This window comes from Ricinus communis, chromosome 6 (assembly GCF_019578655.1).
Source record: "Ricinus communis isolate WT05 ecotype wild-type chromosome 6, ASM1957865v1, whole genome shotgun sequence".
Lineage (NCBI taxonomy): Eukaryota > Viridiplantae > Streptophyta > Magnoliopsida > Malpighiales > Euphorbiaceae > Ricinus > Ricinus communis.
The window spans coordinates 25,852,109-25,924,197 of NC_063261.1; the positions used below are offsets into that span (position 1 = coordinate 25,852,109).

At 31.1% G+C, this 72,089-nt stretch overlaps 5 protein-coding genes, 2 long non-coding RNA genes and 1 pseudogene across 15 annotated transcripts in view; 3 read left to right on the plus strand and 5 right to left on the minus strand.

Annotated features, from left to right (window-relative positions):
- The first annotated feature begins 4,592 nt into the window (after window positions 1–4,592).
- LOC8278088 (auxin response factor 18-like) lies at window positions 4,593–8,462 on the plus strand. Its single transcript, XM_015728306.2, has 4 exons — window positions 4,593–5,341; window positions 5,586–6,715; window positions 7,177–8,075; window positions 8,171–8,462. Exons 2-4 carry the CDS (start codon window positions 5,621–5,623, stop codon window positions 8,238–8,240), a joined length of 2,064 nt encoding a protein of 687 aa, XP_015583792.2. The 5' UTR covers window positions 4,593–5,341; window positions 5,586–5,620; the 3' UTR covers window positions 8,241–8,462.
- A 14,232-nt stretch (window positions 8,463–22,694) lies between these two features.
- LOC125370375 lies at window positions 22,695–26,770 on the minus strand. Its single transcript, XR_007216278.1, has 2 exons — window positions 26,477–26,770; window positions 22,695–23,269 (listed from the first exon to the last, which is right to left on the minus strand). It is a non-coding gene; the product is annotated as an uncharacterized LOC125370375 (long non-coding RNA).
- Window positions 26,771–28,075: 1,305 nt separating this feature from the next.
- On the plus strand, window positions 28,076–40,615 carry LOC8279060 (phosphoglucomutase). Of its 3 annotated transcripts, none has more exons than XM_025159741.2 (18): window positions 28,076–28,257; window positions 28,626–28,844; window positions 29,096–29,162; window positions 29,881–30,064; window positions 30,579–30,631; window positions 31,038–31,126; window positions 31,300–31,536; window positions 31,776–31,840; window positions 32,687–32,747; window positions 32,824–32,941; window positions 33,022–33,103; window positions 33,229–33,301; window positions 33,378–33,439; window positions 34,392–34,499; window positions 39,477–39,631; window positions 39,709–39,805; window positions 39,969–40,046; window positions 40,118–40,615. In XM_025159741.2, the coding sequence occupies exons 1-18, from the start codon at window positions 28,251–28,253 to the stop codon at window positions 40,220–40,222; spliced, it is 1,860 nt and encodes a 619-aa protein (XP_025015509.1). In that variant the 5' UTR covers window positions 28,076–28,250; the 3' UTR covers window positions 40,223–40,615. The 3 variants fall into 3 exon arrangements, with proteins under 3 accessions (XP_025015509.1, XP_002532751.2, XP_025015510.1); XM_002532705.4 differs by having other exon boundaries at window positions 34,404–34,499; XM_025159742.2 differs by lacking the exon at window positions 28,626–28,844 and having other exon boundaries at window positions 28,103–28,257.
- LOC125370391 lies at window positions 33,446–34,370 on the plus strand. The gene is made up of 2 exons (XR_007216291.1): window positions 33,446–33,771; window positions 33,930–34,370. It is a non-coding gene; the product is annotated as an uncharacterized LOC125370391 (long non-coding RNA).
- Window positions 40,616–41,384: 769 nt separating the features above from the next.
- LOC8279054 lies at window positions 41,385–45,344 on the minus strand. Of its 2 annotated transcripts, none has more exons than XM_002532706.4 (3): window positions 45,131–45,344; window positions 43,996–44,392; window positions 41,385–41,929 (listed from the first exon to the last, which is right to left on the minus strand). In XM_002532706.4, the coding sequence occupies exons 1-3, from the start codon at window positions 45,261–45,263 to the stop codon at window positions 41,632–41,634; spliced, it is 828 nt and encodes a 275-aa protein (XP_002532752.1). In that variant the 5' UTR covers window positions 45,264–45,344; the 3' UTR covers window positions 41,385–41,631. The 2 variants fall into 2 exon arrangements, with proteins under 2 accessions (XP_002532752.1, XP_015583080.1); XM_015727594.3 differs by having other exon boundaries at window positions 43,996–44,470; window positions 45,131–45,268.
- A 6,031-nt stretch (window positions 45,345–51,375) lies between these two features.
- LOC8279055 (endoplasmic reticulum metallopeptidase 1) lies at window positions 51,376–63,104 on the minus strand. Of its 3 annotated transcripts, none has more exons than XM_002532707.4 (13): window positions 62,629–63,104; window positions 61,808–62,046; window positions 60,571–60,727; window positions 60,173–60,250; window positions 59,682–59,756; window positions 59,478–59,597; window positions 58,506–58,670; window positions 57,868–58,390; window positions 57,543–57,699; window positions 55,112–55,221; window positions 54,338–54,450; window positions 53,375–53,738; window positions 51,376–51,856 (listed from the first exon to the last, which is right to left on the minus strand). In XM_002532707.4, exons 1-13 carry the CDS (start codon window positions 63,004–63,006, stop codon window positions 51,531–51,533), a joined length of 2,805 nt encoding a protein of 934 aa, XP_002532753.2. In that variant the 5' UTR covers window positions 63,007–63,104; the 3' UTR covers window positions 51,376–51,530. The 3 variants fall into 3 exon arrangements, with proteins under 3 accessions (XP_002532753.2, XP_048231665.1, XP_015583085.1); XM_048375708.1 differs by having other exon boundaries at window positions 61,808–62,087; window positions 62,629–62,767; XM_015727599.3 differs by lacking the exon at window positions 61,808–62,046 and having other exon boundaries at window positions 62,629–62,766.
- A 5,438-nt stretch (window positions 63,105–68,542) lies between these two features.
- On the minus strand, window positions 68,543–69,841 carry LOC107262326 (annotated as a pseudogene).
- The window catches only part of LOC8279056 (putative pentatricopeptide repeat-containing protein At5g59900), a 4,337-nt gene continuing 790 nt past the window's right edge, over window positions 68,543–72,089 (minus strand). Inside the window, exons 2-4 of one of the 4 annotated variants that reach the window (XM_048375980.1) lie at window positions 69,781–72,056; window positions 69,253–69,313; window positions 68,543–69,178 (exon numbers count right to left, since the gene is read on the minus strand). In XM_048375980.1, coding sequence (XP_048231937.1) covers window positions 69,908–72,056 — 2,149 coding nt within the window. In that variant the 3' untranslated portion in view covers window positions 68,543–69,178; window positions 69,253–69,313; window positions 69,781–69,907. The remainder of the gene's footprint in view (window positions 69,179–69,252; window positions 69,314–69,780; window positions 72,057–72,089) is intronic. The other 3 variants (XM_048375982.1, XM_048375979.1, XM_048375981.1) reach the window with 3 other exon arrangements.

Consider the following 72,089-nt stretch of genomic DNA (forward strand, 5'->3'; position numbering starts at 1 on the left):
GTCAATTTGGCTAAAGCACTTAATTCATAAAAAAAAACATTTCAATATAGTCTTTAAATTTATTATTAAGAATTAAATTCATCAAAAATTTAAATTTTATTAAATTAAATAAATTTAATTTTAGAATAATCTCATTTAAATTTTTAATGAAAAATAATTAAATTAATATTTTTAACTCTAGTTAGTAAGCAAAACTCTCAAAATTTTAATTTGATGTTTTAAGAAAAAGAATTTTGCTATTCTTTTTCCCACTTTATTATTCAATTCATTTTATTTTTTATAATTATTTTCTCATATTTTCTTAATGAAAAAAATACACAATTAAATAAAGAGAAATATTTATTATTATAGAATAAAACTATATCATTCTATAATATGACAAACCAAACAATATCGTTAATCGTCAGCAGCAACGTCACTCATTTTTCGTCGCCAGTAGCGTTGAGTTTGGATAGATTTAATTTTTCTATTGTAATTAAATTAGAGAATCTAAAACTATAAATTTTAATTATTTCTTCTAGAAATTAAAGTTATATCATTTTAAAAATAAATAAATTAATTAAATTAAAGTTTGAATAAAATTAATATTTTTTTAATAAGTTTAAAAACTAAATTGAAAATTTTAGTTATCAATTAAGTCCTTTAACTAAACTAACTAACATAAAAAGCAACAAAATAAAATAATAATTGACTGAAACAAACATTAAAAGCTTTTAAGAATAAGAATTTTCCCTAAATTAAAACTGTATTTTTGAATTGTTTTGTTATGCCTGCATGCGCTATTTATTCAAACTTATATTGCTATGGTAAGGGCCTAGCGTTTGCTTACAATGCATTATTTATAAGCATTTGTGTAGAATATATTTGAGACACATTTATATTTGAATATCTTTATATGTTTATTTTTATCCATTTAATATGGACACATTTTAAATACTTTTAGAATATGGCATGATAATGTCGAAGTTCTAGTAATTAGAGAATATAAGATACACATATCAAAATTATTTATATATAAAGGATTTAATTGAATTAAACTCTATCTATATAAAATATATTAGTTTTGTTAATATACCATTTAAATCTAAATAACTTTATATTTTAATATTTGTAGAAATAAGTGTGTCAGAGTTTCCATATCGTATTGAATCCAAATCCATACTCTTATAATTTACATGTACTTAATTGAAATTTATTGAAAAATTTATTTTATTTATAAATGTATTTAAATGGATTTTATTTAGAGACGAATTTTTACATTTGATATATTAAATGTTAATTATAAAATTCACTTTTAAATGTCAAATATTGTATGTATGATAAACCGTAATAAAAAACAATTTTTAGAAAGAAAATATAAGAAATAATTTTAAAAAATAAAACAAAATAGTGAGATTAAAATCTCATGCAATATATTAATTTATATAATTTAAAATCTTTACTCATCTTATTATAATTCGATTATTATAATTAATTCTATAAATTTAATATCCTAAATAAACTATTATTTTCTCTAAATACATAAATTTTGTGTTTGGTGAAAATAAATTCTGTAGAACTTTATGTATTTTATTGTAATAAAAAACAATGTAAATATAATTACTAAATAAACTTTAATTTAAATCAAACATATATACTTTATTTCAGAATTAACAGCTCCTAACAATGGGACACCCTCAAAAATCTTGATAAAGCAGTTGCATTAGGGAGATGAGCATCAAATGAAAGTAACTTCTTAAGATTGAGAATTAACCATGCGAAAATTGAATTTGTAATTCAAATTATAAAATCAGGAAAAGAAAAAAAAGAAATGAAAATAAACATCAAAATAAATTGCAAGAGACAACAGGAAGTTTTGTCTGAGTTTTAAAAATTGGTCCCTGTCAAAGGCCCACAAAGAAAGACAACCCCAAGACAATAACTTATAATTTTGGACAATTTCTTCTTTGTGAGGCTCCATGTATTATTGTCAGGATATGTGGTGGTGTTAACACTAAGCAAGCATATATATAAGGTTGGATATTCAAAAACCCCACCAGCAATATGTTGAAAGGTTACTTAATAAATTAAAATGTCAATAAAAAAATAAATTTAATTTTACTTAGTTTGATGAATATTAAAAGAAAAAAAAAAAATAGAATCAGTACCTGGGTACCTTGTTTCTTTGATTACATTTTCTAATCAATTTTGGTTATCATTATTTATCAAATAATTTTTGAATTATAGATAAAATTTCAGAAAAATATTTTTTTAAAAATTTATATTAAATAAAAGTAATCGAAATGAATATATAAATTGCTGCGACATTCGGACGATTTTTAATTTTTTCAGAAAATAAAAGAAAAATAATAATAAATGGTAGATAAAATGGACAAAAATTGGTGTGTCCTTATCAATGTTGGTCTTTCACTTCCAACTATTTCTGTCTCTAAGTCTCTTCAATCCATGACCATTTGTAGCCTACATGTCTTGTTAAAAGGTCTTTTTCTAGATGCTCTGTTGTTGGAGGAGATTCTCCAGAATGTTTCTTTAAGGTAATGATAAAATTGTTTTATTTATTTACTTAATTTTTCCTTTTCTTTGTGAGAGATTAAATAATTTTGGTTTTGATTTTTCTAATTTAGGAATTTATATTATAGGCACAGAAAATTTCCCACTTGGATTGCACTATTGGAAGATAAAGTCGTACCATTTTTGTTATGCCAATTCCTTGAGGAATTAAATTGAAACAATTGACATCATTTCTTGGAAAAACCAGTGGTGTCCACTTGCTTGCTTTATTTCTTTTGAAGATTGGTGCAATGTCCATATAATATCAATTAATCTTTGGACAAACATTTAACAGAAAGAAAGGTCAAGCAAATGCTACATTTCTAGTGGGGTTAATTTCATTAATTACAGTGACAACAACATTAGTATTGATTTTGTTTCTATACATGTCATTAAGTAATAAATGGTTACTTAGTTTGGTAATTAAATGAGATTATTTTAAGGCTTTTACTAAACTCAACCAATGTGTCAAATAAAAATACCTCACAAACCCAATATAAAAACATAAAAGTGGATTCAACTGATATATTTTTGAAGGAATTATTTATGTTTGCACTAATGGTATGATCAACTTTATTTCTATTTCTTTTGCATATTAGAAGTAAATTTTGGTTATATTCCAATTGCAATTTCAGTATATTATACAAGTAGTAATCAACTCTTTGAGATCTATGGAGATTTTCTTAAACTTATGTTAAGTTTAAAGTGTTAGGTAATACTTAAAATGGTACGGTTAACTTAATTTAATTAAGATTTTGAATTTAAATTTTAAATAAGTAGCTGTGTTAAAATTTTTAAAATAATATTTTATAACACGTAAGAATTATGTCTAGTATATTCTAAATTATTAAATAAAAAAATATTAATATTTAATTTTATGTAAACTTATTAAATATCATATTTATTCTTTTGAATATATTTCATAAATTAATTAACAGTGTACAAAAACAATTCCATATATACACAAACAGATCTATTAAGTTGTGATGAGGTGCCGAATGATTTGGCTTTTACATGCAACTCATGTAATTATCATCATTAGCTTGTCCTTAATCGCAATGTCACCATCCCCATCCATCACCAACTAAAAATTCTCCTAATCAAAATTAAGAATCATATTAACAATAATGATGACTGAGACCCAAAAACAAACTCAATTAGTTAACAAAATATTCTTATTATTTTATTATTATATTAAACCCTAATTTCAAAAGGACACATATGTAATTTGAATAGTTGTTTTCTGATCCTCTTATAACCCTAAGTACAATTACTATGACCAAATCTTGTCCCCCGACCAAGAAATCAAAAACACACTTTAACAAATAAGATTAGAGAAGAGAGTTTTTGGTGTTGACCAATGATTATGGTTAATTAAACTTAAACTTAATCTTAAGATTAATAATAAGTTAATCTTAAGAGACTTAACCATGGTTAATTCCGAAAAGTTAGGGCTTCGGTCTATCTATATGAACTTAACTGTGGTTAGTCTTACCATTAGGGTTTGCCTTGATTTCAGAGCTGAATTACTCGTGATACTTTGACAAATATAAAGCCAAAATCTCGTTTTTGTGGATTATGTAAATTTTTTATTTCTTTAATTAAATTAACGATTTGGATGCTTCTGTTCTAATTTATATATTGAGGACTAATCCCACTTGCTGCTGGTGTCGCGTGTGTTTCACTTTTAGACGATTTATTTCTATTTTTAAGTGTGTGCATTAATTGCTGGTCTAGTTTTTCATAAGAAACAAATGAGCTTAAATCACTTATTTTGTATGAATCCGTCACCTTATTCATTAATATTTGAATAATATTTATATATATGAATATTTTTAATTTATTTTCTAAACTCTTATCCAATAATATTTGTTAAATTCTAAATTGTATAGTTAATATAATTTCAAGACAAACTATATCCAGTAAACACCACTTTAAATGTTAATTTGATTAAAAATATATTTTTTAATTTATTAATTAAACTCAAATATAAGATAGAAGAGTAAAATTTATAAATTTGATAATTGAATTGAATGATTTATTTTTCAATTAAATTATAAATATCTTTAATATAACCCATTAGAATTGACCAGTGCTACTGTGTGTCAACTCCTAAAATAAATAGTTGATATTCATAATAGTAAAAAATTCTCAAGCATAAGAGGAACCGCCTGAAATTTGATTACCATTACAATTCTCATGAATATAATGATTAAAAACTAAAAACAATTAAATGAAAAGTAGTGGCCACGCGCCGGGACAAGAAAACAGTAAAAAAGGAAAAAGAGAAAAAGAGTAATTGCCAGACCAAAACACCATAATGGAGAGATTATAGGAGTGTGTTGAGATCTGAACAAGAATTAATAATAAAAAGAAATTACAAAAGAAAAAAGAATATAAATAATAAAAATATAGATATATTAAAAATTTTCACCTGAGCTTTTGTCTGTGGTGACCCATTACAGAGTGAAATATTAAGGGGGAAAAAGGGGAAAAAGAAAAGAAAAAAACCTCTTTAAAGGCACTGAAATGTCTCTTTCTCTTTCTCTCTCTTAAATGTAACAAATTAAACACTCCTTTAGCCTCTTAAGAACTCCATTCATTCATTCACACTTCATAATAAAACTCTATCCTTTTCAGAACTCCTCCTTCTTCATCTTTGTCTCTCTCTTTTTCTCTTGCCTTAAAACAAAAACGCAATAAAGATCTTGTCTTTCTGCTTCTCTGTTTTAAGTTTTCAATCTTTTCTTGAATTCTTACATTCTTTACCCCCGACACAGTCCTTATAAAGGTAATTTCTTTTTCTTCTTCTTCTTCTTCTTTATACTTTGAATTACTGTTTTTTTTTTTTTAATTATTTGTTTATGAATTTTACATGTTCGTTAATATACTCTGCTACCAAGGGAATCTCAATTCTTTTTGCCATGGAGTTATTCTTTTAGTTATTTAGTAACTACCCAATTTAGAAAAGTTCTTTTTTTCTTTCTTTAAATTTGAATTCTATGTGCTAATCAGATGATGTACAAAATTTTCAGGTGATATTCACTTTCTTTTTCATATATATTAAAGAATGATGAGAGATTTTGGAGTTATTAAACCCCAGAGGGAACAATTGAGAGTTACAGAGAAGTGTTTAGATTCACAATTATGGCATGCTTGTGCTGGTGGCATGGTTCAAATGCCACCTTTGAACTCTAGAGTGTTCTATTTTCCCCAAGGGCATGCTGAACATGCTCAAGGGAATGTGGATTTTGGTCGTTGCCAAATTTCTGCAATGATTCCTTGTAAGGTTTCTGCTATCAAATACTTGGCGGATCCTGAAACAGATGAGGTCTATGCTAAAATTAGACTAATCCCTTTAATTGATAGGGATGTGTTTTTAGAAAATAGTGGTGATGATTGTGATGATGGATTGTATAATGGAGCTGAGTCTCAAGAAAAGCCTGCTTCTTTTGCTAAGACATTGACCCAGTCTGACGCTAATAATGGCGGTGGGTTCTCTGTGCCTCGTTATTGTGCTGAGACTATATTTCCAAGATTGGATTATAGTGCTGAGCCTCCTGTGCAGACCATTCTTGCCAAAGATGTGCATGGTGAGACTTGGAAGTTTAGGCATATTTATAGAGGGACTCCTAGACGACATCTGTTGACTACTGGGTGGAGTAATTTTGTGAACCAGAAGAAGCTTGTAGCTGGAGACTCAATTGTGTTTTTGAGGGCGGATAATGGGGATCTTTGTGTGGGGATTAGACGCGCCAAGAGAGGGATTGGTGGTGGAAATGAGTGTCCATCTGGGTGGAATTCTTTTGGGGGTTATGCTGCTGGGTTTTTGAGGGAAGATGAGAGTAAATTGATGAGGAGGAATGGTAATGGGGATAATAAGAGTAAAGTAAGGGTTGAGTCTGTTATTCAGGCTGCAACTCTTGCAGCTAATGGCCAGCCTTTTGAGATTGTTTACTATCCAAGAGCAAGTACTCCAGAATTTTGTGTTAGGGCCTCGGCAGTGAGGGCCGCAATGCAGATTCAGTGGTGTCCTGGGATGAGGTTCAAAATGCCTTTTGAGACTGAGGATTCATCCCGGATTAGCTGGTTTATGGGAACTATATCTTCTGTTCAGGTTGCTGATCCCATCCGCTGGCCTAATTCTCCGTGGCGGCTTCTGCAGGTACTTTATCTATATCCTAATTTAGCATTAGAGAATGTGAAATTTGTAGATCCCTCAATTTGACTGCTTGCTGTATCAAGTTGGTGACAGATTTGGTTTATGATACCCTAGTTGAATAAATTTGAAATAGTGCTTACTGCTGTAGGATACTAGAAATCCTGATATTTGTTTTAGTTCTGTTAAGTTAATTCGTTTTTGTGCTGGGAAATTCATGGTTTTTTCTTGTCTTGCTCCGAAATTTGTTTCTTTCCATGGTTTGTATATTCATTTGCACATTGAATGAGAGAACTTGGTTAATCGTATGACATACATGCTATTTCTTGGTTGAACCACCGACATGCATCAAAAAGTGCGCCCTATTATATATGTCCTACCTTAGGCTTCTTATAAGTTTATGTTAATTGATACTGATTTTAACTTTCAGCCCAAATTTCTTATCTGACAAAATTTTATCTTTTCAGGTGGCATGGGATGAGCCAGATTTACTTCAGAATGTGAAGCGTGTTAGCCCATGGCTAGTTGAACTGGTAGCAAACATGCCAGCCGTTCACCTTTCGCCCTTCTCGCCTCCTAGGAAAAAATTGAGAATTCCACAAACCCCAGACTTCTCCTTAATTGGCCAACTTCAGATGCCATCATTTACCAGCAACACTCTCAATTTGAACAGTCCCTTATGCTGTGTCTCAGATAACATTACTGCAGGCATACAGGGAGCCAGGCATGCTCAATTTGGACTATCTTCAGCAGATCTCCACATCAACAAACTGCAGTCGGGTCCTTTTTCAGTTCGTTTTCAGCAGTTTAATCATGTTGCCCCAACTTCTAGAATCCCCAGCTTCAACTTCGCTGGTGATACTCAAAACAATGATGATGTATCTTGCTTCTTGAAAATGGGAAATCCCACTTTGAGCCCCAAGGAAAGCACTGAAACTAAGGCACCACACATCTTATTGTTTGGTCAGCTCATTGTCACCAATCAGCAGAGTTCTCAAAGCTGTTCCGGTGATACAAATGGAAATAGTTCATGCGATGGAAATCCAGATAGGACAGCCAATGTTTTTGAAGGTTCTGTTTCTGCAAGCCATCAGACCACTACTCTGGAAAATTCTTCTGATGAAGGGTCTCCCTCTTACAAAGAGCACTGGAAAACTGACCTTGGCCTGGAAACTGGTCATTGCAAGGTCTTCATGGAATCAGAAGATGTGGGTCGAACCCTAGACTTATCAGTCCTTGGTTCATATGAAGAGCTCTATGGAAAATTAGCCAACATGTTTGAGATTGAGAATTCAGATATGTTGAGCAGTGTTCTTTACAGGGATGCAGCAGGTGCCATTAAACGTACAGGAGATGAACCCTTTAGGTACTTTTACGTACTTAATTCCTTTAATTTAGTTGTTCTTTAGCAATCATATATTTCAAGCTTCCTAATATATTATTTTCTTTTGTTACTGACAGTGAGTTTTTGAAGACAGCAAGGAGATTAACCATTCTTACAGATTCAGGTAGCGAAAACATAGCAAGATAGAGAATGAGGAATTCAACTAAATTGTACAGTTTATGAATCTTTTCTTTCAATTTTTTACTTTAATAGGGAGCTGTGGCAGAAGCCTGCATCATCCAATTTTGGATATTGTAGTTCACATCATTATGCAGAACAACTTAACTTGCACTGAAACTTATGGCATAAAACCCTTGTTACCAAATGAGTTTCACTATGAATGGCTTGCTCTCTCTTTTTCTATTTTTACTCAGGGAAGAAAAGTTCTTTGCTTTGCTTTTGGTTGCACTTGAATATCAGCTGCCTGTGTCAATTGTGTATGTTGTTGGAAACATTGTTGCATATGAAAGATTTTTTGATATTGACATATCAACAGGGATGGAAACAAAACCAAAACAAATGCATTTTTGTTTTCAAAAGAAAGGTTATCTAATCTGAAACTCAATATGAAAACAAGTTGTTCAACAATTGCTTGGGACTGAATTAATTAGGGTTTCTAAGTTCTGGATAGGTTTGACTGACATATGGGGTTTTGATTTTGCATAGAACTAGATATGAATCAGATATGTAGTGTCTAAAAAATCATGCAAATTAAGCAAAGTAGACTTCTGATCTTGTTGTGAAGATTCTAAAGAATTTATGTTAATATGATGACATTAACATATGATAGATCAAATCTGGTGAGGTGTGGAACATCCAAAAAATGGCTGGCAGTGGCAGATATATATGCCAATAAAACCGTCTGAAAGTCAATTCTAACCAACTAGTCAACCTTTTCATGGGATATTAATTTCAATTTTTTTCTTTATTTTTTTTCTCTTTTCCTCCAAGTGTGTGGCTTCAAAATGAATAAAGAATTACTCCTTCCATTTCATATTAAGTATCATTTTTAACAATTCACTTAAATTAAAAAAATATTTAATTGGCTTAATTACAGAAAAAAAAAACTAAATAAATTAGACAGAATTACCCTTCTATATTTATTGTAAAATTATTATATCTATTTCAACACAAGAATAAAATAGATAAAAAAGAATTAATATTACATTAAATATATAAAAGTGATAAATAATTGAATTTTTTTCAGCCACCGTAAAATGAAGGAAATACATATTTAGAGAATTGGCTCAATTGGTGATATCTTAATAATCTTTACAATCGTGAAACAGAAATTATTAAAATAATAATAAATAGATTTTATTGAAAAATAATTACTTTAATTTTTTAAAAGACAAATATAAATTTTTTTAATATTATGACTAAGCAAAATAAGAGTGCTGCCTCAAAGTTATAATGACACAATAGATAAAATAAAATAGAGTTTAAAACTTTGAGCTCCTAAATGGGGAGGCTACAAATTTCCAACCGTTGAACCGATATTTCTGCCGCTAAGTAATGAGGAAAAATAAAGAAACAATAGGTATTGGGATTTGCATCAAATCTATAAACAAAAGCATATTTTTAATCAACAAATTCAGCAAATACTTATGAGCTTTCCAAGTCAAAGGAGCAACCCTTTATGGGTTTGTTTTCTTCTTCTTTTTCCTTGTGAAGGAAATAAAAATATGAACATGAAGCAGACAAAGATTCGTAAGTCATGGAATGCCAGCCCTAAACTACCCTTCTCCTGCCCATGCATGTGGATGTGGTACACACTCCCACACACAACACTAGCTACTTCTAGTCTACTATACCTCATTTCTGTACTTGGGTTTGACTTTTTATTTTATTTTTTAATACTTACCTTGCTGTAATTTCTTGGGATAATTAAAGAAAAGCAAACATTTCAAGAGAAAATGGAAAGATAAAAGGAATTTAGAATTGTAAATTTTTTACTAATTTTCTCTGTTTTTCTTTTAATAGAATTTTTTGGTCATTTATGGAAGAATCTTGTATATGCACATTAAAATTAGTTAATAGACAACTAGAAGGTTCCAATGAACAACAAGGAAATTTGTCATAATTGTCACCCATAATAAGAATATTTCTTATCTGCATTGGATCTTTAAATCTTATTATTGCACAAAATAAGGGATTAAAAAGATTTTAAATCCCTTTTTATTTAGTAAACCTTAAATAACATAAAACAATTGTTTCTCAAAAGAAAAACAAACTATTATTGTTGTTAAGAGGTTAAGTAATTTTTCTTTTTAGAATTCATTAACAAATAAGATAATCCTTTTTTTTTTCTTTTTACCTCATCCTATGTTATTGTTTTATTTTTCTTTTTAATTATTAATTTAATAACTCTTCATTAATTAATATAAATATTATTTAAAATAATTAATATTAATAAGAATAATTTACGGAAACAGTTATGAAATTTGATAATATTAATTAAAAATGTAACCCATGTGTAAAAGTAGCTTTTCTTATTAACATTTCATAATAATTTAAGATAATATATATATTAATAAAGAAAAGAGAACGTAGAAAAGTCAACAAAATATAAGGGGTAATAGTCAAATAACAAACCTAATACGTGTGAGTTAGTTTTCTTTCTCCCAGATCACGAGAAGAAGGCAAATAACCAGGCTGACAGTTCACACCAAATCATAATCGACAAGACACATTCTTCATGTCTGGGGTTGCACGTGAGATTTTCTTTTTTATTTATTTATTTTTCTTTCTATCACCAAATAGATACTTATTAATTTAATTAAACATAAATCAACAACGTCATCATCACTTAATCAAAAGAAAAAAAGCTAATTAAGAATAATATTGTCTCAAAATTGCCAAGGTCAACGATTCACGACACTGTACCGTTTCTTTTAGGACTGTTTTCACTTAAGAAGTTAATTTTTAAATCATAATAAATAAAATATAAAATATAAAAAATCTATTCGACTTAAATGAATTATTAATTCTTTATATTTAAATATTTATAAAGATACTTTTATTATAAAACTATGCTTTATAGATAAATAGCACCAATTCATTAAATAACAAAGATATTGTTGCATGTAATTATTTTTATTTTATACCGTAAAAATTGTAGCTTTATAAAAAAGTTATTTAAAAGTATTATAGAAAAATAGTAATAAAAATTAATGACATTAATTTAAAAAATCTACACTTCTTAATCTGTATATACACTGTAATATATCTTTTGTTTAACTAATATAATAGTTCTTGTCTGCTTGATTTGAGTTATAAAATGTTACATTGATTTCTGTTTTTTTATTATTATAAAATGTTAAATATTTACATATAATTTACATAAAACATGAATATTTTGTCTTTGTTTTGAGGATGTTCTCTTATAACCTTCAAAATCCAATCCTTGTCCTTAAAAAACAAATAAGAGAAATATTATAAATGAGGAGAAAGAACACACATGTGTTGAGACTCATAACACATTACACACAAGAAAAGATAAATAAATAAATAAATATATTAACAAAAATACATGCTCAACAGCTAGAAACCTTAGGGAATTCTCTAGCTTATGGTGACACCAGACTCAATAGGAAGCATCTAAGAAAGGTTCAAATAAGGGGTCAATATAAGCACCCATCAAGCATATATATGTGTGTGTAGCAGACAATAAAGCATTGAATCTGACAAAAGGGTTTGCAAATATTAATGGTGTTTTTGTGGGTTACTTAATTTCAGTGGGTGAGATCCAAGAATGACATTGTTTTGCTGATGAGTCAACTTCCATAAAATCAAATTTCTGTCATGGGGAATTGTTAAACACTAAGCTCTCTTTATTGTCAAATTAAATGTGCATGGAACAGAAACTTAGAACCATATTTGCCTATCTTTCTTTGGGAAATAAAAATAAAAATGTATGCCTTTCTTTTCTATATATATATTTTTTTAATTGATCCATTTTGCTCTTTACTTATAGGGTAATACTATTTGTGTCAAGTAATAAATGTATATCAAGGCAAAATAAATAGTTTATTTAATTTGATAATAACTTATTTATCACTTAAAATTCTTAATAAAAAAGTTTTAAATTGATCGCATTAATTATTGTGAATATTTTTAATAAATTTTTTATTATTTATTTTCTAATTTTAGTTATCTTTTTTATAAATTTACATAGTAAAATATATTTATTGTGTCTCAACTTCCAATTATTAAGAACAAGGCACTACTATTTTGTGAATACAACTTTGTGTTCTCCAAATGTGTTTATTGGCTCTGTTGTGATCATCCAAGAAAGTATCCTATTAATTTATTATTAACCGGTGAGTTTCTGAGTTAAATTAATTTGATGTTAACAAAATAATTTTTTTTTTTTAGTTTTTTAAATAGAATACCGTATTTCATATTTTGAAGCTAATATATTTTGGTCACAGTGTGGATGTAATATGACATGTGTCAAAGAAATACCATTCCAACAAATACATAAAGATAGTCTTCATCAATAGTTGGTAAATCTCATTGCTTGAGTTTAGTTAAACTTTATTAATAGAATGTGTTCTTTTTAGTTAACAGCATAAGCATACACAGGTTAAGAATATAAAAGCATTTCTAATGGTTTTTATTTTAAAATGTATAATTTACTTAATAAAATTATTTAAATATAAAAATTAAAAAGATTTATATAAATTCAATTCACTCTTTATGCTTTAAATGAAATAAAAATTTATATATGATTAAATTTGTGTGGAATTAATTATAGCTAAACTAAATTTTAACAAAATAAGTAAAATCTCTAAATAAATTTTACATTAGTAAATTAATATATTCTATAGCACTAAATATCTTTTTCGTCTTTATCATTTTTATTTTACTTTCTTTTATATTTATTTTAGCAAATGAAATAAATATCTTTATAAATTTCAACCAAACATTGCATTAAAGAATAAAGAACGCATTAAAGTATTATTTTATAAAATGACTCTTTAAAATAAAAAATTTGATATATATAAAAAGTGCATAAGAAACACGTTTCTTTATAAAGCCATCACAATTTTGTAAAAATTTGCAATAAACTCATTACTTCAAACACTTATTCAAATTTGAACAACAGTTAATTTCTCTCAAAAAAAGTTGAAAATATAATTAAACAATAACTCCACTGAACCTAAAAGCTCTCTCTATTTTTAAAAAATTCAATTTTATTTAACAAAAAAACAATCATTATTTGGGCTTAAGCAGCAGATCTTGGTTAATAAACAGTGAGGCCCAATTTCTTGGCTGGGCGTACCCATTTTTTCCGAATAGAGACTACACTGATTCTTTTAGTTGGACTGACTGACATGTCCGCAGGATCCACCCTCTTTGTTTAATTTCGGAACTTTTTTTCATAAATATCAGAAAAATAAAATATACCTACAAAAATTACTGATAATAAAGATATTCAAAAATATAATTTTATTTATAAAAATACTTTAAAATAAAATTTTATTTTTAAATATATTTGATTTAATTTTTTCATATAAAAAGTATTTATTAAATATACTTTAAATAAAAAGTATATTTTTAATAAATAAATCTAAAATATATTATCTTTTTATGAAATATTTTATTTGATTTTGTAATGCCAGTATTAAGTAAATAAATAAATAAATTTAAAAGGTATCCTTTTGATTTAAAGATTTCTAAATATGTTGACACAATATAAATTACTACAAGGTAGAAAAAATATATGTTGAGTATATATTAAAGAAAATAGTACATGTCTAATATATTTTTGACATAAATAAAATAAATTATATGTTAATTTTAATTTTAATTATATTTAAATATTAATGGTATATGAAATATCAATTTTTTAATATTAAATTTTAAATGAATATTTTAATCAATATTTATAATATTAGCAAATATATTAAAAAGATGAAAAGAATGCAAAACATTTATAAAATAAAAATAAATAACAACAAAATATATATATATTTAACTAAATATAATATACATTAAGTATAAGTTAGGTATCTCAACATTTTTTAAATGAAATAAAGTTGAATAGTAATAGGTGTACGTTTATTAAATAATCGTAAATCTTGAGTAAGTGAAATGTTTTGAAATGTTTACTAGAATATGGTAGATATTTAGTATATATAAAATATTTAAAATTAATTTAAAAAAGATAAAAAAAATTAGAAATTAGATATTTTTTAAAACAACAGTAGAAATTTTTGAAAAAAAAAATTAAAAGTAGAGATATTTTTATAGTTATTTTAAAAAATAGAGTGAAATTTCATCTTTTAAGTTTTTGCATGTGATCGCTAATCCTAGTCGGTGACGAAAAATGAAAGGATTTCTTTTATTTAATTTTTTTAGTTCTCATTTTCTTTAAAGTGTAAAGTCTACCACCGGAAAGTTGGATTAATAAAATTTAACAAAAATAATTGTAAAGTTTTGTGTGGTAAGTGCAACCCACATTTTTTATCTTTTTTTTTTATTTCACTTAATTATTCTTGAGTTATAAATTTAATATTATAATTTTTTGTATTTTAGTGTTTAAATATATTTTTATTTAATTAAATATTTGAACCTGTTAAAAGTATTTAATATGGTGTTTCTAACCGATTTTATGGGTTAAAGTGCTTATATGACTTATTTTAAATAATAAATTTACTTAAAATAATTTTTTTTAAATAATCTCATATTTTCTTTCTTTTTTATCCATTTTCGGGACTTTTTTTAAAAAAGTTTCAAATAAAAGATATTAAACTTTTTTAATGATATTTTCTTTATTTTTTTACTTTTCCCCATTCATCTTAAAAGAATAAAAAATAAAATTTTTTACATTAAATAGTGGAAAAAGAAAGAAAGAGAGAGCTATTATTTTTTTAAAATAATATTTAGAAAGTGATGGATGAATTTTTAAATAAATAAATACTAATCTAAAATCTTTACTTTTCTAGTGTCAAAAGAAGATTTAATAAAAAATAGAAAGATATCATAAATAAAGAGAGATAAGGATATTTAATATATAAAATGAGTTGAATTATTATTTTAACTTATAAAATCTGCAAAAGATATAATAACGTGCATAAATTAATAAGTTAGACACTTGACTAAATAAAAAAATAATTCAAATATTAAAATAAAAAAATAAAAAATATGAATTAATAATTATTTCATAATGTCTTTTTTAATTACTTTCGATTTTTTTAGATTTCTAATTTTTGTCGACCTTCTTTAGCTTATTATGTTATAAAATCAAATCTAGAATTAGTAACGATCACATGAGAGCTTAGAGTCATAAAATTATTTAAATTAAAAGTTGACATTTTTAATTGGTTAACCTTTCTATTTTTTTTTTTATTTGGAAGTCTTTTAATTATACCACAATATATAAAAGTTTTCTTTTATTAAAGATCTCTTAATAACTACATGCTCAACGTTACCAAGTAGTTTTTTTTATTTGAATTCAGAATGAGTATATACAAATCATAATCATATGAAGAAAATATGAAAATAAAAAATATACCAAGTTTGTCTACTGCAAACTGTTATTAAATTATATCTAAAGGATGGTCCATACGAAATATTTTTCAAAAGAGGGCTCAAAAACTCTTGATCTATCAATAGAGGGTGAGAACTCAATCAGGAAGGACTGCTAGTCATCACCGAGGGTATGACCAATGAACTGCTGCTGAGAGCGATAGACTGTCTAACTGAGAGAACAAAACCGCATTGGATGAGTTCTCGTCGCACCGGATCTTCTTTCTATGCAATTTGACGATCTGGCTTTCTCAAAGCGGGGGAAGACATAAGATCTTGTTTTGTCTCAGCCGCTCTCCCCAGGGCCGAATCAGTTTGATATCCACTTGCTGCCACTATCTTAGATACGTTATCAGACGTTAGCTTTCCTTTGTCCCAGTAGCTTCATGCCACTCAAGCACAGCGAAGGGATCGGAGAGGAGCATAGCCACTCGACTAGCCCTTGAGCCCTTAGAGCGAGAGGGCAAAGGCCTTGCCGTTAAAGTCTAATTCTAGTCACAGAACTAATTCCATATGGAGGAAATTACACTATTTACTATTTTCTTTTCAAAAATAATTTTTTTTGTTGTAAATTTTAATTTTATACAATTATATTTGGGTGAATTCTAAAAGCTGTAATTTACAGTGAATTTTAATATTTTTATGTGTTTATTGAATGTAAAATTATAAAATTTCGAATAATTTACAAAATAAAATTTTCATTTTTGAAAATTTATATAAAAATATTTTAGTATATAATTTTATATAAAAATTACATATTAAAATATTTTACATAAATTTGATTCAAATATTGAGGTTGTTTGGTTCAGAGGTTTGATGTACTTAATAGTCGTTTCCCACTGAACAACTATAATAAAATATTCAGTAAAGACTTAAGAAATAGAAACTGATAATTGTATAAACTCTAATTTAGAACTTTTTCTTATTAACCGATAGCCTATTTGATTATTTATTTATTTATTTGGACACCATAATTCTTATTAAAACTTATTAATAATAATTCATTTTAAATTGATCTCTCATATAATTAATTTTTTATATTTTGTAATAAATAATTATTATTTTAAATATCCTAATAGTTAAATAATTATAATTTTTATAATTATAGTATTCGAAATTAAAAAGTTTTATTAGCATAATTTAAATTTTAATTCTTAATTTGAAAATAACTTTGAGAAATATTTTTAATAATAAATATAATTGAACTAAAGAAAAAAACTATAATATTTTTAATTATTATAAATTATTTTTGCTAATTTATATTATTGAATATAGTATAATAAAATAGAATATTTTCAAAGATAAAATATACCTTTAATAGTCATTTAACATACTAATAACAACAGGTAATGAAATTTAACCAAACAATTTAATTTATCAGCCATCAACTACAAGCTACTAACTATTAGCCATCAGCTACCAGTTGCATTTATTAGCCGAACCAAACATGTCCTTATAAATTTTCTTTGTATATATTGTATAAAGACATTGGAAGTTACTATAAACTATGGCACCTTATAATTCACCTTATACTTGTAGGCTACTTTATTTATACTGTTTTTGTATATTTTGGTTACTTTTTTAATCGATTTCTACCTCTTTCTCTTATCTTTCACTTTTTTTTAAAATACTTTTTCTATCTTTAGTCTCTTTTCTTTTTCCTCTATTTTTTTCTTTAGTTTTCGCTTTTAAATATATCTCTTATCATTATATTTGTTCTATGGCTAGCAATAGAATATATGTAATCTTTACATATTGTGATAAAGAGAAAAAATTGGGAGAGTTTAGGATAACAAATTGGAAAGAATAATCAAAGCCAAATAGAGCAAGAGAAAGAAACTAGAGGACAAACCTTTACTCAATTGTAACAGAATGTTTCTATTGCCACTAAGGCAGAGTGTCGTAGCAATTGCGCACACTTACAATATAGGAGACCAGAACAATATATACAAATAAAAAAGAGTAATTGATCTTTAAAACTGAAAAACTTTAATTGGAAAGAACAATAATTTATAAGAATACTTTAAGCAAATGTGCATATAGTACATCAACAATACTTTTAAAGAAAAAGTTCTACCTTTATTTAGCTAACAAATACAACATTGCATGGCTTTAAACTTGAAATCTTCACTTGGGCAGGTTCATATATTTCTCATAGGATGCATGAAAAATGAAAAATAAAAAATCACAAATAAGACTTACCTGAGGACTCAAACCAAGATATATATGAGAATTTTGGATAATCTGCATTCTTTAGAAAAGTTATACAAATTTTTTTCCTGCACATGGAGCAAATACATATTTAGTTTCTTGTATATTTATTGTTACTATAACTGGTCGTTGGGGTCCATCTTTCTTTCTTGCCCAACTGCTGAGGAAGGGTAGATAGGTGAACTCACTCGCCCTTTCTATTTTCCCCCCTCAACATGTTTGTACCATTTCGCCATTTAAATTATAACTCTTTCTTTTCTTGCTTCTTTGTAACCCTTTGCTATTTTTAGTTAATTTTAGCTCTGAAATTTCATTTTTTTAAGATTCTTATATTAAAATCTGTTGTTCGTATTTGAGGTTTTTTTTACTGCTTATTTTGGTTCTAATACTTAGAGAAGTATAAAATGCCTTATTGAATGGTGCTTAATGTTTGCCTTTTATATATAAATTTCTTTCTTGTGATTGTTACCTTAAATGCTTTTGGCTCCTCCTTATCGTCAATTCTATATATGTTCAAATTATGGCTTCTGATTTTGACTTCAGCAAATAATTATTATATGTTATTGCCAAAGGCAGAACTAGCTTGGGGTTGAGGTGGGCTATAACCTAGGACAATTTAGGAGAAAAAGTTATTTATCTTTAAATTTGTCAATTTACTATGATTCAGAGATAATTTCAGAAAAATATAATTAAAAACTACAACTTTAGCTTGGGGTAGTTTAACAATTGTCATTATAAGAAAATATTTATAGTTTAACCTGGGCTGATTAAAATTTCTGGTTATGTCACTCGTTGTTTACTGTACTTGATCTTTAAAGTTAATTAATAGCCAAATCCTTACTTTTACTTAAAATTTGATTTTCTTTTTAAAAATCCCTATCAATTTGATTTTTCAATTGTTCCATTGGACCTGGTTGTCTTTGGTATAAAGTTATTAACTACAAAGTAAAGTATATTATTTTTACAAATTATCTTAAATTCTCAATTGTATCACAATAGAGATGGATTTTATTTCATTAATTTGATGAATTGTTTTGTAAGAAAAAAAAAAGAAAAATAATGTTTTATCATTTCCTAATTAAATTTATTCCTATTGGGAGAAACAAAACAAGAAGATAATCTTTTCTTTTAGAATAAATTCTAATATAAATTAATCACACTGTACTTAGCAAATTAACTAAAGTATTAGTTATGAATATCAAATATCTCAAATATTAATTATATATTAAATATATACTAAATATATACTAACTAAATACTAATTAAATATTTATGTGAAATTATTACCAAAAGTAGGAAATAAAAATCAAAAAATAATTTCAAATATTAATTTCATATACTAGTTATATACTAAATGTATATTAAATATATACTAACTAGATACCAAAATATATAAAATGAATACTAAAAGTACAAAATAAATACTAATATATGATTTTCAGATACGTAATGTATATCCAATATATACAAAACGGATACCAAAAGTAGTTTCAAATACCAATTTTGGATAACTAGTTAAATATATAAAAAAATATTATCAAATGAAGTCCAAACATGCACTAATCATATATTAAATAAGTTAATATCATAAAATTATGAACATATTTACTAAATCGCTAATAACATATACTATTTTTTAGAAAAAATATACCTAATACATACCATTATAATTTTATAATAAAATTTTAATTTGCAGTTTCTTATAGCAATAAAAATGTTTTTAGCCTTTTAGAGTAGTTGTGTTAATAATCCCTCTAATATAATAAAAGAAATTCTTATAGTTACTTTATTTAAAATGAAGTAACTATACTTTATTTTAAACCACTAATAAGATTTTGCCAAATAATTATAGTTATATAATTAAAAAAGTTATAATTTCGGTGACTAATAAACTATAATGGAAGATTGCTAAAGTAATGATGCAAATTCTACTAGCACAAGAAAATCTATTCCAATTAGGATTGCATACGAGCCACTCAAATATGACGGACCAATGATTAGAGCCTCATGAAAAAGTTCAAGATGCTCTTGGAGTGTTTGTCAAGCAACAATTTCAAGTTTGAGTTGGAGATTCGAATTCCAAATGAGATTGGGTTTAATCAAGACAACGAGTCTCAAGTTCATCTTATCAACATAATTCAATATATAGAGGAATGATCAAGTCAAGATAAATCCAAAGTAACCAAATCTAGCTATTTAGAGTACAGTACTCAAAATAACATGATGAATTTATGATGAGTTTTGTCGTTTAATTAAGTCAAATACTTCTTTAAAAAGACAAGATTCAACACTAAACAAGTGTATTTTAATTAGGAATGTTTCTTTTATATTTCTTTTCTTGTTTAGGAGTGTTTTAGACTTATTCATTTTGATTAGTAGTTTTTTTCTTTATAGAATTAGGATTTTAGGCCTGTAAAAACTAAACATAGCCGCATATTGTAAGGTAGTTGAATTTTGATATTTTGAAATATTCTCTTTTTTTATTCTCTATGAACTTAGTGAATTTATCAAGTAAAGGCTTAATATTTTATGAATTTAGTTTAATACAAATTTATATTTATATTAAATGACCTTTAGTTTTTTTCTTGTAATTAGGCCTAATCACAAATTAAGTCACGACCTATAACGTGTTTTGCAAATTTAACATGAGTTTTCGATTTTGGCAATTTAAGCTATAAATTTCTATTTTTTTTACAATTCGAATCACCAATGGTTTTTTTTCAGTGAATTGGATTCTACATGTCAGGCGAAATTGTGTGAGGTGTTCTACTTGTCAGACTTTAATGACACGTGTATGACATGTCGTCCCATTCCAATAAGATACATAAAAATATAAAGTTTTACTTAATTGAAATAGAGTCCCTAATTATACAAAATCTAGTTTTTATCTTCTTCTTTTTCTTACTGATTCTTTTTATCAAGTATTGTAAGAAACTCTAGAATCAGCCATTGCTCAATTGCTCAGTTGGATGCACACTCCAATTAACTAGTGAAGTGACAAACTCATTTCATGCACTTTTTTTGCTGGTTTTCAATTGGAAGATAACAATGAGAAGAGATGCCCATTTTCTTGAACTTGTAAGAAGATTTTGTAGTCAAATTTTAGTAAAATGTCAAGTATACTATGACATATTTGCTATGTATTTCCAAAGAGAAGAAAATTACATTCACTTGGTTATCTCTCTTTTTTTAACAAGTGTTTATTGCTTTGCTCTTCTGCCGCATGTATTACGAATGCTATTTATTCTTTTAAAAGAATTGTTGCTGCTACAGAACCAAAAATGCTCCACTTGATGCAATTTTACATCATTCTGTGATCAAATTGTTTACTGCAAAAATTACACCTTGGGATTACAGAAGCTTCAGTTTCACTAGCTCTACAAACTTGTAATGTGTCTTCTAAATTTAAAGATAAATTATTGATTTCAAACAATGACGATGATTTTCATATTTCACTTGTGATGTTTAAAAGGAATAATATTTAAAGAGAATGAAAGAATTTTATTTCTAGTTGACATGAATATGATGTGGAACTAACATAATTCCGCCTGGCACCTATGATTCAATTCATTAGAAAAGACATTCGTGACTCGAATTGTAAAAAAGTTAAAAGTTTATATCTCAAATTACCAAAATTGAAAACTCATGTTAAATTTATAAAACATTGGATAAATTGCACAGACGGTCCTTGACTTATGCGAAATATATCACTAAGCTCCCTCAACTTCAATTTGTAACAGAAAGCCCTACCAATTAATGTTGGCCTAATAGTAAACTCCACGACGTTAGCTTCTATTCAAATTGTTAACGGAATGCTGACTTGGCAGCTCACGTGTAAATGAAGAAAAAGAGAAAGAAAGATAAGAAATTCTTTTCTACATCAACCAAACACTTAGGCTTACCTTTTCTCCTTTATTAAGCTCACATTTTCTACCTTTTAATCATCACTTTACTCTTCCTTCACCATTTTCTATTCTCTAACCCTAGAAACTTTATATTGTCTCTCTTTATTTGTAAATAGAAAACAACGATGAAGAACAATAGAGCTATGGATCGATTTTGAGCCCTACAGTAGATATCCTCACGTTAATTATCAAGGAAATATCTATATGGAGTTACAAATAAAGTATGTGTTTCATGGTTTGAGAGAAACCCAGGCAGAAGGTGTCTTAAATGTGCTAGTGGGAGCTACACACATTTTTATTGGTTTGATGAGGGGTTCAGTAAGCATATCTACAACTTGCTTCAAACATTAAAGAAACAAGAGAAAAAATTAAGGTAGGAGGTCTTTAAATTGAACGACGACGCTAAAAGAGCTTAGCCATAGAGAATGAGATCAAATTGTTGAAGGAAGAGATGAAAAAGATTGAAAAATATGAAAAGCAAGTGAATGCACTAAAGCAAAGGAATGAGCTGTTGCAGACTACTTTGGTCGTGGTTGTTGCTATTTTTGTGGCTGTTTTTTTTTTTGCAAAAGGCTTAGTGTACTAAGTTTTATGTAATTTTATTAGGTTTTCTCTGGGTCCTTGAAGTTGTGAGTTTGTATCACCGAAGTCCCCATACTTTTTAATTATGTAACACCACTGTCCCTATTAATAAAAATTTCATCAAGGTTTATTATAAAAAAGATAATTTTGGACCAAAAACTGTGCCTGAAATAATGGAGAAAATGAAAAAAAAAACTATATAACACAACTTGCTCACTCAAAGAATACTTCAAAGAAAAGTCTATTACTAATAATTTATAATTGAAACAATCAATTGAAATGTCAATGTTCAATTGTAAGAAATAAAATACCATTCTTTCAACAAAATGTGACCTTATTCCCCTAATATTGGCAAAAGAGATAATAGTTAATATATATTGTTGTTGTCTACTTTTTGGTTGATAGATAATCTTACAAAACACAAAATAATTTCTATCATATACAACTTTAAAACTGTCAAAAAAACTGAAGATTCAATTCTTGGTATTCTTTGTGTGTTGCATCTAGATGGCACCTTTCTTCTTTGAGCTCTTGTTATCTTTATTCTTTTGGTTTGATCCTGGACAGTAGGCTTATTTAAAGAGCAGGAGGTCTGTCATTAGGAACTTGGGAAGCTGTGCTCCTTTGACTACTAGAAAGGTCCACAGCTTCAGTATAAATAATATATGCATAGTCTTTCCAACTAGGGCTCTAAATTAGAAATGTCATTCTTAATTAAGTCTAGATAATAAAAAAGCCATAAAGTATTAAAAAATATGAGAAAAAAATAACACTCACAAAGATTTCATCTATTGAACTAATAGTACTTCCTTCTGTTGCATCAAATTGAGGAGGAAAATCATTGTTGGTTATAGAGACATCAAATAAGGTTGTTGGTATTGCCTCGGCCTTGACAGAATGTTGTCCTCTAGCAAAGTTTGTTTAAGCATATGCACTAGTGCCCTCCTCGTCAACATTGTAAAAGACACTAAATTTGGTATTATATATAAAATGACAAAAAACATGTAATTTAATAAAGCTTGTATCCCCTAATACTTATTGTGAATTGAGTCTTCTCATGGTATCTTTTATTATATTCCAATTTTCCACATACACTACATTTTATAGAAATGACACCTTTCCTTAATAACTTTCTCTATGTTCTATTCTTTTTTGCTTTATGCTTTATTTCATCAGCTTCCTTTCTTCTCGCCTTTTCTTTTCTCTCTCTCTTCTTCTTTATAAGTGTTGGTGGAAGAATAATGCCAAGTGATCTAGGATGTGACTATCATAACTCAAGACCATTTAAAAGATATATCACATGGCTATAAATCATCTAGTATGTCTCTATCTTATAATAATCATCCACATAATTCTTAAGTTGTTCATTATTCTCAAATATGCATGCACAAGCATGCATACAAGGAACATCTGTTAGTTCCCACTTCTTGTAAGTGTAAGTCTTCCCTACCATATCAATTACAAACTATCCATCAGCTCTAGTAACTTGCACTTTTGGCCCACCAGAAAATGTGGTTGTATAATTTTCCCTCTTGATCTTCTCAAGTTTCTTCTGAATCTGAGGACACAACGAGCCTTTCATTTTTCTCCCATACACTTTCTTGCAATGTATTATTTTCATTAATTGGGTCCTAATCATCTTGAATATTGTAATCAATGGCCTATTCCTTGCATCGAGTATATATTTATTGAAAGACTCAATAAAGTTGTTGAGCAACATATCACACTTGGCAGTTGTCCTAAAACAAGCCATATTCCAATGCTCTGGTGGTCTTTCATCTATCCATGCTTTAGCTGCCTCACTCTTTTTCTCAATTTTTTCTAACTAATACTTGACCTTTTGTTCATATGAGGCCCTAACAACATTCTTCAAAAACTTTCTCAAATCCATGTCACTAAACTTACTCTTCAAATTCACCTCCATGTATCTCACACATAGTCTGTATTCAGAATTGGGAAAATGTTTCTGGATAGCTTTGATAATACCTTGTATATACAAAAAATGAAATAAGAGATCTTCATATATTTAAGAAACAACCATAAACATCTTACAGATTACTACTCATCTTTTGTCTATCACTCATGAAGACCCATTGGTATGAGTTGTACATCTGTAGATCCTCTTTTATAAGCTCAATGGACCATTTCCAGTTTATATTATTCTCCACTTTCACTAAAACAAATGCAAAAGGAAACATGCAATCATTAGGATCAATTCCTATAGCTACCAATAATTGTCCTCCATAAGTTCCTTTTAAGAAGCATCCATTTAAACACATTAATGACTTGCATTCTTTTCTGAAACCTTCTTTCAATCTACTATAACAGACAGACATTCCCTCCCCCTTTAGTTCTTTGAACTCCACAGTTGTATCAGGATTAGTTTTCATCAGTTAATGCTTATAATCATATAGATTTGAAAACTGTAAGTCCTCATCACAATTTACTGTATTCAACGAATAATCCCTTACCCTCCAAGTCTTCATCCTATCTATAGTCAACTTCATATCTTTTTTTACTCTTATTATAAAAGCTTGCAAATCCCATACAGGGTCAATCTTAAATTCACCCAAGTATTTCTTTACTAGATACTTGAAAGTCACATGAAAGTTTGAATATACCTTGCCATAACTGTGTTTCAGGTTCATTGACTTCATTTGAAAGATTTTTTCCTCATTATCATTAGGCTTGAATTTGCTAGCATATAACCAAAATTCATATTTCCTATAACACATAGCTCTCACTCTTCTTTTATTATTTTTGAAAAATATAATTGGTATCTATGCTTGATACCCTACTGCTTGTAGGCCTCTTGAAATTCCTACTTATCCTTAAACAACATTCCAACTTCAAACTTAGGGTCTTCCATGTTTTTTTCTACATTAAATTTAGGAAACTTCAACTTCTTCTTTTTACTGCCCTCATCTTCATCCTCAGTCTGAATCAGGTCCATAATATGATGATCCTTTATTTAAGTCAAATTTTGATGTTGCATCCATCCTATTAGATTTAACCTTTTTGCCACCACTTTTGGGCTTCCCCCTATGTTAACTCTTGCATGCTCATCTTCAGTAACACCTCCACCATCATTTAACTGGCCAGTCTCCCTCAAAACAGTTTGTAGATCTTTATCTCCATCAATAATATCATAGTCTGAATCCACTATGAACTTTTCACCCTGATTACTAACATTAATAGTAACTATATCTTCAAGTTGTTCTTCTTGTTGTGCCCCATACTCTATAACACTGTCATCATTCTGTAAACTCTCTACATCACTCTCTACTTCTTCAATCTCATACTCGTCCTCATTTTCATTAGCACATGCTCATTGCCACTCTCATCCACTTCGTCTTCATTTTCTACAGCTATATTTCCACCTTTTTTAATATATAAAGATTATATGCCCTCTACCAAAACTCATAATCCTTTCAAATGCACTTTCTGTAGCTGCATATGTATCAGAGGTTTTGTTCATCACATCCTCTTTCTCGATTTTCTTAATAACTGCACTGCTCTTTGTTTGAGGATATACTGCATTCAATAACTCTTTTTCACTCAAATATTTCACATAAACATTAATCTCTCCCTCACCCTCCTCATCTACTGCCAATAGAGCCATTTCAAACACACATGCATCATTTTTGAAAGGCTTTAAGCCTACCTTAAAATCATTACTATGAAGCTTATAGTAGTATATCATATTACTAACATGTCCTAATGATTCCATCCATAAATCTATCCTAACCAATGATAACATATCAGTGTCAAAATCCTTATAATCAACATCTCCATCATGATAACTCCATTCTCCAAAATGACCACTATAATGCAAGGCTACTGTGATAGTTTCAGAATGTACACCACTAGTTGTAAATATTCATTTCAAAATTTTTTACCTTATCATTTCACACCAATAAACAAAAACTTAGCAATATTTGTTATATTATTCAAAACTCTATTTTTATTACTTTATTCAACTAAAAGTAGTAATTCAATGTGTGGAACTACATATTTTAAATACATGTTTTATTAAGATTTCATATGCTATATGTAGTAAGTTAGGGATTTAAAAATTTACTTATCCAACTAAAAAGTAAGGTCTTTGCTTGATCTTCAATAAAGTTAGAGTTTTTAAAATTCGCATACCTAGCTCTCATAGTGTTGCCATCCTCAAATGGTAGACCTGCAAGAGAAATCGCTTTCTTCAATAAACTCCTTTACCAACCCCACCACCGAGCTTTGAAAATTATTTCCCCTTTTCCAAATAAAGATGTCAAGCAACAATATTAGTGTCCCACCATAATTGATAAACACAAAACAAGATTTCTCAAAACCTTCTGTTTGATTGCATCAGTAACATCATACAATGTTTGCAAATGGCTTTAGGGATTTTTCCTTTGATTGAACTTAGGAAGAAGAAAGAACAAGTTTTGAAAGACAAGAGAGAGAAAATAATGACGTTGGGTGGACAACGGTTATATGTCTCTTACTCACATGTTGTTTCATTAATGACATGTCTTTTTCTTTAAAACTCTTTAAGCTCGTCAACTGCCAAGTCAGCATTCTGTTAACAATTTGAACAAAAGCTGACGTCGGGGAGTTTACTATTAGGCCAACATTAATTGGAAGGGTTTGCTGTTACAAATTGAACTTGAGGGATTTTGGTAATACATTTTGCATAAGTTAGGGACCGTTTGTGCAATTTACCCGCAAAAACTCGCTATAGATCGTGATTTAATTTGCAATTAGGCCTTATAATACAGGTTATATAAGGGCCTTTTAGGGATTAAAATTTTCTTTACTTGGTATATGAACGATCCTTTATAAAAGCATCAATATTGAATACATGTTTGAAACAAGTTAGCCACATTCGTATCAAGTAACCTAAAGTAATAGTAAAAATCTATACATCCTTAAAATTTATAATAATTTTACTTTAGATTATGAAAAGAATTGCCATTTTTCATAAGATAGTAATATATTTCATGTTTATGAAAAAATTCAATATTTTTTATAATTTTACCAATTTTTCTTAAATCATTATATTTCACAAAGTAATTATGTTTTTGTAATATTATATATTTTTTTAAATAATAAGATTTATGAATTTTTTTTAATTTATGAAGAAAATACGAAGACGATTATTATTTTCTATAAATTAGCAATAAATTTTATGATTATGAAAATCTTATTATAAGTTTACCAATTTCGTGAATTATTAAAATTCACAGAAATAATTATATTTTTGTAATATCATATATTTTTTTTACAAATAGTAAAATTTATAAATAAACTATTTTAGTTTACAAAAAAAATAAAGATAATTGCCATTTTGTAAGTTAGCAATATATTTTGTATTTTATAAAAAATTTAATATTTTTTATAAACTTGCTAAATTTTTAAAATATTAAATTTTATAAAATAATTATAATTTTTAGTATCATATATTTTATTGCAAGTAATAAGATTTATAAAGAATTATTTAATTTTTAAAAAGTTCAATTATCATTTTTACTAAGTACATTTATAAAAAAATTTAATAACTTATATAGATTTTCAAACTTTCTTACAAATTATTAAATTACAAAAGAATAATTATATTTTTATCATAAGAGTAAGATTTATGGGATGGCATTATTTGTGTTAAAATTCCCTTCAATATAATAAACCAATCGAGCTATTTAGTTCGGCGGGCGAGCCGAGTAACCGATAATGCAGGTCCCTATAAGCGAAATACGTGGAGGAACAAGAATAAGAGCGTCCTCATCCTATAAAAACCCAAAAGAGCAGCCACTTCACAAATACAAAATGTTGCCACTTGCACTTGCACCTACTCTTCTTCTTCTATAAGTTTCTCCGCCTCAACTGTACTCGCTCTCATCAACGACATCGTCGCTTTGTGTCATTAACAGTCAACAAAATGGCAGGTGCGTTCTAATTTCGATTCCAAAGTCTCTTTTTTTTTTCTTTTTCTTTCAAGTATATTTGATTTTTTAGATGATGATTGTTCTTTTAATATATAGTTTAATTGATAATTTCTTGATTTTGGAATTAAAGAAATTGATGCATAAGAAAATAATTGTTAGATTGTACCAATTTGATTGATATGTAATGATTTCAGTAGTTGTCAGCTAACTATACTATAGCCTCTTTGAGCACTATGTTTTTATAATCAAGAATGAAGATGTTACATTGATAGGAAACCTCTATGCTAACAAATTCAACTGGCGACTTATATTGATCATATTACAGGTATTGAATCTGATTTAAAAGTTTCAAACTTTTTATGATGCAGCAATGTCAGGGAAGATTGTCCAAAATGTTTTTGTAGCACAGAATAGGCTGTACGGGACCCAATACCATCCGAGGGACTGTTGTGCCCCTCATACCCGCAATTTGCTTCCCTTCTTTGGAGGGAAGTTGGCATGGAGTAGCATAGTACCTTCCGTGCAAATGCACACCTTACCAATATACCAGAGTGGTTTTGTTAACCGACGAACTTTTTACTGCAATGGTCTGTTCTAGACTCTCATTTTCCAGGTTGATATCAATTTCAACAAATGCATTTTTAAACCCTGAAAATATACTTCTATTTTTTTTCCCATCATCATGCATCAAGTTATTTTCATACTTTACGATTACTTGATAGATTTGGGTGTGGAACTATACTAAATACTCTAGTCTGTATATTTCAAATCTTTAAAGGTTTTAACATTTTGTTTACTTTTGGATTTTCATATTATTATTTTGAAATTTTTCTTGCAGCTACTTCATCTGCAACTGCAGTGCCGTATCTTGACAAAGTTGATTTCCTGAAGCTTCAAAATGGCAGGTGAGGAAACTCTGTGCCTATGGCATGCACTTTTACAGAATTTTAAAGATTATATTATTTTCTCTTTATTCTATTCCCTTTTTTCTTATAACTATGTATTTTGCTATTCTTTTCTTCTTTTTCATTGTACGAATAATATATTTGAAGTTAATCTATGCCTTCTCTTTGGTCCTCAAATACTGTTTTGCTGTCAATACTCTGAAATCTTATGTGAGAGCCTAAGAGGAATGGTTGCAAATGTGGAGATTTTCTACAGTAGTTTATATTTTATATGACTGGTTAGTTGTCCATAATATTTCACCATATGTTTGTTCTGGTATGCATAAATAAGCTTAGATACATAATACATGATTTGGACAACCTACAGTTTTAAGGTTTTAGGTTCTCTTCTTTAATTTGCTCTTTAGCAATTTGCCTGTTCTTTGTATCATATGAAATCACAGCAGTTCATAGTACTTCTTTTTACATTACTATAGATGAATTTTGGTGAGGGTTAATGGACATACTCTATCTAGGGGCTTAACTAACGTACCTAACCTGAACATAATTCAAAATAGTGAAAGGAGATGCTTTATCAGTCCTCCGCAAGTTGCACAAAGAACATCATCTTTTTCATATATGCCCTAGTACACCAGCATTAGAATTCGGAGCATAATTAAGAGCACAAATTCATTTGAGATTAACTGTCTGAATGTAAGTATTCTCCTAATGAGCACAGTGATATTCGAGGTGTGGCTGTTGCTGGTGTTGAGGGAGAGCCTGTTACCCTTACTGAACCAGTTACAGAAGCAATAGCAGCTGGCTTTGCAGCATGGCTACTGGAAAAGAAAAAGGCTGATGCTCCTAAAAAGTTGAGAGTTTCTATTGGTCATGATTCCCGAATATCTGCACAAATATTACAGGTGCATATTCCTTGTCCCTATCATTCTCAAGCTACCACTATAAATTTTTTTTTTCTCTCTGTTTCTGGATTAGCACATGTCCTGTTGGTTCTTCTTGAGTTCATATGTTGCTTGTGCTAGACTGCTAGCATCCATGGTGATTGCAATTTGGTTGTTTGGGCCCTGAACCTTCAGTTTTCAACAGACATGTTCTTAAGCACAGTTTTCTAATTTACATGGTCTTTTCAACCATGTAGATCACATTTCTTCCACTTGAGTTTGTTGATTTTCTTTCTTTCTGCTGGTTAGGGAACTTATAGTTTGTGCTATAACTGTATCAGTATTGTTGCAAAATTGCAATTGCTTTGGATCATATTACTCTTAACACCTCTCTCTCTTTCTCTATACACACACTCGCACATATGTTAACTTACATATCTGCACACACATACCTGCAGTATAGAGCTGTTCTATTCAACACTTTATCATATATAAATATCTGAAGTTACAGGGAATTTGATGGTTTAACTTGCAGGATGCTGTTTCTCGAGGTATTGCTGGTGCAAGCCTGGATGTTGTTCAATATGGGTAGGTTGATGAGTTTTTCCATCTCATGGTGATCTTAATTATAACATAACATTTTATCCATCACATTTAATGGCTTTGGACCTAAATAACTTCAGCTGGTGCCTATAAAATGTTCTGGTTGGAACTTAACAATCACTTGTATGAGATTATTTAGAACAGGTTCCATATATGATGGAAGGGAGGGTAGTTGGGCTGGGCTCTTTGCATATTTGATGGGCCTATATGCCAGTTTGAAACAGTTACTTTTACTTTTCGGAGTTGTACCTTTGGCTGGTCCTATGTTTGGTGTGGTGTCCTTAATGGATTAGTATGCAGTCAAGCTGCAGTTGTGGTTTAAGTGAAAAAAATATTATACTTTTTGCTTTGTTTTCTCCTTGTAAGTTTGTAACTAACATAGCTTCTACAGATTGGCGTCAACCCCAGCAATGTTTAATAGCACACTCACTGAAGATGAAGCATTTTTATGTCCAGCTGACGGAGCTATAATGATAACAGGTAATATGTAAAGTTATTTTCCTGTTGGTTACCAACTTCAATCTCTTATAATAATGCTCTTGAAATAATATTATAATGGTTAATGGTTTGTCCTTGCTTGAGCTTTTAACGGAACTCCTGATTCCTTATTATTTTTCACCTTAAGAAACTCACTGTTGATATTGTGCAAATAGCTAGTCATCTCCCTTACAATCGGAATGGTTTCAAATTCTTCACAAATTCTGGAGGGCTTGGGAAGGCCGACATTAAAGACATTTTGGAGCGTGCTGCAGATATATATAAGAACTTTACAGATGAAGGTTTAATGAAGTCAAGAAGAGAGGCTTCTGCATCAATAAAGAGAGTTGACTACATGACGGTTTATACTTCTGATCTTGTGAAAGCAGTCCGTGAGGCTGCAGGAAATATAGGTAATAACTCTGTGAAACATGTAATCAAAATAAAGAATGGACTCAGATATCAGCATTTATTAGTCCTGACAAATCTTATATTTGTTCTGGAGTTTTAATGTATTTTGTTATCATGTGTAGAACTTTGTTGTAATTTGTTTTACAAGTATACGTGTTCTTTTATACCTTATTTTTTTATTTGCCTGGTAGAGTAATGAAATCCCATTTTCTAACTGTTTATTGGAATTGTAAATTCTTAGAGAAGCCATTGGAGGGGTTCCATATAATTGTAGATGCAGGAAATGGGGCAGGAGGATTCTTTGCTGTAAGTTCTATTCTCATTCTTATATTAACACTGTTGGGGCTTTCTTTTATCAGTTTAAGGATTTTGCTTTTAGTCATTTATAGGTACTTAATGCACATCTTATCTTTCCTAATCTTAATCACTTATTGCCCTAGTTACTCAAGAAGCATTCATTATCATCAGAATGTAAACCAACTCTTTCAACTTCTGTTTTCAAAGGCTATAGGTACTGCTGCCAATAGAAGATATCCAGATATTCTGTTGTCTGCATGTTTGTTAATCGACTCTTGCATCACTTGCCCAAACAGCAATTGACCATGCCATCAGAGTAATCATTAATAGGCATATGAAGTGTAGTTGTTAGGATTTGGTAGCTCTGGTTGACATTGATTTGAAATATCATTATGACATTGTTAGTGGATGTCATTCATCAAAGTCTCTGTTTCCTAAAAATTTAAATTTTTTAGAGAGAAGTAAATGAAATAAGCTGTTAAAAGGAAATTAATCACATGCATCTTGACTATGTTCCTATTATTTCTAGATTTTAAATGCTCTGAAGAAAAGAAGATTAGCCTAATGGTCTGGCACATGAAGCACTGTAAACTAGTTTAATTTGCATGCAGTCTCAATCGTCCACTAAGAGAACCACTTAATGATTATGTAGAGGTTTTTTCCTTCTTGGTTAAATTTTGTGAAAACAGAAGTTTGGCACAATTGAATGCGATAAAAAGCAATGTAAACTGGTTTCATCCTCATGCAGTCCCAATATTCAATTAACACGAGAATATATATTCTGCCTGACCAAGTTGTATACCTCCTCTAAGAGAAGTTTATTTACTGAGTGTGCTTATTTTTATTGGTTGTTAGGCAAAAGTTCTTGAGCCTTTGGGGGCTATCACTTCTGGAAGTCAGTTCTTGGAACCAGATGGTAATTCGAAGTCTGGCAATTCTCTGGTGTAGTGTTTGATGGATGAGCTTGTCACTGAAAACATATTTGGAAACAGGTTTGTTCCCTAATCATATTCCCAATCCAGAAGACAAGGCAGCAATGAATGCTATCACCCAGGCAGTCCTTCAAAACAAGGCTGATCTTGGGATAATATTTGATACTGATGTAGACAGGTAATAACTGTTGCAGCGTATGCATTCATGTAAGCATACTTTGTGGTTTTGCTTTAGAAATATGCCATTATTTTCTGTAGATCTGCTGCTGTGGACTCCACTGGTCGTGAATTCAACCGGAATCGTCTTATTGCTTTGATGTCTGCAATAGTTTTGGAGGAAGTAAGCTCTCCTTCCTGTTTCAGCTGCCTTAAGAGCTATTGCTTTTCTATTGTTGTAAAAGACAATTTCTATTTTCTTTTCGAATTTGGCCTATTCGAATATTTTGTTTTTCTTTTTTCCTACAGCATCCAGGAACAACTATTGTTACAGACAGTGTGACTTCAGATGGGTTAACTACATTTATCGAAAATAAACTTGGTATGTAAAAATGCAGAAATGCCTTATTGTCTGTTCTTCATACTAGAATATGTTTATAATCCACAATCTCTTTTAGGGGGAAAGCATCATCGTTTCAAAAGAGGCTATAAAAATGTCATTGATGAAGCAATACGTTTGGTAAGTTTAGCTTTTAAATGATTCTGTTACTAGTAAATTTTGGGATACTTGCATAAGCAAGAAACTGAATGAGATAATCAGCCCTTCAAGAAATCAATCCTTGTGCAAAAGGTTGAAGTGGAGAACTGGAATGGCAATAATAGTAATGGCGTTTTGCTGTTATATTATACTTCTATCCATATGATTGAATATAAGTCATAAATCATAATATTGAGTGTCGATTAATAGCTATTGATAATTACATAGATCTTCTGCCCATCTTAATTACGATTGTTGTACAAGGATAATAGTTTGGGACTGTCATCAAGCCAAGATGCTTGCAAGCTACTAAGGTAGATCTTAATTAGCAGTGCTGCTGACTTGGGGCACTTTCTTAAATAGCTTGAGCTTGTCCTTTATTTTGGCTCTGCTCTTTTTGTTATTTGATAAGAAAAAGAGTTGGAAGAATGATCAAATTTAGAGGAGTTTCTGTTGAAATTTGCTGTTGCAGTTCTGCAGGATGTAACAAGTAATCAAGAGTATGTATCTGTGCTTTGAGGATGAAGCATTTGTTTTGAGATAAAAAGGGTTTGTTGGAGGATGAAAGTGGAGGATATCTTACAAGAATTCATGTGATACTATTGAATGAGGGAGTGACATTGTTAAACAGGAAAGCAAAAGAAGTAAATTTGAAGGTCTCGATGTTGGAAATTCTGACAGTTTTTAGTGCAACTTGGATGCAAAAGCTTCCTTAAGCAATTGTGATCACTTTTCACCTTGTGTGACTGAATGTGTAGTTTTGTTTTACTTTTAATCTGTAATTATTAAATCATTTTGAGTTTATTTTGTCTGGGGGGGCTCATTGCTACTGTAGTTCATTCTTGTTCTCTGTGTTTTTGTTCTCACTTTGTGTAGCGTTCAATCTGAAGTAATTAAATTGGTCATTTGACAAGTTATTAAACTAAAGTGATAGTATTCCATACAGAATTCAGTTGGTGAGGAGTCACATCTAGCTATTGAAACAAGTGGACATGGAGCTCTCAAGGAAAATCACTGGCTAGATGACGGGGCATACCTAATGGTAGGTTTATACATGCATCGTCGCCTTACCTCTTAAAGCATGCTATACCATCCATTGATTACTTAAATTACTCTTTGTGAACTAACCTTAGATATTCAATGTGAAAAATAATTTTCTTTATATATTCATCAACGATTGTTACACTTATATATACAAGTTATATCTCTAATATAGGAATTTAAATCAAATACTAACTCTTAAGTAAATTCCTAATTATTCTCCTATTATGTATAGATGTAAACTCCTAATTAATATGAAATAGTTGTAACACTCCCTCTCAAGCTTGAGCATAGATATTGATCATGTCCAGCTTGTTGCAGAGATAATCAACCCTAACCCCATTCAGGGCCTTTGCAAAGATATCTCCCAATTGTTCTCTTGTTTTCACATAACTTGTAGAAACCAATCCCTGTTGAATCTTTTCACGAACAAAATGACAATCAATCTCAATATGCTTAGTTCGTTCATGGAAGACTGGATTAGATGCAATATGAAGTGCAGCTTGGTTGTCACACATAACTTAGCTGGTACTGAGATCTTAAGACCCACTTCAGTTAGGAGTTGATATATCCATATTATCTCACACACAGACTTGGCCATGGCTCTATACTCTGATTCTGCATTCGAACGTGAGACAACGTTTTGCTTCTTGCTTTTCCACGAAACCAAATTTCCTCCAACAAACACATAATAGCCTGAAGTAGATCTTCGATCTTCTTTGCACCCTGCCCAGTCAGCATTTGAAAAACATTCAATCCTAGCATGATCATGGTTGCTATACAGGATTCCTCGCCTAGGTGCTCCTTTTAAGTAATACAAAATTTGTTCTGCAGCTTTCTAGTGATTGACGGTTGGAGAAGACATATGCTGACTTACCACGCTGACAGAATAAGCAATATCATGACGAGTTACAGTAAGATAGTTTAACTTCCCAACTAATCTTCTGTATCTCTCAAGATCTTTAAACAATAGCCATCTTTTATAAGCTGCAAATTAGGAACCATTAGAGTACTACATGGCTTAGCCCCCAATTTTCCCTGTCTCGAATAATAAGTCAAATACATACTTCCTTTAAGATAAAAAATCCCTTTCTTACTCCTCGTTACTTCAACACCTAAAAACTACTTTAGAGCCCTTAAATCTTTTGTATGAAATTGACCATGAAGAAAAAATTTGAGTGATGAAATCCCACTGGTATCACTTCCAATAATGACAATGTCATCAACATAAACAACCAATAAGATGATACTATTTGCAGACTACTTATAGAAAAAAAAAATGATCCGACTTGCTTTTCATTATGCCAAACTTCTCAATAGCTTGACTAAACTTTCCAAACCAAGCCTGGAGACTTTGTTTCAATCCATACAAAGATTTATGGAGACGGCAAACTTTCCTATATTCCCCCTGAGCAACAAAGCCAGGTGGTTGCTCCATATAAACTTCCTCCTAAAGGTCACCATGAAGAAATGCATTTTTAATGTCTAACTGATGAAGGGGCCAATTATATGTGGCTGCTAGAGAAATAAGTAACCTGACAGAAGTAAGTTTAGCAACAGGAGAAAAATGTCAGAATAATCAACTCCTTATGTTTGAGCATATAGCTTAGCAACAAGTTGGGCCTTTAACCTAGCAACAGTCCCAGCTGGATCAACTTTAACTTCAATTACTCATTTACATCCAATAGCCTTTTTACCTGCAAGCAAATTTACCAGGGTCCAAGTACCATTTTCATCTAAAGAATTCATCTCTTCAATCATAGTATTACGCCATCCAGGGTGAGATAGAGTTTCATGAATAGTGTTAATAATAGAAACAAAATCAAGAGAAACAATAAAAGAACAAGTGGATGGTGACAAATAATTATATGACACAAAATAGGATACCGGATAAGTGCATTGACATTTACCTTTACGTAGGGCAATAGGAAGATCATCACTAGAATTGGAAGTCGGATTTGATGATGAAGGAACTGGCGTAGGACATGGAGCAGGAGGACTTAGAACAGGAGTAGGAACAGGATCCATAGCAAGATGAGGAGGTTGTTGACGACGAGAATAAACTTGTGTTATAGGAGGCTTAATTGGAGCAGAGAGGAAGATCAGTAACAGTATAAATTAGTAAATCATCATCCTCCCCCTAATGGAAAGAACCTGAAGATGAGGTAAATGGTGTTTGTTCTAGAAAGGTAACATCAGCTGACACAAGAGTACCCAAGAAAGATACCTTTGAGAGATTAGGGATCAAATTTTGTAACGTGAGAACATCCCGAACAAAACAAGTACAACTAAATATTCTAAGTTCAATAGGAAATAATGACTTCTTGGGAAAGAGAACATGAAGAGGAGTCTTACCCGAAAGAACAGATGAGGACATACGATTAATCAAAAAACAGGCTGTAGAAACTGCATCAGCCCAAAAATGTTTAGGGATCTGCATTTGAAATAACAAAGCTCTAACAGTTTCAAGAAGATGTCTATTTTTTCTTTCAGCAATCCCATTCTGAGATGGTGTATCTACACAAAACGTTTGATGAATAATGCCATGTTGAATCATATAATTTTGGAAACATTCTGATAAGTATTCTTTAGCATTATCACTTTGCAAAATTTGAAAAGACATTTAATTGTGTTTTGATTTCAGTACAAAAGGCAATAAAGAGAGGACAATTCTGAGCGATTTTTCATCAAATATAACCATGTCATTCGAGAATAGTCATTAACAAAGGTAAAAAAATACTTAAACCCAGTTTTAGACAACTAGACAAGGTCCTCAAACATCCGAATGGACTAACTCAAAAGGAGCACTAGCTCATTTATTGACTCTAGTACTAAAACTCTAACGATGGTGTTTAGCAAATTGGCAAGACTCACAATCTAATGAAGACAGAGTAGAAAACTGAGGGCAAAGTATCTTTAATATATGTAATGAGGGATGACCCCAACCGACAATGTGCTTCAAATGGGGTCACGACTCCAGAACACGCTATAGACTTTAGTACTTGTATCTCAAGAATGTAAAGGCCTCCCGATTCATGTCCTTTACCAATAATCTTCTTCGTCATAAGAAATCAAGAAAGAATGAGACAACAGTTAAGAGAACGAGTGAGTTTACTAACAGAGACTAAATTAAAAGACAAATCAGGTAAACTTAAAATAGATTGCAAAAGAATTGAAGGTGTTGGTATAATTGTGCCAGACTCTAGAACACGATATGTACGCCCATCTGCTAAAGTAACTGTAGTGCTAGGAGTATGTGATTTAAAGGAAGAAAATAGACTAGAGTTACTTGTCATGTGATCTGTGGCACCAGAATCAATGACCCATTTAGAAGATGAGGAAACAAGACATGTGTTCATTTTACCTGAATCAACAATAGCAGTAATAGAAGTAGATGAAGACCTTAGAGATTTCTGGTATTGTGAAAACTTGGCATACTCATCTGTAGATACTATAATAGACTCGGGAGCATCATTAGTAGATGCATCATGTGCTGACTGGTTTGACTAGTTTGGCTGATTCTTGCGCTGCAACCTTCTATAATCCTTCTTAACATTCATGGCTTATGACAATAGTAACAGACAACAATTCCTGAATCCTATCCTCGAGTACTACGATTATCAGAGTCTCTCCCTTTTTTATATGGTTGTTTCCCAGATTAAGAGGTACGGCTGACAAGAGCACTATTAGATTGAACAAGTGCTAAATTTTATGTGCGAAGTACCCTACTGAAAGCTTCTTCCCACGAAGATATTTCAGGGCTAGACAGGATTTGAGATTTGGCACCCTCAAACTCGGAAGAAAGACCAGCCAAGAAGCTCATAATTGCCATCTTTTCTCTCTGAGCTTGCTGAACTCTTACATCACTGCTAAATGGAAGTAACATATTAAGTTTCTCATGAGTTTTCTTAAAATCCATAAAGTAGTCAATGAGAGTTCTATTACCTTTTTCTGTACGATAAAAGGCTTGACATACCTCATAAGTGCATTTGATATTTCCCTTGTCAGAATATACAAACTCCAAATAATTCATCAATTTTTTTACAAATTCATAATGATTAATTAGCCCAACCACCTCACTATCAATAGAATTACATATTTGCAGAAATAAATGAGCATCATCTCGCAACCATAAGGCTTTTGAATCATCATTAGGTGAGTCATCAATTAAATGATCATCCATAGAAATACTTCGCAAATAAAGCTGAACAGATTTACTCCAATCTAAATAATTAGATCTCTTAAGTTTATGTTCTGTGATTTTAGACATCACGGGAACGAAATCAGACACAATAACTGACTTTTTCTCCTTCATATTAGAAAATCAACCTAATAATAGAATATAAAAAACCATAACACAGCCGCAATTTGTTTTGAGAAATCAAACCTATCCCAAACTAGATCCCACACTGAATAGATGCTGATCCAAATAGGTAAAGGAATGTGTTGTGGAAGTTGAGGCTAGCAAATGGACGCAAAAATGACCAAATTATAGTGATAGACGCGCTTTCACGCGCCGGTAGCATGGAGAAGACCTAGTAACTTGTGGCAGCGCGTATGGCTCACGCGCTTGGACTCAAGTGCTTGGAATCTCCAGAAACGTGATTAGAAGGTGGCGCTCCTCTTGGTGCAGGCAGTGAAACAAACTGACCTTTGTTAGACAAGACCAAAAAAGCAAACACCCTACTGCTAAACCAAGAAAAATCCCTAAATTCACAAATTGATTTCTAGGGTTAATTTGTGTGCTCTGATACCATGTGAACTAACTTTAGATATTCAATGTGAAAAGTGATTCTCTCTGTATATTCATTAACGATTATTACATCTATATATACAAGTTATATCTAATATAGGAATTCAAATCAAATACTAACTCCTAAATAAATTCCTAATTACTCTCATATTATGTATAGCTATACACTCCTAATTAATATGAAATAGTTGTAACACTTCTCTTAAATGTATGCTTGCCATTCAGGTCAAACTTTTAAATAAACTAGCTTCAGCTAGAGCTTCAGGAGTTGGTGGTGGCAGCAAAGTTTTAACTGATATGGTGGAGGGTCTGCAGGAACCAGCAGTTGCTGTGGAATTGAGACTGAAAATCAATCAGAATCATCCAGATCTTAAAGGAAGGTATAATTCTTTATATGGTTATGACATGCGTATGTGACTTTGGTGCTCTGTAGTTACTGATGAGCAGGAACATCCAGATCATTTTGGGAGTATGGAGAGGCAGTGCTGCAACACTTGAAGAACTCTGTGGATACAGACATAAAGCTTCAGAAAGCCCCTGTTAACTACGAAGGGGTGAGTATGATACAGATCAGTATTACAGCTGGGGTTCACCTGCTTAGCTATAGGACTAGGATTACTGGGAGTAATGGCATGCATCAACTGTTTTTGCATTACCAACCAATGTGTCTCAACATTTATCCTCAGTGTTCTTTTTCCATTTTTCTTCTGAAAATAGGTTCGAGTTTCTGGTTATGGAGGGTGGTTCCTTCTGAGACTCTCACTCCATGATCCAGTTCTTCCCCTTAACATTGAGGTAAAAGATCCTTTCAGATTCTGGATGCAGTTATGCTTATTTCATAGCAACTAAAATTAATTCCATCTCAGGCACCTAACAAGGAAGATGCTCTGAAACTCGGACTTGCTGTGGCTTCTGCTGTCAAGGAATTCCATGCTTTGGATACATCTGCCTTGGACAAATTTGTCCAATAACCATAAATTATAGACCAGTGGATACATCTGTCCGTTTCATGTGCAGCCTGTTTGCTGAAGTGGCTTTCAATTCCAGCATGGTCGACTTTCACTATAACAGTGCGTAATTTAGAACCCGAGGAAGTTCTCCTTGTTAATTTTGGTTTTTGCAGGCAGTGCTACAATGATGTCAGCGTATAAATGTTATGAGCTTGCTAAAATGTTCGCATCTAAAGTCACAGCGATTTGAATAATACATGATAGTCATAATCCCTAAGAGCAATGCCATCTTTCTGTATAATAAGACACTGCATTTTTGGCTCAGCATGGTGCTACTGGTTTATTTACGCCGTGTAGTTGTGCTTGCAATCGAATCTCTTTGTGCATTCTGTTAATGCAAAACGGTGTTGTAGATGTATTGATTTTTTGAACGCTGATACGAATTATATCCATGTGAGATTGTAGTTTGGCATGGAAGGTTACGGTCGAAATGCACATCTCTTACACTATGCATGGCAATGTAGAAGGGATGGGAGGAAAAAGGAAGAGAAGGGAAAAAAATATTTATCCTCTCGGTTATAGAAGGGATAATCATTAAAGAAGGGGTAATCATTAAAGATTAGAAAGGAGAACTATTAAAATTATAAGAATACAAATAGCAATTAATTAAGTTTTAATGTCTTTTAATGAGTTGAAATTTTTCATATTCCAAATTTGAATGTAATTCTACAAGGGGAATTATTTTCCCCCCTCTCCTAATGATTAGAATTAGTGTTTCTCTTTTCTCTTTCCTTTTTCCATTAAGTGTTTTTTTTTTTTTTACCATTCATCTATGCATAATGTTTAAGAGATGGTTTTAAGATAAAATATGAATGAGAACAGAACTGTGGTTTTAAGATAAAATGTGAATGAGATGAGAGCTGAAAAAATAATTGTAGAGAGGCAAAAATGATGAGAATTATATTAATCATACTGTAAGCATCTTTAATGGAAAGCACAGTTGATATTAACCAGTGATTGAGCCTACTGCATGCATGTACATAGACATATGTCTGTTACTAGCAAAAACTAGTTTATTTTGCGTAGATGAGATTTATGGTATGGAAAAAGGAGCAACCCATTTGCACATACAAATGACATGAAGCACAAGAAATTAGAAACAGAAGAACAGAAATGGCAAAAGTACAGTAAATTCTTTTTTCTTTTCCTTTTATGAACTAGGTTGCCGTAGCCTTACAAAAAATTCCATGCATTCTACAATAAGGCACATAAAACATTACAGGCACTATTAAATACAGTACCACCAGGACAGGCGGTACACCCTTTAAGGTCATACATACATATATATATATATACAAGTGGTAATTCCAATTGTCCTACTTTCACCTTTTTACCTACAGTTTTCTTCTATATTTTCACATTATATGCTCCTAAATATTCTCAGTAGTTGTTGGGTTTCTCAGGAGCTTCATCATGAAGCTAAATTTGGTATCTGGAGAGGTCCTGGGTTGGGGCCAGTTTGCTCCTTCTGGTACCTTGATACATTTGAAACCCTGACCTTTGTACAGTTTTGTAGCCCCGGGATTGTTCAGATCACAATGCAAAGCAATGGCACGACAGCCCCAGCTCTTGGCTTGAGCCTCTGCCTTTGCTATAAGTCTCTTTGCTATGCCCTTCCGACGGTATTTCTCCCGAACTGCGACATTTGATATGTATGCAATTCCAGTCCTGCACCAAATTGGCAAAGATAATACTTTAGCATATTGTTAAATGAAGTTAGTGCTAAATGTAAGAAGTAAGCAACTAATAGCACATTTTACAAATTGTCTATTGGATATATAAATTTAAACTTAAAGAAGCGACAATTAAAAAATGTGCAAAAGAGAACACCAAGGATATGAAAATGGAAATTAAAAGTCTAGTAATTGAACAAAATAAAATGATTTAAAAATTACACTTAAAAGTTAAAAGAAAAAGAAATTGGATTCCTTGTGAACCAAACAAGAAAATGCAATCCTATATTAAGAATTAGATTCCATTCCATAGCGAACTGAACATGGCTTAAGTGTCAGATTGCATGGATTTATCTTTTTGACTATTTACCAATTCAAAATGATACTAGTGGAGAACTATAATTCAACAGTGTCAGGAATATCAATAGAGGCATACATGGAACAGGATCAGATGAATTTCGTGTTACGACGTGCCACTAAACATTCTTAAATCTAATATCAGCAGCTATCAATTAGCAATTTGCACATGCTGAAACGAAAATAGTCAGGTTTGGTTGCAAGAACTTGAGTTGAAACTTAATGCTAATCTTATTGTATAGAAAGGAAAAGAAAAGACACATTTCGAACCAGAAGAATAGAACTGAAGGAGAAAACTGGTATTGAAGGAAGACAGAACCTCAAAGTTTTGGTAAAAACATCAAGACTTGTAACAATCTAAAGTCATTTACAATAGTTTCCAAGGTTAACGCATAATTTCAGTAAGATAAGATTTGATAATCTAAAACTTTAATCAAGAACCATGGTCTCCAGTCTAGAGTTTCTACCAATAACATTTATTAAGGGAGATTCAAAGCATACATCTGTAAATAATTTCAAAGAAGTGGGTATGAAAACAAAGCAAAAGCCTCGGCATATACAATATGATACTTGTATGGATGCCTTTTCTTCAACTTGTATTTCTCACCATTCGCCAAAATCTTGTTGAAATGCAGAACCAGAAAATAATACATAGATGGACATGAGAACAAATTGGTGAATTACTTTACCAAATCACCTTCTTTATCTTAGTACACAAGCATTATGTTAATGGGACAAGTGAAGACAAGCTAAATGCAGTTTCAGCTCATGTTAATTTTTGGGATAATAAGTTCAAGCTAGGTTTTCTGAACCATTAAGCCAAAACTCATTGTTAATTTCGGGTGAGTTTAAGGCCATTACTATCTGCTTTTCCTGAAAGTAACTAGTAGAATTCAGATCATTAGGCTTCATTTCCTTTGATTTGTACAATTTTTGAATTTAATCTGCTATGTTATTTAACATTACATAATGCCAAACTCAAGGGCGGAAGTAGAACTTGGCCTACAGGGAGGCCAAAATTTTTCTTTTACTAGATGAAATAAAATATTGAAAAGGATATATATGCAATTTATGAAGCATGGTAAGGTGCTATCATTTTCAATGATACCAACTCCTGTAGGCCACGGCTTAGTACTTCTTCAGCATAAAATGTAGGGGCTGAAACAGAATATAAATTTTGGGGGTGGGGGGCTATCAGTACTTATTTGAAAAAAATCTAAAAGTTATAGGTGAAAATGCAAGTTTCATTAATTTGGTGGAGGCAGGCCCCTCCACTAAACAAGTAGTTCCACCCTGGCCAGACTGTCGCATGCCCAGAGAAACAACCTGTTATCAATGCCTTATGTGATAATAATCATTTAGTTGAAGATACACGTAAGCATTTCCTTCTAACAAATGAAGACATCCTTATTTAATTAACATGTATTATCAACAAAGATGATCCAGTAAGTACCTTTTAGAGACTATATCCAATTATCCATCCAATGTGTTATTCAGCGCACTAAGAAGATAAACTGTATATTGGTACTTCAATTTTGTTGATTTGAGAGTCGAGCATCAGCCAACAAGAAGAAAACACTGTTGTTTACTGTTTATCTAATAAAACTTGTCCTAATCAATTCAAAAATCACTTGAAAGCTAGATCCAAACACAATTCTTAGGAAGTCAGAATAACTCGAGAGCAGCTATAAATGCTAAACTCACCTTCTCAGCTTAAGCGGACCTTTTCTTGGAAGAAAATCAGCCACTGTATCCAAAGTCAATATCCCAGCCACATATCCTCTATTGAGACTGAATCTCCCATCAAAATCTCCAATTTTGAGATTTTCACCTCCAAAGCAGAAAGTATCATCACCTGAACCACCAATGACAGCAACCAAACAAGTTCTCTGGCATCCATGTGGTACAGAGAAACCTGATAACATTCCCGCCAGCCTGTTAATCCTCAGTGCAAAATCTAGAGGGAAGGAGTAGTTAGGGAAAAAGGAGCTGCAGTGAGTCTCAGCCACTTCCCAACAATCTTCTACTCTTGCCTCCCTCACAACAATTTCTGGAGACACAGCAGGGAATAATTCAACCACTTGACTCGCTCTGCACATTCCTGCACTCAATGACCAGAGTCATCCAATTGGGCTTTAGTATCCAACAAATCATTCAACTGAGGACTATTCTTCTTTTCCTTTTCAATGAAAAAACAGAAGATTAATACAATATAAGCATTTGAATGACCCTAAGGCACTGGAGAGTTACTGTAATTTCACAAATGTAGTTCAAATGTCTGTGGAAGCATATATAACATGAAATAATTGACCAAATGATATGAAATGCAAGGAACATAGCATCCATTTGCAACAATCCACACTTATTGGAGACCCGAACTCACTATGTTAATGTTTCACATTACAATTTATAGCTCATGCGTGGTTCTTTAGCTTTACAGCAAGTGCAGTGAAATGGGGAATCTCCAATCAACATATTAAGCTAAGAAAAGATACCTCTAAAACTAATATAGCAACAAATTGGGTGGTCATATAAAACAGTTATACTCCAGAGTACTGAACTATTCCAAAAGGAACAATTTTATACCCTAATAAACCAAAGCCATTAGAAATTATAACCTCATTGTCTTAGTTCTTAATAATCAAACATCCAAGAAAACATAAGAATCCATAATAAGCGAGAAATAGCGAGCATTTAATTAAAGTTAAAATCTTGACTAAGGCACAAAAAGACATGCTTAAAAAACTATAGCATAGAAAGAAAGCCCAGAAAAGAACTCGTCAGTAACCGCAAAACCAACAACAATTAACTTAAAAAGAAGATAACTTTCTTGAGGTACCTGATATGGAGAGAGGAGAGAAAGAAGAATCGTGAGAAACCCTAGGAGAGGTAAAGAAAGATTGATGGTTTTTCTTGAAATTGTTGGTTATGGAGGCTGGGAATACTGCAATTCCCGACGGTATGGACCGCATTTCTGGGAGTGGCTCTAAAGAATCAAACAGAGATTCTTTTTGGGTTTTCTCCTTTGAAGGTTCTGTTTTTTTAAAGTTAACAGAACGTCAACTGTAAGTCAGTTTTTAACTGTTCTCATTCACTGTTTCGTAGCAGACCAGTAGATTTTTACTTGCGTTCCTGTCTGGTCCTCTTTTTATTTATTTATTTCTATTTTAATCTTTCTGGAGATTTTACTGTAAAGCAGTCAACTTCGAAACTGACAAATTTAAGTGTTTTCTATTTAACAAGGACATATTAAAGCGTTCTCTATTTAACAAATACATATTAAATTTAGATCCAAAAGCCAACCATTACAAATTATATGAGTTTTGAAGCCACATTATTTGGCTGCACTGCACAGTTAAAGAGTCATCATAAAAGTTTTTTGTCTGGTCAAACGATGGGTCACCCAATTACACTCTGCTGACAGAACAAACTTTAACTGCTACAAAAACCTGAGGAGCATCTTCTAACAGAATACTAGTCTTAGATGAGGGCTGGATTTTACCATTCATTGCTTCCATGAAGGTTTTGGGATCACCTTCAATGAGGAATCTGGCAAAGTCTCTTTTCTCAGCCGAAAGCAATGCTTCTCTTAGGCCTAAAGCCTCGAGCGTTTTTGGATCCTAAACGAATTGAAACTCTTTACGTTTTGCAAATATCAGCTTTCCCAGAAAATCCCCAGCAACACTACCAACTACAGTTCGATGGTCCAACCAAGAGACAGCCGCATCAGAACTAATTTTTAATAAAAGGCTTGGAGGGGGTGTCCAATGAATTGCTTGATGATCATCCCTGCAACCTGATTGCCCCAAGAGGTTGTTTGCACACTTTGCATGACCAAATCCATAAGCGTTGCTGGCCTTGTGCACTATAATTCTAGGATTGTGCCTTTCATTTCCAAACATATTCACTCATTTCACGCTTTTCATATGAAGCAAAAAAAAAAAAAATGAAGGAAAGCATGCATGTTTTCAAATTCAATTACGTAATTCTTTTGAGAAATCAGTGAAGGTGGTTTGATTCGTTGGTAAAATTAAATAATGTTTTATAATATTATTAATTTTTATTGATGCAGTTTATTTTAGAGATATTACATATTGTCATATGTCCTATAGATTATGTTTTACAGTTATTACTGTAGAAGATAGTCCACGCAGTTCACCTTTTTTATAAATTAAACTCACTGTTAATTTTGTAAGTTTCATTAATTGCATAACACAAATTGTCTAATGAATTACATTTTTATTCTTTTATTGCAGAGAAAAATCACGTTATGTTTTTTTTATACAAAATAATGTTTATAGGGGCTTTTAACTCATTTCAGATTTAAGATATCTAGTTTTGAAAATACGGTTTATATTAATATCTTCCATTTTCGTCGTATATTCCTTCTCTCTTTTAACAAGATCCACATCAACAACACCACCACCCACAAACATCAATGGCAAGAACACTAATTCTGGGAAAATGAGAGTGGGTCTCTAGTTTCCAGTGGGAAGAATTGGAAGGTATTTGAAGAAGGGAAGCTATGGAAAGAGCGTTGGTACCGATGCTCCTTTTTATCAAATTTTTTTTCAAGTTGGTACCTGTGCTCCTGGCAGTGAGTCTTGGGTGATTGTTAATCTGCAGTGGACTCGGGCTTAATGCAGTCAGATCCATTGTATTTGTACAACTTGTTCTTTTACTTCAGTTGTGGGTGGTGGAACTCAAGTAACACTCCACGCCTCTAAGAAAGTGCAGATCGACAGTGAACATAGGATTGGTTCAAAAAGCAGATATATAGTGATCAAAAACTACCATTCGAATTTGAATCAGTTATAGATGTGAATAAATTTTTTAAATTGTGATTTTTTTAAGTATTATCTAAAAAAATTATTGTTCTGACAGTAATATTTATATATATAATTTTAAAAAATGATATGTTATGATATGTTTTATTCTACTGTAATATTATTTTATCTTATTAATCTTATTTGTATAATATAACAAGATATTAATATATTTTATCTTTAATTTATATTGTCTCACTAATAAAATTAAATATTAAATTTTTAAAAAAAATTAATACATAAATCTCTATTAAATTATAATCTCCTTGTATTTATAAATTTATTTGATTACTTCCTATCAGTTGGTGTAACATCCGGCGCCTGTACTCTAGACAAGGTAATCCATTTCTTTTCTATTGTATATCCCTTTTCTTGATATTAGCCAACTACCAACAGCGATCAGCGACAAATATAGTCTGCCAGCTAAGCGACGAGTTGGCAACGAATGTTATCCGTCGTTATAGTGCTTGTCGTCAATTAATTTGTGATAGACTTTGGTGTCTGCTGTCAAGTTAGTGATAGAGCTTGTGATAGGTAAGCCATCACTATATATTGGGAAGAAGACATTCTTTTAGCAATGGCAAGCACAGGGTAGTCCGTTGCTAACTCAACAAGAACTTGTTCTAATTTAGCGACATAATACAAGGTCCCTATCTATAGCCACAGTAAAAAAATCCGTTGCTACATTATCTTTTACAAAGAATAAAAGCATGTCGCTAATTCTTTATTTCTTTTATAAAGAATATTAGTTATTTAAATGCAATTTTCCAAGTTTTATTTTTAATTTAAAGTCCAATTAACTTTTAATAAATAAATTATTTTTTATTTTATTTTATATTAATGTCAAATTAATTCTCATCAATAATAATTAACAAACTAATAAAATGAAGAAATAATGATAGTAATAAAAATAGCAAGAAGAGAAAATGATAGAGAAGAAAAGAGAAACAAAAAATGACAAAGAATAAAATGAAAGGAGACAAAAAAGATAATAATTATGGAGAAAAGAAAGAATGAAAAAGAAAATTAAGAAAAAAGAGGAAGAATAAAAATAGAAATAGAAATAATAAAGAAAATGAAAACGCTCAATAATAAAAAGAAAAATAACATAATAAAGAAAGATAAGAAAATAAATAAAGAGAGACAAGAAAAAAAAAAAGAATGGTATCCAATAATAAATAATATATTGTTTTATTATTGATTATTGTAAAAAATAAACATTGAAAAGAGAATAAGAAAGAAAACATTTTAAGGGAGAGTTGTAGAAAGAAATGGTAGAAAAAATGGAGAGACTAATAAATGAATGGTAAAATGGAAAAAACAGTTTTTCTTTTTAAATTAGCCATAGACATTTCGTCACTAATTCCATTTCTAAGCTAGTAATTAAGTGAGAAATAGAAAAAAAAAACTGTAAAATTAGCAACCGATATTTATATTTATATTGCTAATTTCGTCGCTAAGCTAGAATTTAAGTGGAAAAATAATAAAAATGATCGAATTGCACGTCAAAATGCAGCGAGAATGGTTGATAATATATATGTGAAGAGTTGAAACTAATCACATAAGGCGCTTTTTGGTTGTTTAGATGTGTAGTTATAGGAACTACAAAGTTAAACGTGTTTGGTTCAGAGAAATTAAATATTAACCGGTAAATTATAATATTTAATTTATTTATAATAGTTAGTATAAAAATAAAATATTAAAATAAATTATTTAAAAATAATATTAGAATTTTTATTTTTAAAAAATATTACCGGTTTTAGAATTCGATCACCGAAATTTGGCCATCGGTCGCCGAATTTTGGTCGTCGGTCACCAAATGGTGGTGGTTTGAGGTGTTTAAATTATATTGATAAAAAAATAAAATAATAAAATAAATATAGGTATATTGTAAATAATCATAATTACATAGATTTTGTATGTATTTAGCATTACATCAAATTAAAGAATTGATTACATTGTGTAATTGTCACTGTATTACGTCAAAAAAAATTTAGTAACCAAATAAAGTAGTGAAATATGTAATGTAATAGTGCTTCATTACATCATATACCAAACATAATATTAGGATTTTTTGTTAAAGTTTTTGTAATACTCTTGGTTGATACAATGGTTATTACACGTATTTATCATTTCGGTAAGTATAACCTCATTTTAGTAATTTCACAAAGTCCAGGTTTAATTACATTAATAATGCACAACAAAGTAAGTAAAACTAAAATAATTATTTTTAGGGTTGCTGGCATATTTGGATAACTTTTTCTATTATGGTCCTTATTACATATTCCATAGTCATGACACGACCTTTTCTTGACAGCTTCCTAACTTTCTTTGGTTCCTCTTTGTCCTTTTTCCTTGCTTTTTTTGGGTCTGCCTAGTATTTTTCTTGCTGTATATTTTCAAAATTCATTAAAAAGAACAAGAATGTTGGTGCTATGATCAAATTGTATAGTACTATTGTGCCTTCTCAATGTTGAATTCTCACATTCTTCATTTGAATCTTTATAATAACTACTATCAAAGTAGTCATAACTCTTTTCTCACTTTTAGTTGATGATCCCTCTATCTCATCATTTTCAACTTCAAACAGATTCTCTTTACCAAATTCTGGTTCTTTGGAGCTAAATTTTTTTTTACTGGCTGCTTCTCTCAGTTCATACTCCTTCACCTTCCTCCTAGCTTCAATGAGTTCCTTATCCTTATCATCTGTAAGTACACTGACATGTATGAAAAATCTTGCACTAACTGCATAGCACCCTTGTCATCATAAATTAGTGAAAACTCCTCACTAAACCCGCACTTACAATATATCCCAACAATTGTACCATACCCTAAGTCTTTAACATAAGACATTAAGTTAGAATATGATACGGTGTCAATATCAAAACTTTCTTCAACACATTTTATTATACCTCCAATATAACTACAATACCTATTATTATGATTGTTTCTAAAGAAATAACTTTTATGGTGAAAAAATAATCTTATAACTATCTCACCCATCCTGTAATGCAAACAACAAATATAATATATCAACAACGACACCAAAACTTATTAAAATAAGGCATTTTAGTAACAATGTGACAAAAGCAATTCATTTTATATTGCACAACACATATAAAAAAGTTGTCATTAAGAAAAGGAGTGCAAAGATAGTATAAAAACCCTAGCCTAATGATAACAAACAACAATTATTTGCATATTTTGAGGTTTAGTCTTTTTACATAAAGAAACATTAAATTAAGCAGTAAAACGTTAAACAAACCAACAAACACACTCATTTTAAGACCATTTTCATTAAATATTACTAAGAAAATAAAAACTAACCTTTTGTAGCTGGAGCAACTGACACTTAGGACCACAAACAGTGAACTAAACTTGAAACTCTGTATGAGGCTTGAAAACATCATTTTGCTTATTTTGCTTCGAAGAAATAAGAATTTTCGTTGAAGAACTCAGTCACTCTCTCAAAGGTGCTACTATGTCGAAAATAAGTGTTGAGGATCCCAAATCAGTAGATTCTTACCTTAGAATTATTACCAAACCAAAAATAAAATAATAAAATGAGCTGTTTTGAATCTAATTTATTAAAACGGAACTGTTTTTAATTATTTTATTCATTTTATGTAATACTAATAAAATATTAATATTTTATATTAAATATATCAAAATAATATTAAAATGCATTTTTTGATAAAAAGTTATAAATACACGCTTAATACCCTTTTGTAAAGAGTTTATATGATACAACTCATGAAGTCACATATCCAATTGAATTAAAGTTGAATTAAAGTTAAATTTATAGCGATAATTGCAAAGAAATGATAAAGTTCAGAATGCCAGTTATGTATTTTGCCAAAACTAAATAATAGTCAAGAAAAAGTACTTTGTAATATTTTTGTCATTCACGATGGGTACGTGCGTTCGTCTCCTATCTCAGTGGACTTAATCATGAGTCAAGAATTTGGATGAATTATGTGTCAGAAATTGCATTTTAAGCTTTTGCGGATTTTGGATTATAAAATTTTGTAAAATAATTAGAACGAAGTTAAGTAAAAAGCAAAAGCACCAATAATGGTCGGTTTCATCCAAAGGCCATAATCAATTCCACTAGTAATCTAAAGGCCATTAGCACGTCTGCATTGCGGTGGCCATGAGAACGTTATGATGCACGTATTGCCAACGCTCCAAACATAACCATAGTTGTCAGATGCATGGGATTGCAGGAATACAAATATTTATTTGCGAAGGAAAGGGATGAATCACAAAGACGTTTATTTTCTAATGAACATTACAATGATTAGACAATACATTTTGTTTCATGAATTTTCTCAAACTCATGATGTGTATAAAGATCTAAAAACAAGAACATAATAAATTAGTGGCCACTATCTCCTACAGTTCATCAGGGACCTAGAAATCAACAGGAACACTGCTCAGAAATGCCAGATTATAGGGAGATGTGGACTTTCCAAACTGAGAACACCATTGAGGAAGCTTTTTCAGAATGCTTTCAGCTTTTGGAGTTATACGGTCAACATCTGTTCTAAGCTTTAACAGGGGCCGTTTGTCCTTCATCGTTTGTCCATCCACACTGTGAGTAAACTTCTTACCTTTCTTTGCCCACAAAAGTGTTAACTCGAAGTTTCTAGGAGCTTCTTTCCCTCCTGAAAACTGAATTATATGCCATCCATCTATGCTGCTCTTGTTACCGGAAGGAACTAATTCCTCTGAATTCCCTGCATTCCAGACAGGAAAAAGTAGAGCATGATGATTATGTTCAGTGGGACTAGCAATCATATTAAGCTAAGCAGAGAAGTAGTGTTGCCAACCCCATTTTTCAGAAAATGTAATACTGTGAAAACAAACAGAATCATAGGAAAATCATTCTAGTCTAGTATCGATATTTCCTGTACAGAAAAGCCACATGAGATCAACCTGTAACTGGAGACCTTTACAAAAAAGCCAATCTAACTTAACAATACTATCATGATGATGGTGATGATAAACAACTAAATAGATAATATTACTAAGAGGACTGATGAGGGCTTACATACTGCATTTAAAGTGCACACAATGCACATCTGATGGATGTCTAAATCCACATGAAATGCTCAATTCATTAGAGTCCTAGTTTGCACTAGACTTGCAATAAGCTCATGAAGAAGCCAGGTTCATTAGCAACAACCAACTTGATATTTTTAAAAGCAAAATTATCACCAAGCTTGTCAAAAGAGTGGAATAGACTTTTAACAAGTATTCCACTCTTTTGACAAGCTAGCTACATGACTAAAGAGTCAATGCCAGCTACATGCACCCTACCAAAAGCAATCTCTATCCAATGTGCTACAAGGATTCTAATCACTGCAGATTTAATGCGTAAAGTTTCAGACCTTGATGATCAAGGATGACTGCAACTATTAGCAAATCATCAATTTTAATGCACCATTAACGCATTGCCACTTTAGTGCCAGGTACATGCATGGCAGTTTAACGGCAATGACAAACAGGCGCATGGCATATGTGATTACTTAAACTGGGACCATAAATCATCACTCAAGGCATACAATTCAATAAGGAAAGAGTTGTGGAAATCTAACTTTCATGTTTAATCTAAAACATGTATAAAGCATGATGTCCCTATGTGTGGAGGTTTACAGGCTCTTAAAAACTTTTGTGATAGAACCCCCTATTCGGCAAGCTTTGATGTTTGATCCACCTACCTAGATGTGCCACATGAATTATCATAAAAGGTATGCTTTTCATATTAAAGTCCCAGAAAAGAAATCTTTTCTTTACTTTTTTAGGCCATAAGTCAAGGGAGAACAGGGATGCAAATTTTCAATTCTGATGCTTGTATGCAAGAAACTTGTACCATCTTTGGTTAAGACTGGCAATGAGATAACTCAAACATCAAAAGAAAAAATATAATATGATCTTAAAATGTTTTAGAAAACTGTCCCGCAAAAAATGTCACAGCATTTGACATTTTCTCAAAAAAGATGAGATTTCTTAATGTTCTGAAGTGAAAAAGTTATCTATTAAATGTTAACATTATAGCTATGGTTTAGTAATATATAATAATCTTCTTTTTCTCTTTTTCTTGAAAGAACCATTAAAAGGACTACTTTATGATGATGGCACAGGTCATGGATTGGCATGTTTTGCCTTATAAGATTTAGCAGCAAACTGGGATTTATAGCCATCGCAGAAGAAGAGATGAGGACAAAATAATAGAAATATGAAGTTCAGCATACCTGTAAGGATGAAATCTTCTATTTCATCAGTATTGATTGCAAGAGACCACCGCATAGAAGCTTTTGTATCAATTGAAACTAGTGTCATTCGTTTATCCTCCTTGGTGTCACTATTTACTTGCAATGTGGGAACATCTGCATCACCCCATCCGCCCTTAGTTTTTGGATCCTCATAAGTCCAGCAACCATATTCGACAGAAAAGGTAACAAAATCAACCACCTTGTCTCTACCACATGAGAGTCCCTCATCAATCTCTTCAGCCTCCTTTGTCAATTTTCCAGGAGTTGCAGAAAATAGAGATACATATGAGCTAGGATCTTGCTTATTCCCATAGCTTCCTGTTGTATCCACAACATGCACAACCTGAGAACAATAGAGTTTGGGAGTTTCTTAAAATATGAATAAACAATTAATTGGGTGCTTGGATATACAGTTGTAAAGTACTATCCATCAAATAACAAATTGGTTGTGCAAGCGAAGGATCTATGGTCCTCAATAATTTTACTTGTTGGATAAAAATATCAAAACAATCATAATAATTTTTCATACAATCAAATATTAAAAATTTTAATACAAATCTTTATGTGAAAGCAATTCAAGCATGGTATTTCACAAATACAGTTGCTGAATAAAAGGAAAACAGGAGATATAAGCAACTGAACAAAGAAACTCCTTATAAACTCATCTATATTTCCTTAATTTGGTTGACTGAGTTACCAGGGACAAAAAAAATTCTCCTAATCAACCTTAGGCACAAATTATATTTATGAGCTTTAAGTATTTGGCAGAAGATTTTGCATCCATGAAACAAATCCACTTAGAGAAACCATATCCAACAAACAAACCAACTTGGATCTAGCATATAACTCAGATGGTGAATTGTTGGATTGAACTAGCATAATTAAAAAACACAGTGTCAAATAGGTAACCCAACTTTTTTAAGTATGCAGATCGAAACTTACATTCACAGCTCTGGCAGCATCTCCAGTAAATGGAGGAAGAATACCAGATAATATGAAAATGAATGAGAGGCCAAACAGGACGCTAGTTGCAAGGATGATTGATCTTTTTGCATCTAGACATCAATAGAACAATTGCAGTTATGACATGCAAATATATATGTACAATAATAGTAATCATGCATGGTTTGTAATTATAGAAAATATATACATTAATTTCAAGCAGAACAATTAACTTCGTTCTTACTATTTGTTAAAATGGACATTAAATGTATGAACTCCTTAAGAAAAATAAACTAAAAAACATATTACTAATAAACTGTTTGTCATTAAGATCTGTGAAATGCATTTTGTCAAAATTCAACTTAATCTTAACTAAACTAGTTCGGACTAACTATATGAATCTTTTTCTTTATTTTTATCTGCTCAAGACTAAAATTTCAGAAGTATAAGGTTGCTAAATTATTTTTCACTGCTCCTAGGAAACTTTTGGGCTACTTCTTAAAATCTTATAAATCCCGCCTGCATCCTACCCCCACCGCCCTTCTTGCAAGACATTAGTCCTAGGTCTGGTGCTGCTCTAGTTCATTTTCGTATCACGATAAACTTCTTTATATAAAAAATAAGTATTGACAACCAGTTGTCATGTAACCCATCCCCCTGTTGTGCCCAAATGCACTCCACACTTTATCCAATGGCCAAACAATTGACTAACAAATACGTCAAAATGGCATGCAATAAAATATAAATGAAAATAAGATCAATTAAAATGGAAACCTGAAAGATGGACATATGAAATGATGTAAGAGAGAGTGAAGCATATGACAACAGCAACAAAAACAGAAATTATGACATTTCCTAGCCACTCCGGAGTGCCGCCGGGGTTCCTGCATACAATCACAAAACTTATGTGGTAAATTGCTAAACATCCAGAATATCAGGCATGGTAACCAAATTATACATCTTGGCAGAGTTTCGGAATTATGGCACTCCAACATTCAGAAAAGTGCCATCATTCAGAAAAAATGTCTAGCAGAACAACCAGAAGGCATAAGAAGAATACATACTCCAACCTCAAAAAGTACAAGATATATAATCTGGAAATATAGATCCATGCCATTTTCTCCTTGTAGAGAGAAGACAACAATTTCAAAAGTCCCCCCACGAGGAGAGAGAGAGAGGAATAATCCCCCTTATTTCCAAGGTCAAGTGCACTATCCTTTGATTTTTGAATTGGTTCATCTTATACAATAAGTTAAAAGGTCTATCAATATACAATATGTGACATCTCAAAACTCAGGAATGTTGCTCGTAGAGAACTGCTACATATTCTGAAAATATGTTCACAAAACAGACGATTAAAATTTATTTTATTTTTGGTTGAAATATGCTAATTTTCTAATATGTTCTTTGGAGAATTGGCTTTCCAGTTTTCTATTCTTAGATTGATGTTAGAAATAAATGAAACCTGTTCTCTTTCGTTTTCCAGTATGAAATTCTATTTGCTCTATACTTGTTTTAAATACAAATACAGAAGCAATTTCTTTTGTTGCTGAATAATAACAAGAATTCATAGCTTATCGAGAATTTGCATTTGAATCCGATGCTTTTTATTTTGTGAATTTAAACTAGTTGCACTAGTTAGTTGTACCTAAATGGCCAACTGAAGTTGGTGGACATGTGTCCTCACCCACATGGATGCTTATTTGAACAAAGAAATATTAGTTTAATATTTAACCCTTCCACTTAGGGAAAAAAAAAAAAAACACAATTAAGCTAAATTAATTTGGCTTAGCCTAGGTTTATTTCAATTTTATGGCCCTGATTTACATCTGACTGCAAACTCCTCAACTACTTCCCCAACTCTCAGTAGCTATAAGGTCTCACAAATTCTCTACTTGTTCCTCCTTTGCATACTCCTCTTATCCTTCCCAAACATCAGCGGTAGCAAATCATCAGTCCTATCATTGACAATAACTTCATTAATTTATTCTCTTTTCGATGTCCTAATTTAAAGTCGCCCTTGAAGGCTAAGAATGACATATCCACTTCTTTTTTTCCCATGTTTGTAGATGCATTGGACATCATTTGCCGCAAATTCTCTCTAATTGCTTTAAATGACATCCAAATATGTGTTTATTGTTGTTACTAAGGCTAGATCTTGTACTCTTGTAACATGTTAAGATATTACAAATTGAATTATGGTCATAGGTTTACTTAAAACGAGACAAATTGAGTCTTTTAATTGGTTTTGGGATTATGGGATTTGTTCTTGTTAATTTGAGCTGGCTTTTGCATCACTAAAGCAAGAGGAAGTTGAAGTTTACTTTTGTTATTGTGGTGATTGAAAGGGAAGAGAATGAGAATCAATGGCACTGTGGAGAATGAGAAAGAAGTAGAGAAGAGGCGGATAAGGGATGGGTTCCTGAGGGATATGTGTTTGTGTATGGTGATAGAGATTGCATTAAGTTTCTCATGTGAGAACAGGTTAGATATTAAAATAGCACTAATTTTATCTGCCTAAAATTCCAGTCCACAGAGCCGAGGGCACACATGAGCTAATCTCAGAATGTTGTTTGGTTAAAATTCAAAGCATTCAGTTAGGTTTCAATTTTTCCTCCCTATTAACACCACAACCACCGCCACCGCCACCGCCACCATTGACAAGAGCAAAAAGGGTCACCAGTACCACCAACAAAACCACATTGTCATTGTCAGCACTACCTTCATACTAGCATCATTTGCACTATCACCTCAACCCTGAACCTATATCGGCGTCATATAATACCACCTTCATCAATGTCACCTTGACCACTGCCATTGCTGTCATCGCACACCTACCCCACCCACCACAACCAGTACTATTCTCACACACCAGTAGCACCCCATTTTACACAAAAACCAACCACCATACTTAAAAGAATAATTAACCCCACAAATATCTCATCTTTATTTCTATAACATTTTACTTTTTTACTAAATTAATCCCATTATAAACACAACCTATTGAGCAATCAAAAGCAGTAGAAACTAGAAATAAAAGAAAAAGCATCCCAATGAAATCAAAACAAAAGACTGCTTTAACAAGCAGGAAGGACTTTAGCATGCTACTTGACCAATGGAATTATATAGTTTCTGAAAGGAAAGGCAAGAAATTAAACCCAAAACAACTTTTACACTCAGATGATAACAGCATTTTGAACTTTACCTATCAAATCGAACCACAATCCCTATTAGAGTGCCAGCCAGGCGAATAAAAGTTCCTGCAGAAATTACAATTGGTACAGCCAAGCCCATCAGTAGGGTTGCAAGTTTGAGAGGCCTTGGCAACCGTGCTGGGGTTAGAGTTGCTTCAAGCAAGCCATCTGAACAATGCAATATCAGAAGAAAAAGTCAACAAAACATTAATTATCTCATATATTATATGTATATAGAATTTCTATTTTATCCCCTCTCGAATCTCAACTCCTAGACAGAAAAACCTGGACCTATTTCTTGCTTAACCACACTAAGTGTCTTAAATATAAACTTACATGCAAATGCAGGTGGAACTAGCCAAAAAAGTGCCATATAAGATGATACAATTCTGTAATAATTTCCCAATATCAGAAGGACAAGCCATTGAAGAAAACCAGATTTAAACAGCCATCTTTCAGTCTCAAGCTTGACCACATCAGCTTGGATAACAGATGAAAGCTGCTTTCTCTTGGAGTATACACTCGATAAATACATTCGAAGAATAAAATAACCAAAATGTTGGCCAGTCATTGCCCCAATAAGCGCAGGTGCACCAAATAACCCAACAACTAACCAAGGGTTCGCAACATAGGGCACTGGTGATGAAGATACTTGGGGTAGAATGAAGGCCACAAAAACAGAGAAACTTATTGAAAATACCAATGTGAGGATGGCACTGAGGCATGACAAGCCCAATGAAATGGCAGCTGAATAACCACCCATAAGCAGTGATGCCGCCCATATTAGAAGTGACTGCATTATCACTGAATTCTGAAGCATGCTTGCAAAACGTTGATTATATACAATCATATATGTCCCCTGAGAATGACACGTGTCAGAAAAATAAAAATCAGTTGCAGACTTTTTCAAAAGTACCTTGATGACAATCTGAATGCGAGTAAAGAATGGTGCAAGTCTCAGTAGTTTAAACTACCAAAATGTCAAAAAATACAGCAGTGTCACGGCTGCTTTTGCCCTCTTCCACGGTTCTCTTGTCTTTTGGAAGATGAGATGCCGGACCAATCTGAAGCAAAAAGGCAAGCATGTTCTCTCCAAGATGCTGAAGAGATCCAGGTTTGAGGAGCTCTAATTTGTCATTCTGCAATGAAAAACTTTTCGAAGTCTCTTATTACTCAAATACAATTAAAAAAGCTGTGTATATTATTCAATTTAGATTGCTTATTTCATAATCATTGGTTTTGTAACTGAATAAATATTCTGAAAGCTCCAAGATTGTAAAGGGAACATTACAGTCTATCCCAGATTTAAAGGAAATAAACTACAATAAAATGTAATTCATATATTACCTCCTTACTTCTTAATATCAAATGAGATTACTGCTGCTATACTATATTTCTTCTGTTTTTGGGAAGCCAGTTAACAAAAAGGTTCAGTCAGTGAGCTAATATTTAAATACATAGCAAACATGTGATAATCACAGCTTAGCATAAGCAAACCACTTCCCTAACCAAAGAAGCTACAGCACATGTTTAATTTTTAAAAGTTATGCATCCACGACTAAGGACAATATACAGGATGGATAGAAGAAGCTCAGTAATATGACTTCACAGGCCACAGCCCACCAAAGCATGCTGTCAGTGCATCAAGCATGTCATGCCATGTATTGTCACTGTGCTAAATTTAAAATTCTTTGACAATAGAAGTACGAGGCTCAGTCCAAAATTAGGTTGTTGCTTATAGGACCTACTTTGATGAGAATAAAACTAATTCTGGTTAGATAAATACGTATAGCAGCAAAATTGTTTTCTTACTAGATAACTCAGCTTAAAGCGTAGCCCCACAAGTTCACTCCTTTATCCACTGTAAGGACTTATGAAGCAGATGAAAGTCACATTCCCTCGGAAAGAAATTAGAAATTAACAAGGTAATGAAAATAAAGAAATACCTTAGTGTGATATACACCACTATTATCTGTGTAAGCAAAGTCAAGCCCTGAAAGACCAGCAACCTCTTTGTATACTTGGAAATCTGTGGCAGATTTAATCACTCCAGATGCAAATAGATCCTGCAAAACTAATCCAATATATCAATCACTAAAGCATACACACACACACACATATGTAATTCACTGGAAAAGAAATTGATATACCTGTGCTAAGACATTTCCGGATGGATATTTTGCTGCTGTTGCATAATTCTCAATAACCCATGGATCAGGACCAGCCTGAAGGTGCAGAATTCATAAATAACAACAAATATAAATAACATTCTGTGATCTTGAGAAATTTCTAGATGCAGTTAGACCTAAAATCGCCCCATCATACCTGCTAAATTTTACCTTAAACACACTAATCCAGCCCCACAACAAGTGCATTAGATCTTTGGTATCATTCTTAGTCACTTCAGTTCCAATTCCCAGTAACATCTTATGCCTTTAACAGTGCCTAAAACCACAATTTTTTTAACTCTTACATTCTTTCAATTCATTTCCTCTCTTTAACCCTTACTTGAGGAAACCAGGGCAAAAAACCTCTTTTTGCTACTGTCCTAAACTATTAAAATCCCATTCATATTGAATGACATGACCTGATGAAATCGCAATACAAAAGATGCACAAACAAATTGATTCAGAGAAAATACCTGAAAAATGCCAGACTTCCCTCCAATTCCCATGGCCTCCAAATCAACAGCCATGCGAATAGTTGTACTCCAAGGATGCTGAGACAGCAAAATACATCTTATACTAGTTATTACAGATAAAATATTTTTTAGTTCTTGAAAGGGAAGGCCTTAGAGTAACCAAACAGTTGATTTTCTTAGATTTTTATGAGAAAAGGCAGCACAGTCATCTTGCTCACCTAAATATGTAAAAGATGCCAACTTCAATAAAACTACAAGGGAAATAAAAGAGAAGTACAAAAGTAGCAAACGATTTTTCTTTCTTCAGACAAATAGTTTACGGCTACTGAAGTGAAAAATTAATATTGGGGCCTGGGGAAAGGGCCATAATAAGCACAAGCAATGTTAATGCGTCCAACCTGAGTTATAAAGCTATGAGCACCATTTAGACCTTCCTCCTCCCCGGTGTTAAATAAAAATATGATGCCATTCTTGAATCCATGAGCCCACTGAGAAATTCCTCTAGCAAGTTCCAACATAACAGCCACACATGAACTGCAATCTCCAGCACCTTCCCTGGAACACATATAGCACATTTTTAGTAAGAATGTAGTGGAAAATCACATATTTGTGAAAAAACTATTAAAATACTTGAAGGGTCAGCTTCTTCCTGAATCTTTATCACAAATGATTGTGGAGGTAATCGAATTCTTCCAATTGTGAACTAATAAGGATACTTATGCTTCTTGAACAAGAACTAAAATGATCGCATGTGAACTATTAATATTGGACATATCCAACAAGATGATAGAATTGTTCTTACCTTCCCCAAAACTAACGATGAAACTCAGACAATAAACTAGGCTCTGCTAGGATCGTAGAAAACGTTTTCTGATGTTTGAGGCTCTTAATAAATTGATCAATGGAAATATTATTCCTAGTTAAGAGAGTAACGAAGCCATTTTCCAAAAAAGAGACTTTCCATTTTAGAAAAAGAAGTTATTCCGGGAAGTAACTTTCTGGATCTTCACAAATTAATATGAAAGGAAAGTACATATAAGACAAGCACATAAGGTTATATATGGGTATAGTAACCATTGCCAATCATCTCCAACCATCTCAGTAACTAGAGGCTACTGCTGGTCACCAATGACAACCACAGCTCACTTTCTTTTTTGTATTTTTCTTTTACTTTCAAGCGCAGGTATAAAGTTATGAAAATCATGAAATTCCAACACTTTCATTCTTATTTACTGAAAAAAAACTTCTACTTCCATTGTACTTACTCCAAGCTTACAAGTTATATTCCAAATGATATATATATTCAGTTGAAACATACAAGTATATTCATGTGAAACAAACAAACCAAAAGAGTTTAGTCTTAAATGGAGTTCTTAGATTTTGTCCCATTTCTAGTGGTTGCATCACTTCATATGGACTTGGGACCCAAAAGATAGAGCAAGAACAATTACCGATAAGGATTATCATCATACAATAAACTACACAAAGAAAAGTGTGTCTGTGTGGGTCTGTGTGTCCATATGTATTACTATATATGTGTGTCTGTCTGTGTAAATCATCCAAGTTAATAGAAAAATGGAAACCAAGAAATTTTGATCAAGATAAACATTAGATTAAAAAGAAGAGATAGCATACGTTGAAAAGACAGTGTCAATATGGGAAGAGATGAGAATAGCATTTTCTCCTGCTTCAGATGCATATTTCGGCAAGATTCTTAGTAAGATGTGATTAAGATCTGAATAAACAAGTGTTTTCCCCTTAAAGAGGCCACTGGCCAGACGATTTGAGCCAGATTTTGTATGGAAAAGATCTACTTGTACGTCAACCTCCCAATGAGCTGTTTTCTTAATGTTTTCTGCTGCTTCCAAAACATACTGCAGCGTAATGCATATTAAATGAAGATATGTAGATATGGCTGCAGAAATCAAACAATTTTAAAATAGTCACTACGAAATGGGAAAGCCCATGCATAATAGAAGGGAACAAACTACTAAATATTCATAATCCAGAATCCAGACTGGAACCAATCATTTCATTTACGTATAAAGAGACTAGGACTTACATAAAATTCTTTTTCATCTTGCTTCTCAACTACCAAACCAATATGGAGAAAGATAACTTAAATGCATAATTTTATATCTGACAGTTCTTTAACAGAAAATTAGCAACAAATCACAAACAAATAAGCAAGAGACTTCAAAAGTGATATTTTGAAACACAACCAGGATGTTGCATATTGGAAGCACAGGTTCTGCAGTGATACTAGTAATACTATTACCAGACTAAAAGTACTACAAAGTTTATTTTTTAAAACACAATCACTTCACTCTTTCGAACCCAAATTTCCAGTACTAAAATCCGCTAAGCACAACACAATTAGAGATTGATCAGATACAAATACAATAGTATCACACACTATATATTTAAGAAAAAGATAAACACTTTCACTAGAATACCTGTAAAGCCAGATCAAGAGAATCAGAGCCAACAGGGTGAGGACCCAATTGAGTTAAAGCACGAATATGTTTCATAGCCGCCACTTCTGAAAACCCCCTTTTGCCTGCTTGTTCGGGTGTAAGAGGCACGGGCAAATTCTGGAATTGATAAGTATAAACAGCCCATGAAGAGTATATGGTTAACCCAAATATTATCAGCCATACAAATCCTGACCTCCTAATTGTGCTTCCATTTATTAAAACAACATTATTGCTAATGGATTCTTCGTTTATGGCTTCTTGACTGGTTGATGGTTTCGATTCTGACGAAGAAGAAGAAGTATCGACCCTTTTACGCATTTCTCTAATTGAATTGAGTGAGTGTGCTTGTGTCTGCATCCGTGTTAAGAGTTATTTGGGTTATATTGTTGGTTAAGTTTTATATGTCAGTGATGGCAGCTAAGTTGACTTCATTGTTTAGCTTGGCTTTGAAATATCTGGTTTTGACTATCAGAACAAACATTAGGATGGACCCCTAAAACAATTTTAATTTTTATTCTTTAATATCCATCTATAATCTATAATTGATATCTATCATATAAAAAAATATTTGTATGTATATAAAGATAAATGAGAAACTTTTAAACTGGATAAAATACTATAACCTATGTTTAGTATATAATAAAATGGAATGTAATTAATTATGTAATATAACAAAATCGCAATAAAATATAATATAATATTTCTTCTATTAAGGATATATATAATGTAATATTAATTATCATTTTTTATTTTAATTTAATTTATTTATAATAATCACTATACAAATAAAATATTAAAATAAATGATCTAAAAATAATATTTAAATTTAGCATTGTTTTTTAATATTTCACTAATTGTTAAAATTCGGTTTGAAGAAATTTAATCGTCAGCTGCTAGAATCCGATTATTAATCGCCAGATTGATCACCAATCATAAAAGGATGGTGACTAAAAGCGTTTAAATTATATTAATAAGAAAATAAATATAAATTATGATAAGTAATTATAATCACATAAATTTTTTATATGTTAAAAATTACATCAAATTAAGAATAATTGATTACATGATATATTTATTATTATATTACATTAAAAAATTATCAAATAAAATAATAAAGCATGTGATGATTGTATTATACTACATATAATAGTTACATTACATGCTTCATTTAATCTTACCAAATATAGTCTAAGATTTTTATAAATATCTAAACTTAATATAATTAGTTATTTGTGCCATTATTATTTTTTTGATATAAATATTTTAATTGAATATATATAATATCAAATCAATAAAACTTACAATTGATAATATGCCATAGAAAATAAAAAAATTGTTATTTATTAATTATATCTAGTTTAAATATTAAAAAACTATTATTTAATTAAAAGAATAACTTATTAAGTAATATGTTATTTTAAAAATTAAAATTATTATTTAATTAAAAATATATATAATATAATATAAATAAAAATTTAAAAAAATATAAGATTAAACAATCACATAACATCTACTTGTTAAAAGTAAGTATATAAATCGAAAAGAAATTATATATAAAAACTCTTATGCCTCATTATTTATCAATATTTTATAATTATTTATCACATTCTAAAAGTTAATAATAATTTAAATTATTTTTAAACTTCTTCTTTTAATAAAGTTTTAATATTCTAAATTTTATTAATTCAATAATTATGAAATTTATTTTCAAAATATTGATTCATGAATTTATTGATTACATGTAGATTTAATACTACAAGTATAATTGATATTCTAATTTTAGGATTAGGAGTTACTGTATAAATAGAAATCAATTTATTCATTAAGATAACCTTAAAAATAAAAATATTATATTTTTAATTTAAAATCAATAAACGTTATTTAATTAAGAAGATAATTTGTTAGTTAACATATTAATTATATAATAAATATAAAAAAACTAGCATAACAATTGTGTATCAAAATAAATATGCATGTTAATAAATTATTTTTATATGTTAAAAGTAAATATATAAACTAAAAACACTTCATGTCTTGGCTTATTAGTTCTATACAAAATTAATATATTATTTTATAGGATTAGAAATTATTATATAATTAAAATTAATTTAATAGAATAATATTAAGAATATAATTAAATGTTATTTTCTGAGATTAAGATTATATTTAATTAGAAAAATTACTTATTAATTTATAATTCAAATGTATAATAAATATAAAAAACATATATTAGCATAATGCCTATAAATAAAAAATATTTATGAGGTTTTATTGTTGTACAACTTTTAGTATGTGTATTTTTTCAGATAAAGAGATGTATGTGGTTATAAATTATAACAAGAAAATATATTTTCGCCATTAAAAGTTCTTATTCGTAAGGATTTAACCATCTTCACTTTGATGAGTCATTATTATCATATTGTCTGTATTTGATAATATGAGTTTAGAGCTTAATAATTTCTAATTTATTTATTTGACTATCAAATTAATCTCATCGGACCACTCATTTTTTAAATTGTAATTTGACAATCGAACAACTAAATTAGGAATTATTATACTCTAAGCTCACTTTATCAAACACAGGCTGTAATACCCGGAATTTTTCCTTTTAATAGTAATATTATTAGTAATAATTAATAACGAGTTTTATTAAATTAATATTACTTTATTTTTAATTAATTTAATTGGGATGATTTAAAATAGAATTTCAATGCTAGATAAAAATAAGAGAGTTATTTTTCTATATTTAATTAGTTTGATTTTCAAGTAATTAATTAAGTAAATTCCTTGGATAATAAATTTTATTTTTGGTCACTTAATTTTCTCCCTATATAAATATAGGAATTAAATTATATATTTGAAAGTTATGAAAGAATTGGTAAATAATATTTTTATAAGAGAATTTATTGGAGAATAACAAATTTTAATTAGCTAATGGTGTTGATTTTAATTTAAAAATAGTTAGTAAATTGATTAATTAAATTAATTAAGTGTTAGGATTAAATTGACAATTAATTTTAGAATAAGGATTAAAAATATAATTTTTTTAATTCGGGATTTTAAATGAAAATTTGTATGGTTGGTATTTTTGTAATTAAATATATCGGTAAGAGTATTTTGATAATTTTACTTTTAGAAGCAAGGTTAAATAAGTAATTCTATATTTTTAATCATTTTAATTTGGCCCAAATTAAATATTTAGGGGGTTAATTGAAAAGCTAAAGAAAAGTTGATGGATTAAACGGAAATTTTGCAGGGTAAAATTGCCAGTAATTAAAAAGTTGAGGGACTAAATAGTAAAGAAGAAAATTTGAAGGACCAAATTTCAATATAGAAAAGAAAGAAAAGAAAAGGAGAAGGAAGAGAATCGGGGAGGGAGAGAGATCGCAGGAATGGTGGTGGTGGCCAAATGCAGGTGTGGTGACACACCAGCGTGGCGGTAGGAACGACGGCAGCAAGAGCGCAAAGGGCGATGGCTTTCCGACGCCATTTCGAGCGTTTCCGACATCTTTTGGTGACGAGCTTGGTCTCAAAATGACCGGTGAGTTGAGGGCTTCCTTTTGGGAGTAGCGACGTCGACATTGGTGGCCGGAGGAAGGAGTTCTAGCGAAGTGAAAGAAGACGGAATTTTGAACTTTTTCGGCGAGTTTTGACGAGAGATGGCCGATCGGAGGGTATATCTGGACTCTTCTCAGCTCAAGCTTTTCAGTGGCACCAGTTGCGTGGCGATCGGACTCCGTTTGAAAATCGATGGCCGATATCGTCCGTAAATTTCTCCAGATGATCGGGAGTCGGATCGGAAGATCCGAAGCTGGAATCATTATCAGTGCGCTGTTTCGAGTCCGTAGGAGCGTTCGGATCATCGATCGGACTCCGGCGGCTGGAGGTTAGTCGACCAAGTGATCAAGCGTCTCGGTAATTCTCTAGCCCGTTGATTTTAGAGTTTGTTGAGAAAAATTGTGTGATTAATTATTGTATTGAGCATTAAAAAAATATTATGAGGATTGTTAGTTAAAATAATAAATTGTCGGACCGTCTGCCAATAATCGTGATTTGTGAAGTGTGGCAAGTCGGAAAAAATAATGAAGTCTTGGCAACCCGACTCCCGTAAAATAATTGTTGAAATACTTGAAGTATTTTCTGGTAGGTCCTAGACCCGTTATACGGGGTGTAAATGTTCGTATTTAGGAGAGGTTCTGCTGAATTTTTGATAGAATTTACCTAAGTCGAAATTCTTAAACAGTTAATTCTAGGAGTCTAGGCCTATGGTTTTTTATTAAATGTTTTACTTATTCTGATTTAATTATTTCCATGATTAGATAAATCCGTCAGTTCGACTCACTCCATCCGAGGCATCGGAGCAGAGCTAGAAGGTCGTTAGAACTGTGAGTTAAAGTCATATATCTGCTTCACATGTGCGTCATGCTAAAGTTTTACACGGCGATTCTGATTAAATGAATTAAGATTTTAATTATTTATTTAATTATTATTTATATAAGTATCGTTTTCTATATTATGGCTATTGTGAATACATGTTGACTCGGAATGAGACGACAGTAGAATATGCCACCTGATGGGTTGCATCAGGACCGCATGCGCACCTGATATTGCTATTTTTAAGATTAAAAATTTATTATATAATTAAAAAATTCATTTTTTATTGAATAAAATATTAAAAATATAATTTAAGATGTTATTTTCTAGAGTTAAAATTATTATCTAATTAGAAAACTAATTTATTAGTTAATATAATATTAAAATATAATTAATATGCTATTTTTTAGGATAAAATTAGCAGCATTATCTGATTAGTAAACTATCTATTAGTTAAAGTAATGTTAAAATATAATTAATATATTATCTCTTGGGATTAGAATCAGTATTTAATTAGGAGTATAACTTATTAATCAATAAATTAATACAAAAAATTATAAAGATTATAGATAAACTTGAATCTCATATGTTAATAATAAGTACACATGTCAAAATAAAAGTTTTTGTTCAAAAATTAAGTATATATGTCAAAAAAAACTTAGGTCTCAAAAATTAATATATACTAGTCCTTTATCGATGCGTTGCACGACCGTTATTATTATTTCGATTATAAAATCAAGTTGATAGATATAATTTAATAAAATTTCTAATATTTAATATTAATTCATAATATTTTAAAAAATAATAGCAAACTAACTATTTTTAAATATATTTTTTAATTTTTTAAAATTTTTATTAATACAATAATATAAAATTATTTTAAAAATAATTTTAATTAATTTTAATATTATTTAAATTAATAGTATCAATATAATTGTTACTATTATTTTTTAGAATTAAAATTTATTATATAATTAAAAATTAATTTATTATTAAATATTATATTACAAATATAATTTAAAATTGTAGAATCAAAATTATTATCTAATTAAAAAATTAATTTATTAGTTAATATAATATTAAAACGTAATTAATATATTAATTTTTTATGATAAAATTAGTATCATTATTTGATCAGAAAATTATTTATTAATTAATATACTATTAAAATATAATTAATATACTATTTCTTAAAATTAAAATAAATGTTTAATTAGGGATGTAATTTATTAATAAAAAAAATTAATAGAAAAATTATAAAATTACATATTAGCTTGAATCCACGTGTAAAAAATACGTACATATCTCAAAATAAAAATTTTACATGTAAAAAATAATGTCAAAAAACATATACATGCAAAGCAAAATTGTTACATCCATTAGTTATAATATGAAAAGATATAACTATTCATTTTCATTATCTCTTCAATTGCCATTTAACAAACTAATGACAATGGCAAGCAAAATTTTAATAAATGATTCATATTCATCAATTATCGGCTATCAATTATCAAACCAGTTAAACTAAAAACACTTAACAATATATTAATTGTCTAGTTAGAAAATTAGTGAAATCACATATCGATATCATTATTCAGTCAAGCTACAGCTCCTGAACTACAATCATTTGGCTTAAGAGTTGGGTGCATAAGAGACTCTCCACTGTGAAATTAGGAGACTTCTATTCAGTGGCACGGCTCCTAAAGACATCAAGACTCATTTCAGTAGGATCAGTTGCCTACCTGGATACCAACTAGTCTCTCTTGAACCTCTCCATTGAGGTTGCATAGATCACCTTGCTTCTCACCCTTGATGTGTCAGGAGACCTTTGTACATAGTAAATAACTAGTTGAAGAGAATGCCAAGCATTATACAAATACACACAACTAAACTATTTTTAACATGTGTTATTACCATGTGATGAAAAAAATTCTGTTTGTTTGGCAATTCTCTGCAGTCACGAAATTAAAATCATAAACAGCATTGACACTTGTCAGAAGGGAGGCTTGCACTAAAACTTTCGTAGCTTTGGGCTGGCTCACCAATCTTTTCCACGATAGCTTGCTTTTGTTTCTCCTCGATCTTAAAGACAATGAAGCAATAAGTTCTTTTTGCCTTCCACTCCAAAACCTTAATTTGTAGTCATCATGCACAACTGCACAGACATTTCAAATGCTGCGTTAGCCTGTAAAGTAGAGAAAATAGTAAATGAAAGATTTCATCAATCACATTATGGCTTCTTGAAGACTGTCCTATGCTGCTACTTGGTGATATTTGCACATGGTGATATCTGCACATCAATAATCAGAAAATGGAGGTTTACTTTTCCTTTCCAAACCATAATTAGAGATGCATATTTGAACTGCACTGACTAACTACTAAGCCACAAATATCCCATATCCAATATCAATAGATCAGAGATTTGTGCATCTCAACACCTCACAATTCTATGCATACAAATTTATTTTACATTAGCCATAAATATCGATTCTCTAAAGTGCAACCTAAGACCTTCATTCAGTCAGAACATACTCTCAAAACCTCAGCGAAAAATAATTAGGCTATTAGGTCTCTATGAAAGCTGGTATGCATAAATCTAAGTTCAAACAAACTCACCTAGTTAAAATCCGCAAACCAATGCATAACTAAAAGGAGTAAAGGACGTATCATATATATCCAAGTAGTCAAAATGTAATCCACTAATACTCACACTCTCTCTCACCATTAAATATGTAAATCAAACAATAATCAACTAACCGCTAAAAAGAGATTGAACAAGCGGGAAGATCCAAAAGAATTCTGCTTTCATTTCCCCCATATGGTGCACTGATTTACTTATGTTACAGTCTTCAGCAGGCAAGGCTGGAAATTCAAACTCCTCAACTCAGCTCTTGGGTGTAACATGGTTTGATCTCATACCTCTTCTTATCATCTCATCCCGCAATTCAAAAGCCTTTTCTAATTCTCCTGCGATGCAGCAACCATGTACCAAAAAACTGTATGCTAGCGTATCAGGTTTTAGACCCTTGTCTAGCATTGTGTGCCACAATTTGATAGCTTCTTGTAAATTACTCCTTTTGCATTGCTCATAGATAATTGTCGAATAAGTGATGTAATCTGGCAAAATATCATTGTCTGTCATGCCATGTAGGAGCTTGGTTGCTTCCTCAATCTTTCCCAATCTGCAGAAGCCCCGGATAAGAATATTATATGAAACAGTAGTTGCCAAAAATCCTTTAAGCATTGCATGATGAAGCTGTACAGCTTTCTCCATGTTCCCGCCCCTAGTAAGATGATCAAGGAAACAACCATATGTGATATGATTCGGAGTCACATCGCTAACCAATGTTTCCTTAGAGAGAAGCTCAGCCTTATCCATTAATCCTGCTTTACATAAACCATTTATTAGAGCAGTGTAAGTTACAACATTTGGAAGACATCCTTCGTCGACCATTATATCCCAAAGCCCAAATGCCTCCTTAAGATTCCCTGCCTTGCTGTGTCTATCAATCATGTTGGTATATATTACAGCATCAGGCCTCAATCCATGATTATGCATCTCCTTCAAAAGGCCAAATAATGCTCTAGTATCATGTTCTCTTGCAGTTCCATCTATAAGTATGGCATAGCACACAAGATCCATGGCAACGCCTCTCTCCACCATCACACGACAAGCACTCACTGCATCTTTGAATCTTCCTTCTTTGCAATAACCATGCACAAGTGCGCTGTAACACATATTATTTAACTTGTGATGATCCTTGTGAAGGTCATCAACAAATTCTTTGGCTTCAGATACTCTGCCTACAGAACAAAGACCACTTATGAGAGGCCTATAGGTATATGTATCTGGAACAAAACCTTTCCCTACCATTTCATCAAGCAAATGAAAGGCTTCTGATATGTTTCCACTTCTACAATGTCCTTCAATCATAACATTATAAGTGACCTCACTTGGCATGATTTTTCTTTCTTTCATTTCACCAAACAATCTAATTGCCTCAGCCATCATATTTGCTCGACAGAGGCCCGATATAATTGCAGTGAAGGTGTATGTATTTGGAGAAATTCCCTTTGCAGTCATCTCGTTATACACCTTAAATGCCTTATGCCACTCCCCTTCATTGCAGTATCCACTTATCAATGATGTATATGTTACCACCGTCGGTGTCAATCCTTTGTCGATCATCTCATCAAAATAATACTTTGCTGCACTCGCATTCCCCAACTTGCAGTAGCCATTTATCAAGGAATTATAGGGATAGACTGTGAATTCAATGCTTGCTTTAGTCATTTTATCAAGAAAACCAATTGCATTATCCATTTCACCTCTTCTACAAAATGAATCAATCAGAATTGAGTAAGTTATATGATTTGCACATAACCCTTTCTCTCCCATTTCTTTGAAAAGTAACTCTGCTTCATTAAACTTTCCATCTTTACACAAAGAATTGATCAATGCATTGTATTCAAACAAATTAGGTACTACACCAACTTTTCCAGCATTGTTGACCAAATCAAAAGCATCCCCAATCCTCCCCTTCCTCCTCAACCCCTCAATAAGACCTGAAACAGCTGCCTCACTTGGTACAAATCCCAATTCAATCATTTCGTTCAACATCCCCATACCAAACTCAAACTCCTGTATCTTGCATAATCCAAGTATTAAGGTACAATAAGTAACCACATTCGCCTCCAATCCCTTCTGCATCAAACAATTCTTAATTTCAAGAGCCTCCCAAATTCTCCGGCTTTTACAAAGCCCGTGAATCAACACATTATACACCACTATACTCAATTTACACTGATTAAACTCCATCCAATGAATCATCTCCTTCGCCTTATTAAAATCCTTCAACTCGCACAAGCTTCTGACTACAGCAGAATAAATATAAATATCAGGCTGAACATTAGCACTAACAATGTCATCAAACAACAATAAAACATCATTAAACCTTCTAAACCTCAAAAGCCCATTTAAAAGGGCACTCAAAGTCCTAACTTCAGGCATCAAATTACAATCTTTCATCAACCTGAAAATCAAAACACCATCAAGGACTCTCTTA

Excerpts from the sequence above, each read along its gene's own strand:
- LOC8278088 (XM_015728306.2), top strand. The coding sequence starts at position 5,621 with ATGATGAGAGATTTTGGAGTTATTAAACCCCAGAGGGAACAATTGAGA. Across the intron at positions 6,716-7,176 it reads CTCCGTGGCGGCTTCTGCAG|GTGGCATGGGATGAGCCAGA; the intron begins GTACTTTATCTA and ends TTATCTTTTCAG. Across the intron at positions 8,076-8,170 it reads ACAGGAGATGAACCCTTTAG|TGAGTTTTTGAAGACAGCAA; the intron begins GTACTTTTACGT and ends TGTTACTGACAG.
- LOC8279060 (XM_025159741.2), top strand. Across the intron at positions 32,748-32,823 it reads TCAGTTCTTGGAACCAGATG|GTTTGTTCCCTAATCATATT; the intron begins GTAATTCGAAGT and ends ATTTGGAAACAG. Across the intron at positions 39,806-39,968 it reads CCCCTGTTAACTACGAAGGG|GTTCGAGTTTCTGGTTATGG; the intron begins GTGAGTATGATA and ends TTCTGAAAATAG.
- LOC8279054 (XM_002532706.4), bottom strand. The coding sequence starts at position 45,263 with ATGCGGTCCATACCGTCGGGAATTGCAGTATTCCCAGCCTCCATAACC. Across the intron at positions 44,393-45,130 it reads CTCTCCTCTCTCCATATCAG|GAATGTGCAGAGCGAGTCAA; the intron begins GTACCTCAAGAA and ends CATTGAGTGCAG. Across the intron at positions 41,930-43,995 it reads GGTCCGCTTAAGCTGAGAAG|GACTGGAATTGCATACATAT; the intron begins GTGAGTTTAGCA and ends AATTTGGTGCAG.
- LOC8279055 (XM_002532707.4), bottom strand. The coding sequence starts at position 63,006 with ATGCAGACACAAGCACACTCACTCAATTCAATTAGAGAAATGCGTAAA. Across the intron at positions 58,671-59,477 it reads GTGGTGTATATCACACTAAG|AATGACAAATTAGAGCTCCT; the intron begins GTATTTCTTTAT and ends TTTTCATTGCAG. Across the intron at positions 54,451-55,111 it reads TTCATATGTCCATCTTTCAG|ATGCAAAAAGATCAATCATC; the intron begins GTTTCCATTTTA and ends ATTGATGTCTAG.